Here is a 68224-nt window from a genome sequence, read left to right on the forward strand (position 1 = left end):
GACGGCGCTCGGGCTTCGCTGTGCCTGCATGGGTGTCACCTTAAGAAACACAGAGGGAGCCTTTGCAGTAAAAAGGTGTCTGGACGCAGCCATGGCATGCACCCAAAACATTCACACCGCGGCCGGATAAGATGTAGGGCTCTGAGGCAAGTGACTTTGCGCTGTTTTTGACCGCCGGCAACGCCATCATGGAACTTTGAGAGTGGCCCAGAATGCTTTGCGTAGAGGAGGCCCATTAAACAAAACACACACACACACACACACACACACACACACACACACACACACACACACACACACACACACACACACACACACACACGCTCTGCTTGAAATAATTGTTGTAGGAGCAAATTAAATTGTGTCAAGAGTCTCTTTTGTGAAGCTGCAAAAGAGCGTTTGAATTTTGGATGCTCCCTGCGCTTCTCAGAGGACCCCTCATTTTTACAGTGCTGTAAAAGCGGCTATAAAGCTGCGCATTGTACATAACTGTTAGGGACAGCTTTCACCAACCCACTTGTCAAAAAAGGGGGCTGTTGTTGGGTTTGCGTGTGCAGCTCCAGGGATCCTGAGTGGTGATAGAGGCGCAAAATGTGAGATTCAAGAGGGGGGGATTTAAAGATTACACCCAAGCCCTCTTTTGATGCACCACCACCCCTCATCCACCCTCAGTTTTCTCCTTTACTTGTAGCCTAAAACAAAATATATGGCACGCAGGAGCTGCCCGCTCGGACTGGGAGGAGTCTGTAGCCGCCTGGTGTTTTAATTGGCTGCAGGCTACAGTCAGAAGCGTGAGTATCAGTAATTATTCAGCAATGTTTTTGCACAAGAAATGTCAGCCAGAAAGGGCTATCTTCATCCTCCGTCAAATTACACCACGACGATGACATGCCCAACCAACAACCAGGCTGGAAATTCCTTTTTTGTGGACTCCCTGATCAACGCGAGAAGCGACGGCGGCTCGTACTACCAGAGCAACGGGGTTTATCTGCCACCGGCGTCGGATTATTCCTATGGAGCAGGCGCCTCGTGTTTCCCGGGGATCGGTAAACGCAACGAGCCGAGCACCCAGAGCGTGATCCCGTCCACCGCCCCGTACGGCCAGGGGATGGAGACGTGGCTGGAGACGTCGAGGTCCTGCCGGGTGGATCAGCCGCGAGGTCAGCACATGGCTCAGTGCTCTTTCTCCCCGAGCATCAAGGAAGAGAGCGCCTACTGCCTATACGAGCCTGACAAATGTTCCAAAGGAGCCACCGTGGATGACATTTCCTACTCCAGTGCCGCGCCGTGCCCGGTGACTGGCAGCACCTTCCCGGTGCCGGGCTACTTCCGCCTCTCTCAGGCGTACAACGCGTCCTCCAGGGTTTACAGCGACGCCCAGCCGAGCACGAATCACTTTACCCCGCAGCAAAATGCCCGCATGGACAGCCAGCCCTCGCAGCCAGCGCAGCCTGCGGCCGTGGAGCCGGAGCACCGAGGGGAGAGCACCGAGGACGCGCCGGTCCAGGCGCCCTGCGCCCCGGCAGGGGACGAGGAGGACAGCCGCCTCTCGCTGGAGAGCTCATCCTCACCGGAGCCCAACGAGAAGTGTAGCACCGAGTGTCCGGACAAGAGCATCAAAGGTGAAGAAGAGTCCACGCACAACATATATATATATTTGAATATATCGTACGTGCGCATTTGCAGCGAGGCTAGCGCGCAACAAAACAGGCCGTTTGCCATGTACACGTCATTTTGTCAGGGCTTCCTTTGTTTACGCACTGATTTCTCACCACAGAGGACTTCCGTAATGTAGGTGTGTGTTTTCTGTGAGGATTTTCACAGATTCCACATCCCCGTCACCCACTCAGCGGTGCGCGTGCAGCTGCACGATAATTACAAATTGTCTTCATTTGCATTTTTTAAAACAAAATTGTGCACCGTTTAATTTCAACAGCCATAAATTCGGCAGCGTGAGCTGCTGCGCTTTTGCACCAATAAACCTGCAAATGGTTTCGTAAGGACGGCTTGAAGGGGGAAAATGGAATGTAGTGAAATATTAAATGTTTGTGAGAGGGCATTTTAACACGCTGTCGAGTCTTAATAAATAACATTGAGTTTTGTGTTTACATCATACTGTTCCTTTCAGCCAAAAATAATCACTGAACATGCATTCTATTAGAAACCATTGGGAGTCAGAGTCAGATTGGCTTTATGTCTAGTTTGACTTGTGTTGCTCAGTGAACCCAGTGGCCTCAGTGGCTCCCCGCAGACCAGAGCGTCTCTGACCGCGTCCCGTCATGTCACGTCTCCTTTTCCCATCACAGGAAATGGAAAGATGGGGAGCACGGCCAACTGGCTGACGGCGAAGAGTGGCCGCAAGAAGCGCTGCCCCTACACCAAGCACCAGACCCTGGAGCTGGAGAAGGAGTTCCTCTTCAACATGTACTTGACGAGGGAGCGCCGCCTGGAGATCAGCCGCAGCGTGCACCTCACTGACAGGCAAGTCAAAATCTGGTTCCAGAACCGGAGGATGAAACTGAAAAAGATGAGCCGGGAGAACCGGATCCGAGAGCTCTCCACCAACTACAGTTTCTCGTGAGACTGTCCGCCATCCCAACAGCCGTGGCACGTGTGCAAAGCTCCCCAACCCGACAAAAAAAAAAAAAAACAACTGTGAGAATGTCTGAAAAAAGGACCCTGCTAACTTATTATTGATCGTTGCTCTTTCTTATTTTTCACGTCCGATTTTTGAGTTTGTTTTGTTTTGTTGTCGTGGACATGTATTTATATAGATGGCTACATTTGTAACGTTGATCCTCTGTGTTGACTCTTCAGAATGTGACCACAATGTTTCAGGGCTGCTGCAGGCTTGTACATAATGTAAATCCAACCTAAGTGAACTATTGGAATTTGCATGCTGGACTAACCCGTGGGATTCTTGTGTTACAGCTACATGTTGGCCTTTTATGTGACGACTAAAATCCGAGAGGTCTGATGAATATTTGCACATTTTGCTGGTTAAATAAATAAATAAAACAATCCATCTCTGCAAAGATAAACTTTTTTATTTGATTTTATTCACCTTGCAACGCGCGGTGTGCTGTGTGAAACTGCCCCTGCTCCGCTTTGTGCACAGAACAGAATAATAGCAGAGAGTGGTTTTAAAATTCAGTTGCAACCTGGTATACGTTTAACTTATTAGCCACCTGTCTGGAATTTTAAAATTATTTTTTTAAATTGCTTTAATTTCTGAACAATGTATTTCCAGTGAGCCAGACACCGAATAAAACAACAGAAACCACACAAACGAAAAAAAAAAAAAAAAAAAAAAAAAAAAAAGATTTGAAAGCTTTCAAAAATGTAACAATTACCATACAATCACGTAATAAAAATACAAAAAAAAATTCTCTGGGCTTTTTTCATATTTCAAAATATTACAGGTAGATTTGCTAAAAAAAACAACAACAACAACTTCCAAACGTTATTCCTGAGGAGGAGAGCAAGCTGTTGAGTGGTTTAGGTAGTCTCATGTTGTTGGGCTATTCTATTTGTCCCACAACACGAAACTGCCTTGATTACCTCAGTAAAAGACGTCGCATCGTGACAAGTGAATCGCTATTGATTAACAATGGAAGTTATTAATAATTTGGCTGGCGTAAAAATTCATTGTCCCAAAAAGTGCTATAAAGTCTTTTTTATTGTTGTCCGTAAAATGCACACTTTAAATGATCTGTTGATTTTCTCTCCCTGTTTAAAAAAAAAAAAAAAAAAATACAATAAAATAAAACTAACCAAAAAACAAAAATAAATACGTGGGCTGCTTCTTGGGAGTAATCCCATTTTATCTCACACGAGAAGCGTTTTAACGATGTTTTCGGGGGTTCGTGTCGTGTTTTTTCTTCTTCTGGTCGCGTCTTTGTGCGCGTTGAACAACAGGCAGGACTTCAGGATGCAGACGAGGCCAATGAAAGGATTACGGCTTGAATGTGTCCGGCAGAGGAGCAGAACGCAGACAAGGCCTCGGTTATGATCATTGCAGTCAGTCTGCCAGTTGCCTCGCCGTGCATGGGAGAAGCCGGATGCGTCTGCTTGCGCCAGAGAAAAGGGGGAGACAAAGGCCGAGCTTTATTGGTGATATTTAGCCGGGACAGCCAGGTTGTAACCTTAAGAAAAACAACCCAATTGCCCGTGATAAAAAGGACTGTTATATAGCACCTAAATAACCTCTCCCCACTTTCCGTTTTAGATTGCCTCCACAGTCCCACAGCCCTGCAGACACAGCGTTGCGCGCACTGGAAGCGGTGCTTTTTATGGGGATTGGATTTTTTTTTTTTTTTTTAAAAACGCCCTCTTGTTTTAAAGCTTTTAAACAACCTCAACAGCTCCGCTGACTATCTATCTATGTGGCAAATCTGCTTAGTTTTAAATAGATTTTTATATGTGTACCAGCCCCGAGTATTTTCCTCCTCTCATCCCCACTAGAGGGGAATCATTAAATGATCACAAGGCTTTTATTTTGGAGGATAAATTAACCCATTAGATTTTTATTAATATGAATTTAGCGAGCAGCTCATCGGTGATTTCACAAATGGGGGCTTTAAAAAAAACACCCTCTGCTCCCTCACTGCTACAACTGCCTTCCATTACACCCGCGTAAGATCTCCTGACAAAAAACATAACCTTTATTGCTTATAAACTGTAATATTTCCCAATAAAGGCGAAGGGATTTGCTATTAAAATGTGGTGGTGGTGGTGGTGGTGGTGGGGGAAATGGTGGCCATTTACTTGAGCTGCGGGCTGATTTATTATTTATTGTTCTGTCCCACGGTCACGTGTTTTGGGGCGCCCTATCCGGTCGTGGGCAAGGTTCAACTTGCAGGACGCATTGATCCGCTGGCTGCTGCAGAAAAGCAGCACTATACGTGCAATGGTTGCCTTTTTCTGCAGCGTTGCAGGGCTCTGACGCGCGTTTCTTTTCCTCCTTTTTTATTTTTTCTTTGGCCCTTTTTTTGTTTTTGGCCATGTCGACGCTGGGGACGAGCTACTACATGGAGTCGCCCATTGTGCCCGAGCAGGACGAGATTGCACCGAGGTACTCATCAGCCGCAGGGGTGGAGCAGACGATGCTCAGCAGCGAATATGGCGGACACGAGTCGTGCCCTTTACAGGCGAAATCATCCATTTTCGCCGGATCTTGGAGTCCCATCTCGGGCCACGCAGCGGCGGCGAACGCAGCGGCGCCGACCTACATCCATCACCCGTACGCGGGCGGAGACAGCGATGGCATGTTTACGCGCTCGTGGCCGCTGGATCCGGTGTCCGCGTCCCTGTGTCTGACGGGATTACCGTCGACAGCCATGCACTACGAGATCAAACCCGAGCCTCTGATTGGGAGCGCCGAGTGCACAACTTTGGAGACGCACACGCCTCTCCTGTCCGACAATGGAAACAGCGCGTCTCTGGTGGAGATTCCCTGCGAGAGGGCGACAAAGGCAGCTAAGGAGAGAGACGCGGAGGAGGAGATAAAGGAGGTGGATGCAAGTAAGTGGCGCCGTCATTTCCTCTTAATTGGAAACAATTTAGTGGATGAAGCGAATGGGGGGTTTGGGGAGGTGTAGCACAGTGGAGGGAAGACGAAACGTGCGTAATGCAAAAGAATCGCGTGGCGATAGTAATAGGCCCCAAGCCAATGATATGGTATCATACCTCAAGAAAAAACCCCAAAACAATTTTGAAATACACAATACCATAATACACATAGACTGCATTCAATTGACACTACTTATACTTTGCATCTAGTCTGAAGCAAAAACAGTGAAGAAAAAAAATAATTTTTGCAGCAAATGTGAATTTTTCCTTCAGCAGGCCATATAGCGCCCCCCCTGGCCCCCCCAATTCAAAATGATTTTTTTTGGTCACCATTATAATTTTAAGAGAATTAAGTGGCCTGTCTGCCGGTTCTCTCTCGCCCTCCCCTCCCTCTCTCCAGATAACCCATCGTCCAACTGGCTTCACGCGAAGCCCACCAGAAAAAAGCGTTGCCCCTACACAAAGCACCAAATCCTCGAACTGGAGAAGGAGTTTCTATTTAACATGTACCTGCCGCGGGATCGCAGGTACGAGGTAGCCAGACAGCTGAGTCTGACCGAAAGACAGGTGAAAATCTGGTTTCAGAACCGCAGGATGAAGATGAAGAAAGAAAACAAAGACCGGCGGATTGACAGTTAACCGGTTTTGGGTGGAGGAACTGGTGGGAGGGGGGGGCGTCTGTCCTTAATAACTCTGATACCTGTGACATATGTTGCTGTAAAAAATTGTGTTGTTGAAACTAAGCTGGATGTGTTGTTCCCTTTTCCCTCTATTGTGATCCTCGGTGATGTTTGTGAGAGAAAAAAGTGTCTCCTGAAGATGTTGAAATAGGTTGTTTTTTTTTGTGATGTGCATGAAATATGAAGTGACCCTCGACTACCTGAATGTCTTTCAGCTACCTATTTGCAGAGTTGATTTTAAGTTATTGTTTAAAAAAAAAGAAAAAGAAAAAAAAAGAAACCCGTACCCGTTGGATCTTTGTGGAATTGCTGTAGTGAATAAAATACCTCATCGTTCATGCTCTCAGCCAAAATAAAGAATAGTTTGTATAAGTCATCAGAAAAAAATAAGGCGCCTCATCTGTTTGTGAGCGATAGTTTGATATGACAAAATCTTGGGATTAATAAATTGAGACTAACAAAAGAAAATCTTACTTAATACTGGAAAAACAATTAAATGCTAAATATTTTCTTGCTGCTTTTCTTACCTTCAATTCTCATCTTAAAATGATCTCCACAAAACCGGGTTAAAGATGATATTAGTTTGGGAATTTGTAACAACATAAAGAAGCAATAGGAACGCCCCAAAACTGTTTTTAAAATTATTTTCTTAACGTTAACCCATCGGTGTCAGGGGTTTTTAGTCACTGTAAGCGTTTATTTCATCCGATTATAAAATGAAGGAAAAACAAATCGGATATAAGACAAAAATCTATCTTAATTTTGTACAACTTCATGACTCCGCCACAGGCTTCAGAGAAAAGAGAATCTGCTGCATTGATTGCGTGTCAACGACACGGCGAGGCCTGAAACAGCGTCAGCGAGAGCAAACAAGGCTAAACAAGAGGAAACATGCACTCGGATTATTTCACAGTTAATTAGGTGAATATCCCAGCCGCTCCGCATTTCCTTTTCAGACATTTTCGGCAGCCACAAACTAAACAATGTGCCCTCGTCTAATAAAGTACAAACGGCGTCTCAGCTGTTTATAAGGTGCGATAAGAGCGAAGCACGCAGAGGCTCCGTGACTGCAGCAGCAGCAGCAGCAGCAGCAGAGCAGCAGAGGAGCGGTGCTGCAGCCGCGGGCCAATGCTGCTTCAATATGTGATATTGCTGCAAGATGGGCCTGGCACACACACACACACACACACACGCGCGCGCACACACACACACACACACACACACACACACACACACACACACACACACACACACACACACAGAGCTAGTGTGCAGGCCTGCAGATGGGTCTGTCCTAAAATCGTTTAATTACTTTACGACCGTCTAACAGCCCGAGTGTCTCAGTGCAGAAACATCCGTTTGTTGTTTGGCTGCAGATACCTCAGGACACACACACACACACACACACACACACACACACACACACACACACACACACACACACACACACACACACAGCACGCACACAGCACGAACAACATCTTATTTCTCGCTTTAAAATAAATAGATAAATAAATGAATAATATTCTCGCTTCATTCGACGAACAAACAAAAGCCAAGAACAAAACAGCGAAATCATGAGGCATCGGAATTTATTTCCCAGCAACCACTCCGTGACTGATGGTCGGTCAACAGGCTCAGAAGTGATGTCAGGGTTTGGTGCTGCTGTGCCCCTATCGCCAGCAGGTGGAGGCAGCAGCTCGTCTGAAAACTTGGTGGTGCGTTCACGGACCACACAGCCCTATACTCTCATCTACTTCCCATGGCATTCTGATCGAAGAATATTGGAAACATTATTGTCCCACACTTTAATATCAAGTCCTTTTATTATTGACTGCAACATCTGGGTTTCGTCCTGCCTTTCGCTGGGTGCCTCTAATAATATTGAAGAGAATATGCCATTAACATTTCTTTTTTAAAGGCCTCGTGTAAAAGATTATGTTCCAGTTGAACAGAAAAAGCAGATTTCAAAAATTGCTCATTTCAATCCCAGTTTGTTTCACTTGATCATATAGATCTTAGTGCAGATTTGTGATGACACAAAATAGGCGCCTTCTTTCAAGTGGAGCCGCACTCAATGCAAATAGCCAACGGAGATATAACAGTAACTTATTTTTAATGACTTCATAAAACAAACATGCATTGTAAACTTCAGCCAGCAAATATCTTTAAACATTACATACGTTACATGATTTCTTCTTACAAAAGTTACAACAAAAAAAAAAATGGTACACCCAAGGAAAATGAATGATGAATGGATAGGTATACTGTGACGTTTTAGACATTTTAATTAAAAAAGAGCATTGCAAGTATGCTGCACACACACACAAACACACACACACACACACACACACACACACACACACACACACACACACACACACACACACACACACACACAGTGTGTCAGTGTGAACGGATCAGACCACCCTGGGCTGCTGCTGATGAACTTGGGCTCCAGATAAGTGAGAGAAACCTCAAAGCTGGCAGCATTTCTTGATTCTGACTCCGCCTCCTTCCTTCTCCCTCCTCTCCCCACTCACACACTCCACCCTTTCCTTCCCCCCACCCAAAAGGCCGTCCACATGTAACTCATTAAGCCTCTTTTTCCTGTTAAAAAAACACTGAGAAGAATTAAAAGACAGCCGATGTTCCAAATTTCTCCAAAAATATTTTTTTGGCAGCAAAAACAACAGCAACACGTTTACTGGCGTGCAACACTGCATTCTCGTCTTGGCTCTTGTGCACGTTTTGAAAGGACATGTTTGCACGCCGCCCTGAGGAGCAGCAGCTCTGCACAAAACCCAAGTTGCTGTGGACGCCGTGACCTTTTATAACCCCTATACATCATGGCTCCTGACAGTGGCGGTGACAGAGGAGGCCGGGAGTGAACTCTGGAGCAGAGTTGCAGGCAAGTCAAGTCACAAGCACACATGGGACTCTATCTCAACCAGTCACCCTGCTGCCAATGGCCCGTCGTTGTGGACATGGATGGTGAGTTGACTTTGGCGTTCTTACATGGGTTTACTTATTGTGCCTGCCATTTCTTGGTCTCCATTTAACCACTTTTTAGATGGTTCACTTGGAAAAAAAACTGTGTCTCAATAGCTTCCCTTGTCTTTTCTCGTAGGTTTTAGTTAAAAAAATATTAAGCGGTGGTGTCTGTTTTTGTCTGTGACGTCTGTGTTGTCTTGCTCAAATATGTTGCAAAAAAACAGGCATATTGACGAGTCACTTCTCTTTTCTAAGGTGTGTTGATCGTCTTGTTAGTATTCCATTATCTGCATGATTATTTCCATCCTTCCGGATAACTCTGGCCTGTGTCTTGTGTACTTTTTTCTCCCCCCCCCCCATCCAAGCTTTCCCAATATTTATGCTCTTGAAGACGTAGAAAACATGATTTGCAGCCCTGAAAGGCTCCCACAAGCCAGCAGGGCCCAATAAATAAAACCGTAATGTGAAAATCCTGTCACGAACCCTGCTTTGTTTTCTTCACACACACACACACACACACACACACACACACACACACACACACACACGACGCTCAATGTGTTTTCCAGAAGGACATACTTGGATTTACGGCTGCGTGTGTGTGTGTGTGTGTGTGTTTTTAGTGTAGCATTTTTTTTGAAACTCACTGGCAGAAAATGAGATATGTGATATAATGCAGCCTTAATGACAGAAACAACATGCAGCAAATAAACAGTGCTACCATCGCGCCAAATGAATCACAAACGACATAATTGCAACGCGTGTAGAAAAATGTAATACCTGTGTAATAAAAAAAAAATGTTATTGCACGTAAAGGCAGCGCACACTTATAGAAAGGCAATTATGGTAATTTTCTATGTGTCTTTATTTTTTTTTACACGGTTTAGGAATTTTCACCACGCAGTTTTTTAGGAGAAAAATTAATGTTTTTTTTTTTTTTTTTAACTACTATAGTAAATCTCGCGCTACATAGGTGTCATATTTTATAGATACACACATCAACACATCCCCCCCACACACATACACTAACAGTTGTTGTGCAGCGTGTGGTTGCTGCCATGCAGATTTGGCCTGCTTGCTTCCCAGATGTCTCCTGTTGTCTCCCAACAGACGGAAAACACGCCGCTGCAGCTCCAGACACCGTCTCCATGTCTGCATCCGTTCGGCGCGAGCGGCCAAACGTGGCCTCGTGTCTGTTTCTCCTCTAGAGGCTCAGCAGCAGGAGGGGAGACAGAGACATAAATCAAAATTCATCCCGCAATCGAAAAGTTGGATGTCGTGAAATGTCGGCGCGCAGAGTTGAGGATGAAGCAGCTTCTGTGGAGGATTTATGATCCATGGTTCGCCTCACAGCCTCTTTGTTCTCTGTCAGGATTCTTTTCCCCACACCTGCGTTCGTTTCAGATGGATATGTTATGCTTTCGTTTTTTTCTTCTAAATTTACACTATACATAAAAAATATCTGGATAGAAGTGGTGATATGTCAGACTTTTTCTAAAAACAATAATTGGCGATGACCCTCAATAAACCAGTTTATTGTATTTTTTTTAATACATAAAAAATAGAATTCATTTACATTTCCTACAGGTCTAATATTATTTGCCATTTTCCTTCCTCTGGTCTCTACTAAGACTACAACTGTAAAAACTATCAGATTTTTTTTTTTTTTTTTTTTTTTTTTTTTTTTTTAAGGAACAACTGAATCACTTAAATCATTTAGATTTTTTTCTGCCAAATTCTCAGTTTTAAAGTGAAGGTGCAACAGAAACGAGTGTTCGCTGGTATCTGCTGGGGAGGAAGGTGCGAGGCTGAATGGATCAGTGCTGAATGCCGACACCCACTCACCTCAGCAGACAATTGATCCTACATAAAAGCTGCTCCCTTCGCTTCTCTCTCGCACTAAAACAAATCTATCTCCTCTACAGCTGTTGTCCCAATGTAATCCTTTTTGTGCAAACGAAAAAACGCCCGAGTGTCGTCATTGGATTAAATATTGAATAATTATCGAGCATTTAAAAAAAAAAAAAAAGCCAACGCCAGCTGTGTGCGTAATGACCGTGCGTCTCAGCCAGTTCCACGTAGGAAATCCCCATATTTCTACATTCAAAAAAAACAACAAGCTTCTCGTCTTCTTGTCTACATGCTGTGGCTGTCCTCTTCCTACCACTATGATCTAAGGCAGTGCTGCTGCGGAGCTTCAAATGTGTTCTTGGAGCAGCGAGCTGTCAGAGCTTTTGGCCAGAAAGATTGATCACAGGCAGCCTGGCGGAGCTCTTTGTTTAGAGCCCGAGCAATAAACAGCCATCAGATCTTCACCTTTCCTCGGCTCCACAACACGGCAGCAAATCATCCGCACTCGGCGCTCAGTTATTAGCACCAATGCCGCAGAGTATGGATGATGGCTTGGGTCAACAGTTTCCTTTCGGTGCGATGAAGAATGACGGGGGCAGTGGGGCGACTGTGAACTGTAAAATTGTGACAAATTTCGTTTGAGTGGTCGCTCCCATTTTTTGCGCACACGGCTGGTCTGCTTTTGGGAGATTTTATGATCATATAAGCAAAGTCACTGGAATATTATAACCATAAATCTCAGCCAATCATCGAACTGGATCTCCCAAGTCTTTTAAAAATGCGGTTATTGTGCCATAATCTGTCAAAAGCCAAATCATGTTGGGGTATATTAAAGAGCAATTCCTCTCTGAACCCCACAGCCTCCAGTGGGTTGGGGGAGGGGTGGGCATGTTTGAACATGGACGTGCTGCCTTTTTTTCGAGTGAACATGTGGATTCAGTCCAACCAAATACTTCATATTGGTAGTAACTGGGAGCTTCCACCGGGTATAATAAGATAAGACAATAAATACGGCCGTTTTTTTCCTCGTCGTTTTAGAGATGAGCCCATGCACAGCTCGGGCACGTTGCGGGAACGCGCATGCAGTGCACAGCTCATGGTGGGTTTCCCCCCCCCCCCCCCCCCCCCCCCCTGTAGGTGTTGGGAGGAGTGTCAAGGGGAGGGCTGAGCAAACCGAGCCCGAAAAATGTGTAAATAAAGCAACTCCAGCCCCCGGAATGAGGCGTTACCCCTCCGACTCTCTCGATCAATCACAGGGGACAGTGGCTTCTTTTGATAAAAAACCCAAATTGTCATTGGGCAGATGTAATCATGTGACAAGCAGCACGGTCTAATTCCAAGCATGTCCTCCAGCATGCACGCCAATAGTTTATGGCACGCAAGGTCTCCATAGGACTATATCCACTTTTAAGGGTTATATAGTTAATGAAATTAAAACTGCGCATTAAATCTGACCGCCGTTAAAAGGAGAGAGAGAGAGAGGAAGACAGAGAGAGAGAGTGAGGGGGAAAAAAATCAGCGACTTTATTCCTCCTCCCTTCTGGAGAAAAGCAGGAGGAGATGAATTACGAATTCGGCCGAGAGAGTGGTTTCATCAACAGCCGACCGTCGCTCGCCGAGTGCCTGACGTCCCTGCCTAACCCCGGCGGTGATGCGTTTCAAAGTCCATCAATCAAGAGCTCGACACTGATTCCTCCTGTCGCCTTATTCGGCCTCAGCCCGGGAATCCAGCCGCGACACAGCCGCGCCAAGCAGGCAGTGAGCGGCTGCAGCCCGCTGCAGAGCGCCTCCCTTCCCCCGGAGTACCCGTGGATGAAGGAGAAGAAGAGCATCAAGAGGAGCCACAGCAGCAGCAGCAGCAGCACCACCACCACCAGCAGCGGCAGCAGCAGCAGCAGCAGCCAGGCTGCCTCCACCGCGACTGACGCCTCGCCGATCTACCTCTCCCCCCAAGGCAAGACACGATGATTAATAACCTCCGTGCCAAAAAAGAGAGAGGCTCCTCATTGTCTCGGTGCAGTGAGAAGGGGAGATGCGTCCGCGAGACTCGCGCACTGCACTGGCGTGGGCGTCGCTTTTTCTTTTCTTTCTTTTTTTTTTTTTAAGAAGAAGAAGAAGAAGAAGGAGAAAAAAAAATAAACGGGAGCTGGAGTTTTGATTTAAGCGTGGCTTAATCTCATTAAGTAGCGCACTGGCTTGTGATGCGGTGTAAGAGTGTTAATGCTTGACAGTAATGGAGAGTGATAGATTATTCTTAACACGGGCCAGCAGCTGGCATGTTCATTAATCTTCACCCTGCGTCCCGTCCTGTCCGCGCAGTCCCATCATATTCTGCCTTCACGACGTAAATCTCCACCAGTCTCCCGTCACGGCTCGTCACAAGTTGCCCCTCTTCTAACTCGCCTTTCATCACACAGTCACACAGATAATACATAAATATATAAACGTATATGCTGCTGCTGTTTTGGCATTTCCCCCCCCCCTCTAAGTATTTTTGATTGATTTTTCCCAGGTTCCCCAGAGGGCCCAGATGGCGGTGCCGGCGGCGGAGGAGGCTCATCCAGGAGGTTGAGGACCGCGTACACCAACACACAACTGCTGGAGCTGGAGAAGGAGTTCCACTTCAACAAATACCTCTGCAGACCGAGGCGGGTGGAAATTGCCGCGCTGCTGGATTTAACGGAGAAGCAGGTGAAGGTGTGGTTCCAGAACAGGCGCATGAAGCACAAGAGGCAGACGCACTGCAAGGAGAACCGGGACCTGGAGGGGAAATACGCGTGTGTAGAGGACGGGCCGGAGGACGAGCTGGAGCCGGAGGCTGGTGGCAGCCTGGCCGGCAGCCTCCTGGGGAGGGACGGCTACTTCCAGAGAAATCATCTGGCTCTGCAGCAGTACGAGAAGGGACACAATGGGGAGAATCCAGGCGCTGCCGCTCAGCATTTGGGCAGCAATGAGAAAAATGTGAAACATTTCTCAAACGTGGCGCCCACTGTTCCGGGCAGCCTGTCGACAATAGGCCCGGACAATGATTCTTCCCCGGGCCTGGACGTCTCCATGCAGGACTTTCACCTTCTCTCGTCCTCCTCCTCGTTCTCACCGAGTTTTTCAGATTCTACGCATAGCCCGCTGCCTTTATCGGCCGAGACGTTTGACCTTTTCTCAGAGACACTCACAACCATCGACCTGCAGAACCTGAGCTACTGAAACCATCCCGCATGTTTTCCTCTTCGTTCAGGCTCTCGTGTTCTGCGTGGTCTCAATTGTAGCATTAATGGGGGAATTAATGTCTCAGAAAAGAGGTAAGTTGGAGAAATAAACATATTTAGAATAGTTCATTCATCTGGGCCAAGAGGACGTGAATTTATTTTTATATGGATTTCCACTATAAACTGAGCAGAATATTTTTTTCTTGAAATAAAACTTTACAGTGATTGGAATAATCGGCGCCTTATTGTTTCATTTCACTTGTTATTAATGAACTTCGTGAATGTATATTTTTAAACAGTTGCTATTTTTTTAAAAAAAATAATAATAAGTTGCTGTATGTAGTTCCAATACATATTATAATTATTACCACTTGAAAAACTTAAACAGCCTCAAATTATTTCAATATAATACGTCGCTAAAACAGTTCAAATTTCATTTACGTTACGTTTCATTCAGACATACATATATTTTTGAGATTTATATCTTACAGCGAACAGATTCATTTGAAGGTGAGCGCTGCTCCCCAAAAGCTCAGAGATTTATCTGAGCGGAGAAAGATTCATGGTCCGTGTCCTCTGACCAGGAAAAGGGAAAGTTCCAGTGCGGACTGTTGCTGCTCGGAGTCGCAGGCCAAACGCTGTGACTTTCTCTGGCTCTCTAATTAAATTTTATTGCCTATAAAACTCACAGCACTGGGGGCGCGTGTTTATAGCCCGAACTGCGACGTAATCTTAACATTTCTGAAATCGGGAATCGCGGCTGCAGCTACTGGATTTTTTCCCATATATTTAAAAAAAAAAAAAAGAAGAAAAAAAGATAAAGATAAAGAAAAAAAACATATATAGGTCAGTTCAAAGAGGCTGGTTAACGCTTTATTTCAACAAAGCGTATTGTTGATGTGATTGCAGTATAATAATGTCCTGATAATTAATCTACTAAATTTATTTCCTGATTTTTTTTCCCTGTTAAATATATATATATATATATATATATATATATATATATATATATATATATATATATATATATATATATATATATTATAAAACAAACAAACAAAAAACAACAACAGGCATTTATTTATGAAATACGCAGCTAAAGGAATGTTCACACCAGTTGAATGACAGGGACACATGGGGGATTTGCGCAGGCTGCGGCTGCTTTTATTGGCACGAAGCTGCACATGCAGGCAAATACAAGTTAGTTAAAAAAAATAAAAAAAAAAAACAACCAAAAAAACCCAAAACAAAACAAAAACAAAAAAACTTTATTTAGATGCTTATTTCAACACCGCACCTAGAAAAATACGAGTGCCAACGAGACTTTACTTTCGACTCTGCTCCTCGTCTCTGAAGAAGATTGCGCGCTTTACCCCGAGAAATAATAAAGCCACTGCGCTTAAAATACAAACTATGATTCCGCCGCATGCTTGCATCAAATCAACTTATCGTGATCGTTTGGTGGTTTAAGCGTTTAACGAATAAACAGACGTGAACTAAAGCGGAGGACTGAGTGAAGCAGTCGACTCCGGTTTGACAAAGAAGCTCCTGAAGAGACGCTGCGGCCGCAGCCAGTCTGCCAGCCGGCAGGAGACACAAAACCTTCCTCATAGCTGCTTTATCTCTCAACGGTGTACGTAACGTGTATTTCTCGGCATTACAAAGGAATGAATCAGACAAACGGATTTAGTTGTTCTTATTATGCTAGTTATCACAATGCAAAAAATGTCTAAGACTAAGTATAGGCCCGTGGACTCATAAGCTCTCTAAACACACATGCTAACACACAAATGGGTCAAAGGTCAAGCTGGCTGCCCACTCCTCTCCAAGTGGGGAGGAACTACTGCCGGGTCAGGAGGGGGTCAGGGTTTGAATGTGCACAGAGGATCTTGGGCCCATAAAGAAGTGACAGCGGCTCGGATAACACACAGGAAGTGACATCAGACAACATAAACACTAAACAGGAACAAGGATGGAAAAGTAGGATATGATCCAGGAGTTTAAATCTGCATTATGGGGTAAGATCAAATAATTCTATAAATCATACCAATCTATCAGCAGGTTTAATACATGATAGTTTACACATTTAGTTTTTTTTTTTTTGTTAAAGTGACCAAACAACAAGCTTTTCTATCTTATTGCTGCTGAACACTGTTTTACTGTTTCCATTAGCTGTGGCAACTATGCAATGATGTTAATGAAGCTGCACTGATGGGCCAACATTTTGATTGGAGCACCAATATATCAAAGTTAAAGTGATTATCATGTACTTGAAATTACAATGATTACTTAAAAATGAGCACATCAACAACCTCCTATATAGAAAGAGACCATAAATGTGCAAGCATATGAACATGTGATGGAAAAGACTTCTGTAACAGGAGGTTTTTTGAAGTTGGTTAAAGACATTTATTTCAGACTCCAAAAAATGACAGTTTCAAAATCATTTCTGCAACTGGTTAGCATTAGCCTGAAGAAGTCTGGCGAAGAATGTGTGGCTGTCACTCGAAGGAACAAAAACGGTTCTTATTTTCAGTGAAAATGATGAGGCCAGTGCAGAGTACAGCACTGTCGCCTCACAGTTTCATGGCTGCAGGCTGGAATTTGTGGGTTCAGAGCTTTTCTGTGTGGATCTTCCATGTTGTCTCTGTGTCTGTGTGAGTGCGTGTTCCGCTTCACCCCACAGCCCAAAGACACTAGGCTGAGTTGAGAGCTGCAGCCTGTCCATAGGCATGAACGTGACTGCAAACGACAGTTTTTCGAAAAATAAAAGCGATATTTCAAAAATTTCAACAAATCTCGTCCCGCAAGATTTTACAAGAATTACGTTTGCTTTTTTTAAATTTTATTTTTTTATTTTTACGTTTGTTGCTGTCAAGAATGGTTGTTATATTTTTTTTATCTTTCATTACATGTAAAAAAAAAAATATTCTGTCTCCTCCTTCGCCCAATCATTATGCACCATTTTCACTGGTCAGTGACCTGGTCCCGTGACCCCGTACGTCACGTTCCCTGTGTCAATGCCAATAAAATGTTTCCATGACACTTTTGCGATATACCTCTATATGGATATGTGTGAAAAACCAACTCATGAGAGCGTCAAAAACTTTTAACCATATTTGAGAGATTTTTCCAAGTTTAGCTGTTTCCATCACCAGTTTTTATTGCCATATTTAGGTTCTAGGGGAAACGCAGCTTGGCCCAAACTGGTGACTACTCTGCAGTGTGACCTCGCCCCTCAACCAGCCAGGCTGTAACCCCCCCCATGACCTTAAGTGCAGGAGAGGCGCTGATAGCCAGATCCTTTCAAGACATTTCATTTGCAGATTAGTTGTAATTGCCTCATCCTGATATGGTATTTATGTATTGATGTCAGTTAAAGCAACAGTTTGAAGTTCTGGGTTAAGATGCAAGTTTTTAATTGTTGTTTCTTTATCATTAATTGGGAGAATGCCAGACATGGCACACCTAGCTGCCCTGATAGAACGACTGCCGCTCTTTCTTCTCTCTCCAGCCTCCTCCGTCAGCGTTCTCCCTTGTTTGCACCTCTGTCATTTGCAAACAGACTACGACTAATGATTCAGCCACAGTGCTTACGATGGTGGGTGCAGCGTTGCTGTGAAGCAAGATGTGGTTTTACTGGGACCGTGCCTGGCAGGCAACCACAGTTACATCATCCCATTAGCCTGCCGTGCTCTGTGTTGAATGGGGGCGCTATTCTGCCCATCACCTGTCAATGAATTGCAAACCTGACGTTCAAAGTGCAATTTTAAAGCAGAAAAAACAAGCCGGTGTTGCAGACAGTGCCGGTGGATCCCCTGCCTGAAGCTGGACCCTGGTGAATTAAAGGCAGCACCCAGCTCCCCCTTCCTCCCTGCTCTGCACTGACACCTCCGTCTCATCCCCCCCAACAACAACAAGATATACAGTTCAAAGGCTGCCTCTGTCAGGGCCGATACTGCCTGTCAGACCATGACTAAATGTCTGAGTGACACCTTTATAAACAACATGTCACCGAACACACCGGCAGGCACAGGTTTCACTTCATCTGAGAATCTGGTGCCTGTCAGTGCGCCAACATTTCTCCCTGATACGACTCGGCGATATTTCTTAGGTGTTGACCAGCAAGGGAGGATTTAAATAACGCCGCAAATAGGACGCAGATGATGCCACCAGCATTTTGATTTAGGTGCAAAAGCACAGTGGCCAGGAGACTCAAAAGAAGAATAAATCCGACGAGGGGGACAGTTTAATTGCCCTCTTAACTATTAATGATGCCTGTTTAGATTTACAGTGTTGACATATTCATAAAATTCAAAGTGCTGGCATCATTGTACTAATATATAAAAGCAGGGACAGTGTCGGCGTGTGACAGACAGTGAAGTGAAGGTGTGTGTGTATGTGTGCCAGAGAAATACGAGGCTTGAATCCGTCATAAATATAATGGCCAGTAGTTTTTCGCGTTTGGTTTTACGGCTCTTAAGCGGCTTCATTAAAGGCGTTTAAGCGGCGCGTCGAGGCGTCAGAGCGCGGAGGGAGCCGAGCGAGAGTCCTGCTGTGGTCAAGTCGGTGTGTCATCCGGCTCGGGTTTTTTTTTTTTTTTTTTTTTTTTTTTCTTTTTCTCACGTCGACTTCCGCTTGCGAACCCCCTCGAGCTTGCTTCCGCATCGCGCGAGGGAGTGTGAAGCGGCTGGACGGACAGACGGACGGGCGGGCGGACGGACAGACAGACGGCTGTTGTTGCGTCGCTGCGGGGAGCAGAGAGCGTCGCCACGATGCGCCAGGTGCCGGAGGAGGTGGCCGCGCTCATCGCAGGTAAACCGCCACCACACGGCGTTGCTGTTGTTGTTGGGACAAGTTGGCTGCTTCACGAGGGAGTGTTTGGTTCAAAAAGGGGGAAGCAAAGTCTTAACACGGTTGAGTCACACGCCAGTGAAGTCCAAGTTCCTCCTGCCAGAAAAAGCGAGAAAGAGCACGCCCGTCTCTTATCAAGCGGTCCCACACGCTTGTGCTTGTGCTTGTGCGTGTGCGTGTACGTGTGTGTGTTTGTGTGTGTGACTTTGCTTGAGGAATGCGTCCTGCAGCCGCTGCCAAACAAAACTTCCACAATCAGCAATAAGAGTCCAGTGGGGTCCATGCGGGGCCTCGGTCTGTGAATCACCTCTGATTTCTTTCAGATCTGGAACTTTTCGTGTGCGATGGGCTGAAATGGGAGAATCTGGGCAAGAAGGCCAAAGAGAGGAGGGAGGCCCTGATCAGGCGGATTAAGGAGGTCAAACTGGGGTACGTGCGCCTGGTTCGCTGCCACACGGGTCCCGGTCACTCGATGCTCTGGTTCTCGTGCAGAATGTGAACGTTAACATCCATGCGCTCGCTCTCCCAACAGGTTCCCACAAGACTTCAAGGACAAAAGTGAGTGTTGGTTTTTCCGCTCTAATACTGCTGGTTTGTGTTACATGCGAAGGGATGTCACGGCGTAAATTGGAGCGGTAACATGATGAGTGGAAATGGCTCTGTCACGGTGGTTCCTGTCAGGATTTCAAAATGTAAACAATTAAGAAATGATTTAAGAAGCATCTTTTAAAGGCAGCACATGGTGAAAAATGTACGTGACCAGTGTCCATCACTTTTCAGAAGGTGCATTCTGAAAGACAGCATTCTAGGATTCAGCTCTTTGTGATGTCACAAAGGGAAGATACACCGACTGATTCCACTCCCAGCTCCTTATAAACAAGTGGAAGGTACAGGACGGCGTCAGTTTCAGCTGGAAACTAAAAGCAGACAATTGGGAGCGAAATTTGCTATTTTCTCAAGAATGACAATGTTGATTCTCGATGAATGACTCATCGGATTCATTTTGCCAGGCCGCTCAAGCATAGCCCTGGCAGAAAAAAAATATGTTTGATAAAAGTTAAGAACTTTAGAAGCAGAGGAAAAAGTGTTTCTGGAATCTGGAAGTGACAAAGGAGGGATTTTTTTTGTTTCAGAAGATTCTTAACCGTCAAGCTGATGTCTTCAGCAAAAGAAAATAAAGCGCGCACACACAAGGCAAACACGGCGCTCCGCTGGATTTGGCAGACACATGTTAAAGTCCAGTGATAGTGTTAAACAGCTGGCAGTCTCAACAGGAAGCGTCACCTGAGTCGCGTCTCTCCTGCAGATGGAGAATTCTCCGACGAGGACGAGGAGGTGGACAGCAACAACGACGGCGGCTCGCTGCAGTCGGAGCGCACGGACAAGGACGAGGAGGCCTATGACAGTAAGTCGCCAACCGGCGTCGCTAACAAACTCTGAAGTTAAAACGTCGGAGAAAAAAAAAGCCCACAAATCTCCGGCGCTGCTCCTCGGCCACTGTGACGTTGAGTGGCACAATGAGGGGGGGACATTCCAGCTGTAACTCGGCAACATACTCGGGGAGCAATTTAGAGGCTTGCATGCTACACCCACCACCTCTCTTTTTCTTTTTTTTTTTTACTCCGCCCCTTTGACAGCTCCGCCATGCTTTATTGCTCCCAGCCGGAGTCTGGGGCCTGAGAATGACTGCTCTGGCCCAATTGGGCCGAGGAGAAGAGGGAAAATAAAAGCATTCCGCGACATACAGTAGCTCCAGCCTGCGGACGGCCCGTCGTTGCAATATGCAAGAGTTTGTGTTTACATTTGTCATGACGCCGTACGAGTGGCAAGCCTTGTGTAACGGAGATTAGGTGCTCTGGGCTTTATAGGCTGCCAGCAGCTGCCGGCTTTATGGCGGCTCTGTCACACAAAGCAACTTCGACGAGTCTCCGGCCGACGACGGCTCCTTGCTGTAAAAGCAGAATTCCTCATACAGTTTTTTTTTTGTTAAGCAAAAGCCAAAACAAGGCAGAGGACACTGAGCCAGTTGTTTTATTTTGGGATTTTATTTTTGTCCAGATGCTCAGCAGTCTCCAGCAGTGGCAGCCCAGGAGCTGACGTCTGTGTTTAAAGCTGGATACCTTGAGAAGCGCAGAAAGGGTGAGTGCACCTTGTTTTTGGACTCTTTCAATTGAATACGAATACAACAGAAAGTGGGAACAGCGTATGCGCAGTACAAATATGACAGAGAATTGACATATACAGAAAGTGTCAAGAGGTTTTTTTGTTGATGTCCAAGCAGCACCGCAGCCTCCATGTGCTTTAACTTGAACTATTGCTTGAGTTTTTTTCTCTTTAAAGCAAACCAACCGCCGCCTGTCTCCGCAGATCACAGCTTCTTCGGCACGGACTGGCAGAAGCGTTGGTGCGCTCTGAGTCACCACGTCTTCTACTATTACGGCAGTGAGAAAGGTCAGCCTGCAAAATAATGTCCCGTCTCGTCTCGCAGGGGTTCCCGGCGGCGGCGGAGGCGATGATCTTTTTTTTTTCTTCTTGAATCTCCTGTGAGCAGACAAGCAGCAGAAAGGGGAGTTTGCCATCGACGGCTACAGCGTCAAGATGAACAACACGTTGCGGAAGGACTCCAAGAAGGATTGCTGCTTCGAAATCTCAGCGCCGGACAAGCGGGTCTATCAGGTGGGCTCGCCGCCGCCGCCCTGCTGGCTTATTAAGGAACAAGCTCAAAACGTGCCACGTTCCAGACTTGGGAGGTGTGGACATGCAATTCATTTAATCTCCATCACAGCTGGCCTGGCCTCGGCCCGACCTGCGCGGCCTGCCTACCTACCGCACTCATTCAAAAGCCTCCAACAGGCTCGTCTGTGTGGAACAGTTCACAGTTCTGCATAAACACAGTTTGCTTATGTTAATTAACACACGTGTGTGTGTGTGTGTGTGTGTGTGTGTGTGTGTGTGTGTGTGTGTGTGTGTGTGTGTGTGTGTGTGTGTGTGTGTGTGTGTGTGTGTGTGTACCTGCATGTTGCGCTGACTGCACGTTTTCTTTTCCTCCCTTCTCCCCCTCTTTCGTGGCAGTTTTGTGCGTCATCGGTGAAGGAGGCGGAGGAGTGGGTCAAACAGATCGACTTTGTCTTAAGAGGTCAGCGCTCTCTACTGGGCCTGAGCAAGATCGCCGGCAATCAATCCACCGTGAAAGAATAGAGCAGCTTCTTTAAATATGTGCAACGCTTTTTTTTGTTGTTCCCGTGTTTGCAGACATGACGGGCATCATCCCGCTGGACGAGGAGGAGGAGGAGCAGGAGCAGGAGGTCTATGATGACGTGGGCGGTGAAGACATCTACGAGGTGCTACCAGGTCTGGCTGCCTGCCTGTACATTCATCACACGCCGGCGCAATGGATGCGTGGATCTGCCCCACTGCATTTCAAAGTGTTGTGCGCCGGAATGACGAGGAAGCCAGAAGTAACTGCTTCCTCACCCACTCGTCCTTGTCTGTGCAGAGGAGGACCTGCCCACCGTGGCCAAGGCTTCTCCAAAAGCAGAGCGGACCAACAAACCAGCGCCTTCGCCTGCAGGTACGCAGCTTCACAAACAACACAACAGGCGCCCGGCGGCTCTTCCTCAGCCCGGCTCTCGCTGTTGAAACGTGCTGCGTTGCGTGAGTGTAGAAGCCATTTCTGTGAACACACAGCCGCAACGCCGACTGAGGAAGTTGAGCACAACTGAGAGTTAACACAATGCTGGAAATAACTGTGACCCACTTCCTCTTGCAATAAGTGACATATTAACATTTTGAAAATGCCTCCCACGTGATCTCTGCCGAGTAGGAAATAGTGTCAGAAACAAACGCTGAATATGTTATTGTTGTCGTTATTGTTCTTTTGTCTTCATATTTCTGTCTGAACAAGAGCAAAGTGTCTCAGGCTGTTGACGTTGCCAACGTTTACACAAGATGGATGAGCTGAGAAGGGATTTGACCGGCCCGTCAAAAAAGGCGGAAGAGGAATCTGTTCTGTTTTTTCTGTCTCTTTCTGTCAGTGAAACCGCAGACTGGAAACACGTTTTGCCCAATGAGGCTCCACGAGGCTCTTTCACTTCCATCCTCAACCTTGGTTAGGTTTTAGGCTGTCAGCTGCGGCGTTGCATTGTGGGTACACACCTGCGCAGAGCAAGTCGGCGCAGTGTTGCCTGGCTCGCTGCCACAGCTGCCCACACAGCGATGGTTGGCTCGCCACTGCCCCCTGTTGGTTTTATCGTGTCCACGCACACAGCCGCTGCTGTGTCAGACACAACTTTTTTTTTTTAATTAGATCATGTCTCAATAGAAGATTAACCACACTGGGTTTGTGTCTTATTACCCCCCCCCTCCTCCTCCTCCCAGTGGATAAGAGCACCGACTACCCAAACTACTACCAGGGTTTATGGGACTGCACAAGCGACTTCCCGGATGAGTTGTCCTTCAGACGCGGCGATACCATTTACATCCTGAGCAAGGTAAATTCAGAGTCGCTCTTCCTCCTCCTCCTCCTCGGATTAATTAAATATTTACGTCCCTGAAAGGACCTCCTCCAACCACCACCACCACCACCACAACCCCTCTCCTCTCCTCCTCTGGCCGAGCGGTTAAATCGTGGATTTGTTTAAACACACCAATGTAAAGCTGGAGTGGTGAGACGAGGCTTGTAGCGCGGCGCGGCCCTCGCTGGCCTCAGACCACCTAAAGTGAGTTATTCCAAGGCCCTCAGAGGGGACTGTCTGTTATACTTTACTGGCAGCATCTGGCCCACGCTCTTGGCCGCCTCCTCGCTCCGCCGCTGTGATGGGGATTAGTTGTGTCACAGCGGAAACGTTTTTTTAGTGCCGCTGGCCGACGGGCGGGCTTTAGCTGGCACGCGGTACCATTCCATCACTTCCATCTGGGCCGCCTGAACACACAGTGCCGCCGTCGAGCGGAACCCCCGGCCCACACACACCTCTCGCACGTCTCTCACACCTCCTCGGCCAAACAGGAGAGCGTGTTCTCACGAAACATCTGCAGCGGCCCGACACTCCGTCCCCCCCGAGCAGGTGAGGACGTGAAGTGGGCGTCCGGTGGGCCCAGCTGAGGCTGGCTGGTGGGCGGGTGGGTGGACGCTGTGAGAACTGAGGGGCTGTTCTTCACCTTCTGCACGGAAACCAAACAGCGGCCCGCTTGTGCGTCTGTCTGTGAGCGCGGGGTGGGATTTCTCCGGCGTTCCGTTTTGTAAGTAGAGCAGTTTCCCGAAGCCGTCAAATGTCCCGTGTTGCATATTCATGTCTGCCTGTGGCTTTATTAACAGTGTGAAATGTGCTGCAGGTACACAGCGCTCGGCTGTGTGTTCCCACAGGGGGAGCAGAGCGGTCAGCTGGGCCCCGCTGGCCCGCTCAGTTTACAAATTCAAGCCTGCCATCTAGTGGCCGGAAGTGACTTTTTTTTTTTTTTAGGCTGAAAAGCAAAACATTTATTTTCTCAATCAAGTAGGGCGAACTACATGTTGAAATTATGATTTAGGTCTGTCAGGTGGACAAGATTATAGATTCAGACATTTTCAGCGATTATTCTGATTATTTTGTCTTGTAATATTTATTTTCTTATTTTATTTCTTTTATTTAATACAGATTGTTTTTAAGTGAAGCTCGGTTTGACATGTTTTGATGATTCGGTCCAAGCAGCACTATGAAATTTAAACGTGTCTTGCATCCTCGTGTATTTTCAGAGTAGAAATAAGCAAATCATTAAACAATGAAAATGAAGGAACAAGCCCAAGAGTTCAGCTGAAGCTATAGATTCATTGATCTGTCAGTCACTGAAACCACACAAAGCAGATGGATCCATCAGTGCTCACTGGCCAAATGCCTGTTTATGACTTCCCCTCAGCGTGTAGGAAAAAAGAAGGGGGGTTGGGGGGGGCCGGGGGGGGGGCACCAAGAATCAAGTTGCCTTCTCCCCAGACTGGGAGTGCCATTAGCTGGAACCTTGGTGTTGGGGGTTGTGGCCTGCTGCGAGGGCAATGACCATAAAACCTGTCTGGACTGCAGCAGCCAGCTGCAGATTAAAAGGGACAGTCGACCTGCCCCCCCCCACCTCAGTCACTCCCCTCGCCCTCATTCTCCTTTCTCCCCCCTGCCCCCGCCCCCCGCACCCCCCTCCTTCTCGGGCCTCCCCCATTCCACAGGCCAGAAATAGCCGTGGTGTTACAGCTGCGAGACCCCCCAGTCAGGACCCGGCTGTTGATTATAGGCCTTTGACTGGGGAGTGAAGGAGAGAGTGTGTTGTCCGGATATGTGTGCGCCCGCCCCCCTCCAGTCACAGCACATAAAACTAATTGAAAGACGTATCATCTGAGTGCCTTATGAGTTGATAAAACGTCCGAGCGTCGCTTCATTTACAATCTGCACTTGTTAAATTCCCAGCGTTGCATCGCTGCTTCACTGCAGTCGGGTTTTCAGAGTGTGCGTGTGTGCGTGTGTGTGTGTTGTCACAGTGTGTGGTGCCATTAGTCTTCCACAGCTCAGTGTATGTGTTCTTGGGTTGTGTCTCGCGCTCACTCAAGCACAACTTATTTGTCAGCCAGAACTCCACAATGAGGTGTCGCTGCCTTCCAGGGCAGGCAGCAGGAAGTTGCAACACACACACACACACACACACACACACACTGCCTGGCTCTGCACAAATCATGTCAATATGCTTTTCCCTCTGGGAATTGAGCAATGTCATTTTAGTCATGTGACCTCTCCCCCCCACATGAAGTTCCATTTCCTGATTGGTTATTTGGATTTTTGTCTTCACATGATTCAGAAAAAAAAGTTTCAATGTTATTTTGTATTATTAACTCTGTGTGTGTGTGTGTGTGTGTGTGTGTGTGTGTGTTAGTTCATCTCCACCACTGCACTGTTACTGTGAACTTCCTGTGACCGACGCCACTGTTTGCTCTCTTCCATCCATTAATGGAAGCGGACGCCGACTCGCTCCCGCCCGCCATCGATTGTAAACGTGCTGCAGGTTTTTGCGGCGTGCGTCCGCCTTGTCGGAACATGATCTTCGCCGCGAGTTCACGTCCCGCCGAGACTTTGATGTGTGCTCGGGCTCTCAGCCAGAGAGGCAGAGTGGCGGAGGGGGAGTGAGTGAGTGAGTGAGGGAGGGAGTGGGGGCGAGGGAGGGCTGCTCTCCTCGCACTGTGTCCTCCCTCCTCACATCTCGGCGGGCTGACAGCCATTTGGAGCTATTACTTGTCAGGGCCGTGACAGATTTACGCGTGATGCGCTCCGTGCACGCCGAGCCGAGGGGACTTCTCTTTGTCTGGGAGTAGAGAGTGGGAGGTGGCTGCGCACTGTGCAGCCTCAAAGCTGATAGCGAGTGCAAAGGCCGGACGTGGGGGTGAAAAAAAGTGTCTGGTCGTTGACTGGGCCGCTGGTGTTTTTGGTTTTTGAAGCAAATACTGAAGAAGCACTGAAAAATATAATCGGACGAGGGAATGAACAGAAGAGGCAGATGGAGAGGAACAGAGATCCAGGACTTGGCGTCAATCATCATGTGTCTCCTGCTACTTCATTTGCATGCAATAAATATGGCAGTCGTAACAATATTTAATTTTACAGTTGGTTAATCTCAAGATGTCACAAAGAAACGTTTTCTTGCTTTGATTCTAAAACTCCTACGTTCCTCCGTCAGCAAAATGTTCATGTGTGACGATGCTGTGCCAGGACGGCGTGGATGAATGAGTGTTTTTTTTTTTTTTGTTTGTTCATGCATCAGAATAAACCAACAAACAAACAAATGCTAAAGTCTTGCCTCGCCTGCAGGAGTATCAGACCTACGGCTGGTGGGTCGGAGAGAAGAACGGGAACATCGGCATCGTTCCCAAAGACTACCTGATGGAGCTGTACGCTCTGTAGCATCGCAGGGTGAGTTCCTCTGCTCTCATCCAGCAGATGAGAAGATTTTCACTTTCTTGCTCGTGTTAACATCACAAAAGAATGGAATTTCTCAACTGCAACTTGCCTCGTCTTGTGTCTTGTGTCATTGTCAGACTTCCTGCCCTCCAGTGAGCCATGGATGACAAGCGTGAAAAGATAAACATGACAGAAACACAGGTTCAACAGGTCCTTTTCTACAGTATCTGTATCTCTTTGTAAAGATTTTTTTTCCTCTGAACATTTCATGCCATTCTTTTTTGTTTGTTGCAACTTTGCTATTTTGTTATACAGAAATTAAAAAAGAGTTACTAATGTGTTGCATGCTGGCTTTCTTGTGAACCAAAACATCAATGCAAGCCACCAGGGGGCAACAGAGTCTCTAGTAAGGTCACAGAAGACCTCCAGCAGGAGGTCAAATCAGCCAGACTACTTGCAACTCTTCCCGAACGGCTTCAAAATTAGATTGCGTGGCCAAAATGAAAAATGGCAGTTCACAAGAGGGCCGGAGAAGTTCATTAGCGCAGATATTAATTAACAAAGAAATTTGTGTGACGTAGGTCTGCTGATGAAGCTCGATTTCCCTCTAGGATCAGGCAACTGTCAATAATTAGGCCGAGGTGAGCTCGGCAAAAAATACCTGCGCACAACCTCCTGGAAAAAAAAAACAACCTTAATTGATTCATTAAGCAAAGCAAAAAATTCTTTCTTCGTGCGGTCAGCACTTTAGTTCCACCGCTGGAGGGGTAGTTCTTCTTCTTCTCCGTCTTCTTTTTTTCTCCGTCTCATTTTTTACGGCACCTGAGAGACTTTGCTGGGCAGAGGATGGGAGCGCGGCAGATGGTTTGCTGCGCCTGCTGAGTGAAAGAGCTGCGGTGCACTAATCAGACGGCCACCTCCACGGCGGAGCGCCGGCTCTTATCGCCCTCCGAGGGGCAGTTTGACAGCAGGCGCGGTGGCCGAGCGCATCGCCGCCGCCACCGAAACACGCCTGCTGCACGCTTGGCTTTACTGCCGAAACACACACAAGTTGTGCTTTGCTGTTTTTCTCAAAACGGAGAAAAAAAATGTATTCCTTTATTTTGAACTCGGCTCTGTACGACATGCTTCTATGTTACTGGTGGACAAAAGGCGGCGCGGCCAAGGTTTCCTCAAGGTTGACTTTGAAAAAAAAAAAAAAAGAAAAATGAGAAAGAAAGCGTTTTCATTGACCAATAACTCAACACACACACACTACACTACACTGCACTACACTGCACTACACGCACGTGCACCCCCCTGCACCCCCCCCCTCCCCATCCCCCGCTTCTGTCTGTTTTGTTCCCGTTGAGTGATGAGCGGTGCTCCGTCCTCTGGGTGACATTCAAAGGCAGCATAAATCCTCATCTTTACGGTGCGGCGGGGGCGATAAAGTCTCCCTGCTAATTGCAGACGTAATGAATTACCATAATTAGTTATTGAATATACTACGCGCGGATTATGAAGAGGAAGGCGCTTTGTTGTTTTGTGGTTTTTCCCTCCCGCGGCGGCTGCGGTGGAGGGAAGCAGGGATGCGGTGGAGGAATTGCGAGCTCCCGCCCCTGCTCTCTTACCGCCGCTCGGAACCTGGAAAACTCCTGGACGCAAATATTTCCCCTCCTGCTGACGCAGCTCAGTATTTCCCCTGTTAATCCCCCATCTCCCCTCTTTAATATCCAGGCCGCAGCTTTAGGTGGCCGAAGGCAAGTAGGGGCTAAATATTGCCTCACTCGCTCGCACTCTTTTTTTTTTTTTTTTTTTTTAATGTGCCAGTGAAGGATCTCCTTAATGGATGTCAACTACCCCCCCAAACCCCATCCCCTCCGCCTTGGACAGCCATATCCTCAGAATATACAGGCGCCCCCCCCGCCCCCCCACCACTTTTTTATTGCGATTCAACATCAAGATATAATGTTTCATAGATAAATGCCACGGCGCCATTAATCCTGGGAGCCCTAAATTACACTAATGATACTGGAATATCACTAATTAATACTTGCAACCATAAAGGTGCACTTTTAAACCGGGGCAAATATATAGAGATTGAGCTGCTGAGTAATAATGAGTGAAATAGGATCTGCAGCGGGGGGCAAAAAGAGACCGAGAGTGAGAGAAAAAAGAACCGGTGACGGGATGGTAAAACAAATTCCCCTCTCAGGACTCAGGAAGTACATTCACGGCGCTTTAATAGAGTCACTTTTTTTTTTTGTGGTCAGCTGTTTTAATTTCCTGCGGGCCTCTCGGCGGCGGCGGATGGATTTCCACTTGTTTATCTCTCGGATATTATTAACAGCCACAAGTCCACGGTGACGGCTGCTGATCTTTGTCGCGCGTCATGGACAATCACCGTTTTACACCTTAGTGCCCCCCCCAATACCACCACCACCACCCAGCCATCATCGGGGGTTTTGGCGACGGGGGCCGCAGTCTTGATCTACGCCACTTTAGAAGCGGCAATCTTGATCAAGCTGTCAGCTGCTCCTCGCTGCTCTTTAACCTGGGTCAAGCGGCCGTACATCACGGCTTCGCCAGACACTTTTTTTCCTTGTCGGGAGTAACGGCGCCTTTTATTTATGTGGCATCCGCCTGCCATTTTTTTTTTTTTTTTGGGGTGGGGAAGGGTGAGTGGGGGGGGGGGGGGGGCGATGTATTAGCCGAGCATCTGGACCTCTGTCAGCATTCCATTAAAGCCGTTTCCTGCGGTCTAAATCGTCAAATCTGAAATAGACAATTTTTTAAATGCAAGTCACTCTTAATTGAGGTCAGCTTCCTGCCGGCGTAACTCACCGCCGTTCGGCAAATTAAGATTTCCTGGCCTGACGTTTTCGGAAGGCAGGATTTATTTATCGTGCGAAGCTAATGAAGATGGTGACAGGCTGCAGCTGCGAAGAAAAATGTTACTCCTCGACTTACTTTTCAGTTCGTTTCAGGGGATTTTTCTTTCTCCCCTGACCCATAATAGTACATCTAATGTTGTAGCATTATGATCAGAGGAGCAGGTCTTACTGGCAGAGATATGCATCCAGATGGCTCTTTTATTGCAGCTGCATCTCTCAGATTAACGGCGCCTGTTCTCTCCTTGTTAATGGCGTCCTGTGAGCTGCAGACAGCGGCGACCCCCGAGGACCCCCAGCCTGTCGGACCGCCAGAGACCAGGCTAACGTGTGGGTTTTTCAGGCCCTTAAGAACCTCACCGCCGTCGGCGAGCTAGCGGAAAGTTGGGTTTCCTACCGCTGGAGCCCAGCTGAGGGTCTTGTCCTCGGCCTCCCGTAACACATGCAGCACTGTTACAGTAGCTGCGTTTACATCACCCCTAGAATTGCGCAAAAACCTGAATATGGCAATAAAACCTGGTGATGGAAACAGCTCCACTTGGAAAATCCTCTCCAATATGGCTAAAAGGTTTTGACGCTCTCATGAGGTGGTTTTCTGCACGTATACATATTTTTTCACATTGACACGTCAGCGGACGTGATGCACGTGGTCACGTGACCAGTTCACGTCAAGTGAAAATGGCGCGTCGTGATTGGACGGAGGAGGAGACAGAATTTTTTTTTTTTTTACAAGTAATCAAAGAGAAAAATTGAACAACCATTCTTCACAACAAATGTAAACAAACAAAACTAAAAAGTCAAATCTCGTCCCGTGGGATTTGACCAGAATTCCGGCTTATGCGCTTCACACCATTCAATGGAAACCCCTGCGAAATCGCAATTGTTAATACTTTGTCGAAATTGTAGAAATATCGCTTTTATTTTGCGAAAAGACTGTCATGGAAACGCAGCTCGTGAGGTCTGGTGTTTCAGATCATGAGGTCGGCTCGGCCGTCCATCCAGGCTGTCGGTCTCAGCTGATCTATGCGCTGGCGCTTCACTCAGGATAAATCAGCCTTATCAAAGTGGCAGGTGTTTGTTCACCTGCTATAAACATCCCCAGCGGGAGGGGGCTGGGGTGTGGGGGGTGTGTGGATTATTTACCGAGACGGCGCCTCCCGCGCTGTTTACTCTCTCCAGCTGCGGCTCTCGTGTCAGGTCAGCCATCGGCCGCCTCACTTGTTAGCGGGGTGACTAACGGCGCCCCCGCATGGTGTTGCGAGGAGAGCCCTGTAATGGAGAGAGAGATGCCGGAGATGCTGAGACTCACCGCCTGCCAATCCAGAGCCGCCGCTCGGACCCTCCACAGAGCCAACGTGGCTGCGGTGGCGTGACCCCTCGGCTCAGCATCTCAATATAGAGTCTGAGGTATGATGGCTTGAGTTATAAAGAGCCCCTGTTCGCTCACTGCTGCGGATTGCTGCCGTTACTTAATGGCAGCTTTGGTACAAGTCCAAGCAGATGTCCCCGCTGCCCGGCCGCCCAGCCCCAGGCTGCTCGCCCGCCCGCCCATCACATGGGCTGCTTGCCAGAGGTGAGTGAGGAAGCTGTGGGACGGCCATGATAACATCGTAAGATTAAATGGGGGTTAAACGGTTCGGCGTGAGATTCAGAGTCCTGTTTGTTCTCTGCCATTCTAAAGAAAAGGAAAAGCCCATGTCAAAGGAAAGAGGAAAAAATACACAATAAGTAAACAAATTAGCGCACACATTAGCACAAACTGTTTTCACACGTGAGGTAAATCCCGACTGCAGGTACTCATCAAGTAAATCCACCTCAAACATAATATTAGTATTCAAAATTCCATTTATATTTTCTGTGGTGTGATTTGATCACTTCCACAATTGACTGTTGAATAATGTCCTGGTGGTTTCATATAACTAAAATAATGTTACACAGACTGCTAGACTTGTTTTTGTTTTACAGTTAACACTCAGTAAAAACAGACTGAAATGATTGATTGGAACGTTGCATTTTGGTAAGTGATGTCAAGGTATTTACACTAAATACATTTATTTAAACAGGATGACTTTAGTTAAGATGTAATTTGATGAAAATACTGTATTTTGCGTCAATCTAGATGCTGCTACCGTCTTCTGGATCAACAAAACTGCCGGCAAGAAATATCTTGTATCATTTTTGAAAGACATTTAAAAATATAGAGAGCTCGTAAAATTGCACAATCAGCCTTTTCAGCCAGTAAAAATCCACTCTTTGGCAATGTAATGGCATCGGAAGTGGATGATAAGGACCAATCAAATACTTCCAGAGGTTGCTGCCCCAGTGCACCAAGAGTCGCAGCCTGGATCAGTTCCGTCCTTTAATGCCATTTAAAGAAGAAGGTTCTTCTGATCTCAAACCACTAAAAACTTTTTGAGAATTCGAAAAACCAGACGCGTGGAACCGGCGCCGCCCAAAGACGTTCTTGGCGGGGACGCATCACTCACACCCAAATGAACGGCCCTGACATCGAGCCTATTAACATACCAATTTAGGACACTCATTACATATGTATTACATGAATGGGAGGGAGGTTAATTTGAGTAATTTGTAGCTTTGCGCAGCGCCGGATGATGGAGTGCGTCTCCGGAAGACAATCCGGAGCCGGACGCTGGATTCACCCAAGACCCGCCGAGAATTTAGGCTCGTCATAAAAGATTTCTCCTCGCCTCCTATTTCACCCCGGACACTTTTATGTTTTTTTTATTTTCTACCTCATTGCAGCCGTGAGCTGCCTGCTGATTTACACACGCTGGCAGGGAAGCGGCGGGGCCCTCGAGAGACGGTGCCCTCTAGCCCGCCATTTTTTACCCCCCTTGTTTCACCGTCCGCCCCCCAACAAGCCCCCCCCCCCCCCGTCCCCATGCTGCCACCGTCGGGCGTCTCTCGGTTCTTTGGGGTCCGAGAGGCTCCGCCGCCATCTCTTCCTCATGTCTGAGGTAGACGATAATCTGCTGGGGAGGTTACTCACTTGCACACACACACACACACACACACGCACACCCAGACTTGGAGGCCGAGCGCAGACATGCTCCCTTTTCTTCCATCTGCTCCTGTGTCCGATTTCCTCACCTACCGTCATATTTCAGGGAATTACACAGCGGTGTTCTCGGCTCCTGACGTTTCGCCGCTCCGGCCCCCCCCCTCGCTACTCCACTCTGGGGGGCCACTGTATGTTCAAGTGGCTTAGTTTCACGCTGATCAGCCACCAGTGGAGGAGCTGTTCCTCGCCTCGCTACGGCGATCACGAACCTCGCTCTTGGTAATTGCTACATCGGCGCGACAGAGTGCGGAGCGGGAAACGGCCGGCAAGGTGTGAGGAGAACCGAGGAGAGGTGGATGATGGATAGTCTGCTGATATCCACTGGGTGACTGTGTGACAAGGAGCAAGTGAACGGTCCAGTTTGTAGAAAAAGCTTCTTCTTCTTCTCACAACTGACTGAAGTGGCTGTAAAAACAGGTTGTTGTTTTTTTTTTTGTTTCAGCACATCTGCACAAAAACACTGAAGGACGGCAGCAGAATGACTCAAGATTGGTATTTGCTGTGGTGTCAACCAAGTCTTCAAATCTTCCTTGGATCCCTTAACCAATCATAAACCGGGTACCAGGCACTTCTTCTCTTTGACTGCTGGGCAAAAGAAGAAATACAGGAAGTGACAGTAGGTCTCGCTACCACTAATGAGACTAGCGCAGATGCTACACTTGAGGCTGTTTTGCCAGAACTGGATGATTCTTTTTCACATTGTGTGGGGAAAAGAATTTGGCTCTGAAGGCTTTTTCTCAGACCAAAACTGTAAGTTAAAGGCTGAGGATCACAGCAGTTGGCACTCTCGCTCCAGTATTAAACTATTAGCACAGTTGGCAAAGGTATTCACATTTTGTACTTAAGTAAATGTATGGATGCTTCAGTAAAAAAAATTATTCAAAAAAAATTGTAGAATATCTGTATTTTTCTCTCTTCTGAAAACATACTGAGCTGTGACCCCAAAGCCGAGATATTCCAAGAAAACCTCCCTCTAAAATATTATCCACTTTTATATTGAACTTCACAACACCTCCACTTCAAGCAACAACTGCTCTAATAATATGTGAATTACTCCTAACAGAATTTCTGTCTTTTTAAAGATTTTTTAACACATAAATAAGGAGCATGTTTTTCCAATGTAAGGCATAGAAAGTAAAAATCTCGGGAGTCAAAGTGAAAAGCCGTCCGAAAAAGAAAGTACAGATACCTGAAAAATCTACTTAAGTGCAATAACAACGTTTTTGTACTTCGTTACTACCACCTCTGTCAAGCAGTAACTCGTACAATCAGTCTGCTTCATCGTGAAAGACGACGTGTGTCTCCTCCATTTGCAGGTGTTGCCTCCCCTGTCCAATCACTTTCCACTGGTTCTAAATGATTTGGGGCTAATGGGAAATGCGACAGCAGAAAATGATTATTTTGACGATGGTCAGCAGAGGTTCTGGCCGTCGGCGTGAAACGTAAGAGACCTCGTACGATTTTTAACAAGTCAATTTACAATTCAATTAATCCTTGATGCCCACATACGTCCACTTGCGATAAGCAGCGGTGCCGTTCGGCAGGCGACACACATCTGTATCACAACCGCAGCTTTTTGATGGTGTCGTCTGCTCTCTCAGCTATCTATCTAGCAGCACTGCAGCTGTGCCTTCCTGATATTGACTCATTCCGGGTCCCCGCTGCCTTGCAGGCACCGAGATTTAATATCTCGAGTGGTGCCGAACTCCTATTGCTACTAATGGATTCTGTATAATGCGGCCCTTAAAATGCATGAGCAGCCTCTGATTTATCTGTAATTAGCCTTCGCTGGAGCATATCTCCCCACACTGCTCACACTCCTTTTCTTTTTTTGGGCTCTGTTCAGTAAACAAACCCTGATTGGGATTTTTAAAATGATGCGTTTGCGACTATTTGGTTCCATCCAAAACATAAAATTGTGGATTTTTTTCCCCCTCCTGCGCTTGCGTTTTTTTTGTTTTGTTTTGTTTTTTGCGGATCTGTGTTAACGACACAACAGAGGGAATAGTAAGTCAAGCATGAAATCACACACACGAGGCTCGATCTGTTTCAGCTGACTTGGTCAGAAACAGGACGTCTCCCAAATGAGTCATCTCCTCTTTCTAATATATCACCGTTTTATGTGTCAAACGGTTTGTGTCAGGTTTTTTTTTTTCTAAAGACTAAAACTGGCTTTTATTATTTAGAGAAATCATTCAAGGAAAGAACTTGATTTCCTGCAGTACTTTTCTGTCTGATTGTGGTTGAATCCAGCTAAAGCCACTCTGCTGGGAAAATAAAACATGTTATTTCTCTGCTCTGCGACTCCATTTGACCTCTTTGGGGTCACGCTACGTGAAACAGGGAGCTGTTAGCCAATCGATCTGATGGGTTTAAATGTGTCAGTGTTGTCATGGCATTAGAGCTGCGCTGACAGGGCCTATAGGCTACAATGGCTCAAGGTTAACAGCCAGCGGAGCAGAGTCACACACCATTAAAAGAAGACGGGAGACTCGCTGACAGTGTCGCGCCTGTGATTTACTTAAAAAAGAGCGACATACATTATCTTTATGGCTGCTCAAAACCCAACAAAATCAAGCGGCTAACAGATATGTGACATAATGTTCAGTTTCAGCGTGTTGGACAAGCTTTTACATTAGCTGCCCCAGGGTTATAAATGTTGCCCGGCCGGGGTCCAAGAAATACGGAGGTCACAACACCACCTTTGTCTTTGTGCTGACCAGAAACCAAAACAACACAAGGTTGAGGTTAGAATGTGTGTTTTGATTTACTGACTTTCATTTATTAGAACAAAACAAAAAAAAAAATTGTAAAAGACCGCTTAGGCTATAGTTTAATATTTGCCCTAAAAAGTCAGCTTTTTAAATTATTTTTCCTAAACCTGAAAGTTTTTATTTTAATTTGTTGAAATGTCATTGCAGCTCCACTCTTGTAGTGCTTTTGTTGGGTTGGGGTTGGTGCGTGTCTGGTGTGGCTATAAAATGGCTGGAAATTTACCGTGGATGGAAAAAGAAAGTTCGTGGCAGGACATATTAAAGAAAAGGTCAGCTCAGGTAATGCTTTTGTTTCAATACATTAACCCTGATACTGGTTACAGTCACTTTGTGAACATTGACCTGCTGTATGAGAAGAAATGTTTGGCTTCCCTCCGTCTGAAATTTCAATCCAGCCCCAGAAACCTACAGCAGTGACCCACATTGCTCATAACTAGAATAGAAGATGCCTTTTTCTGCTGTATTTCCCACAGCATTTACTGGGTTGGTGTGTGTCCGATGAACAAACACATCCTACGGAGAGATTGCACCTCCCCCAATTTGCATACGTGGGCTTTCCAAACTGTCCAGACCGCTCAACTGCTCAGAGCAGAGCAGGTCTGAGGTGACGTCACCACCCTTCTCTCAGTTCTCCTCGACGCGAGTCTTTTTTTGCCCGTCTGCATTTATAACGAGCACCACCGCCTCTGCAGAGAGAGACACGGCGCTGATCTAATTAGCTGTGCAGACGCGCCGGTCTGCCGTCAAGTCTGCTGAGTGGTCATTACCTCTGCATAAGCGCGCTGCCGCTCACTGTGGGAGCATGCATGACGCGCACGCACGCACGCACACACACAGTGTGACTTGCAAGCGACACGCCAAAGCGGGAGAGGCAGGTAGGAAAGGTGACTTGTCAGTGCAGCTGGCGGCTCCGCTCTGCGGGGAGCCGCTCGGCCCGTCTACCCGCTGGCCTCCTCAGACAGGAGCGGCTCCTCTGGGACCCCGCAGGAGCAGCGCCTGACAGGGGGCGCTGCCGCACAACTCTACAGAGACCCTATTACACACCGCACAAGCGCGGCACCGCAGTGGCCCCTGGATGACAGGAGGCTCCACACCTTCTTTTTTCTTTTCTCTTTTTATTAGGACGTGCATGGGGCCACAAAGAGAAACGCTTCAAGGTGTCGTCGCTTTGTTGTATGTGGCAAAAACACACCTTGACGGTGACCGTCAGTCATTATTCATTTCTTTATAAGCTTGTTTTATAGAGGGAGAGCGCCACGGCACCGGGTCTGTCCGTCGGCGAGCGGCAAGAACCCAGAGAAGGACGAGACAACACTGCCATCTACAGGTGAGTTTTGGCAACAACTTTATATCGCTTAAAGGAGAACCAACCGGCAAACAGTGCATCGTTTACAAACGCTTTGTCAAAGTGTGTTTTGAACTGCAAATGTGTGACAAAAGCAGGTGCAGCGTGGCAACGTAACAGGCAGTATCCCACTTCAGTTCCATTCATACATATACATATTTATATATTTTACAGAGACGGTGTAGAAGATGATGGTGACGTCTTCATGCAGAAGAAGGTTTCCAGCTGAGGCTCTCTGGATCTTTACACTCCAGGCTGGAAGAACCAGCGCGAAAGCAAGAAAGCAAAACAACAATATTGCAGAGTTGTAATAATTTTGTGTGAAAGATATTTCCTACGAGCATATTTTTTGGCCCACCGTGCTCTCAGTTGTCAGTGTTTGCACCTTTCCTGCCCTAAGTTGTAATTTTTTTTGGGTGCAGTGGTATTAAAAGACTCGGAAGTCTGACCCACCTGTCTGAGTCGGAGTCACAAGAGGTGTTGACGTCCTTCTGAAGGTCCTCCTCCGAGTGGAACCTTCTGAGGCCGCAGCTGTTCACGGCCTGCTCCACCGAGTAGTGGGTCTTTCCGGCAGCGCAGGCCTGCATCTTGGCCACGCTGAGCTGCGACTGCAGAAACAGGTGCAGGCAGCTGTCAGACAGCAGCAGTGGGTTCTGCACAATCCTGAAGGAGAGACAAAACCCCAAAAGACATCATGAGCGAGTGTCGCAGGAGGATGTCACGTGGCGACTGATGTGACAACAGTCGGCGTCATGGGGCACGGCCTTAAAAAGGAACTGATGATTCACCAGTTTCGTATTGAGTGTGTAGGGAATTTCACGTGTTCGGGAGTTGCCGGGGTTGTTTTTCCTTACCGTAGCAAAAACAACTGGAGGCCTTTCATGCGCTCGCCGATCTGCTGAGCGTTGTTCAGGCTGAAGAAGGGGTTCTTCGGGGGCAGCTTGGGCAGTTGCACCCTGCGAAAGACAAGAAAAAACAATATAAAAAACCCCCACAGTCAACTCAACTATAAACTCAGGGGGGATTCAGTTTACATGCCAAGCAAATGTCTTCTTACATGAGCTGTGAATTGGCCTGCAGCATCTGCCGTAGCCACACAAACTCACTGTACCTCCTCCTGACGCTGGAGATCTTCTTGGTGAAGTGCACGCTGTCGGTCTACAGACAGGAGTGAAAAGTCGTATTACAGGGGTGAGAACAGCAATCTTGCGCATTTTTAACCTTGTTTACTTACGTGCAGGCAGATCTCATAGTCCATGTAGGCGTGCCAGAAGTCGGCCTTCTGTATGCGAGGGTCCCGCACCCAGACGCTGACCGCCTGCTGCATGGATGGAGGTTTTGGGAGACGCACTTAGAGTGAGTGCAGTGCAGTCGCAGGGGAGGAAGCTTTATTGACAGATAGAGGAAGTGCTGAGACACATAAAGAAAGAGGATGAGAAAAAAAATCCCCAAATAAAATATCCTGTAGTGACTTCTGTTTTTTCTTTTCATCAGAGCAAAAAGATATATATATATATATGTATGAAATATTCACACCTACCGGCTTCATAGAATGGTGGGTTTTCCTCCCTGCCTGCGTCGCCTCGCACTCAGCACTGCTCGAGGCTCATGTGATGCCAGCATTTTATTCTCATCTTTACAATCCTGGAGCAAAGGTTACCAAACAGTGTCAGGAGCAAGATAAGCTCCTCCCCGCAGCGCTCACTTCCTGCGAGCAAAACCTACTGACCGCTATAAGCTGCAATCCTTGGCCCAATAAGTCAATATTTACTTTACTGCCAGACGTTACTTAAATGCTCTGACTTGCAGTTTATAATCAAAAAACAGTCGCAGAGTCCAGTGAGCCTTTTCAAAGGTCACATAGTACAGACAGTATCACACCTTTACCTCTTCTTTCAAATTCCACATTCAGTGTAGAGGTGATAAATTATCTAAAACACTCCCGAAAAATCTCTGGGAACAGCAAAGTTAGCCCTCTGTTTGAAGCGTCCCATGAAAAATGCTGCATCTTAGCTTTCAGTTTTGGACCGTCCTCAGGTTTACGAGGGACCAGAACTAACACGGTCTCAGAATGGCCTGCCTGGCAGTGATGTCACCAACCTGGGAGAGTTATGTGACATCATAAAGGGCTGATTTCAAGAAATATAACAATTTCGGAATTCAGTAGGAAACAGTGGCGATGCAAAGCTGGCCTCAAACGAACATGACTTTAGATTGTGATTGAGCAAGTGAAAAAATAAAAAAGTGTATTTTTTTTTTTTAAACAAAAGTCTTTTTTTTAATTCACAGACTTCACAGATCATTGGTCAACAGTTACAGTAACTCAACAGTAACAGTGTTTTAGGAGGTTGAAGGTCCATCATAATGTCCCATTACAGTCATGTGAGATATGTTGCGTCATGATTTTGAGTGTTTGACCTACAGGGACCCGTGAAACAAAAAGCCTCGTATCTAAAGTGCTACATTGATCTGATTAGCCGTCACAGGAACACAACAGTCGTTTTCAACATTTGGTGACTTCAGTAGAAATGCTTTGACATTTTTAGTAATCCAACCAGGATTTTTTTTCTTTTTTTTTTTTTAAAGATAAAAACAAAACAAGATATACAAATATTAGTATCATTTGGTGATTAGCAGCTGGAAAAACATGAGGGGGCACTTTAACTTTTTTTTCCCTAAATATCTAAAATAAACCATATCGGTCAAACAGATATATGGTCAAAGTTGTGGCTACAAACATCAGACAGAATATGACCTCTACCACAACACCTGAAAAACAACCAAACTAAACATTGACCACCTCCAGACAAGACTGCAGGCGGTTCACTTAGTTTACAGTGTTGGAAACACACAAAACAACCAGGGTGCTTATAGCTACACGAACCTGGAGGTTAATATTTGACAGTCAAATACTGAGAGAGAGAACACAGAAAAACACGTTTCCACAGTGATAGGTGTCGTCCCACTTGAGACCTAAGCTGCTACGGGGGGGGTAGTGGGCTTTCAGCGTGGGCCGCCGGCGAACTCCAAGGTTAGTGTTGAGTCTCCATCGCGTCGTCAGGCAAAGACGCGGAGACCTCGGTGAGCACCAGGGGACGCTGCATCCCCGCCGGGGACCTCGCGCCTGCCAGGATGGCAGCACAATTTCACACAGCACTCCTCTAATGTCAGCTGAAGGAGGAGCGGCGGATGGAGGTTAGGCTAAGATTCAGGTGAGCGCCGACAGCTGTTTATCGGTGCGCCGCTGCACACACACACACACACACACACACACACACACACACACACACACACACACACACACACACACACACACACACACACACACACACACACACACACACTTCACTGCTCCTCGTCCCCGCAGTGCCACATCAGCTTCCGCTCGTAGAAGTCGATGACCATCTGGGGACACCTGGCGCTGGCTTCGCGGGCCGGCAGCAGCGACACGTCGTCAGAGTTCTTCCTGCGAGGAGACACGACAGGGAGTCAAAGGCGCGGAAGTGACCTTTAGGGGTAGGTTTTTGAAGCCCCACAGTATTTATCTCTTCATTGAAATGACTCTGAAAACACATAAAATAGCTGGATTTCCTCCATTTTTTCAAACTGACTTACTATTAATGTCATTTCTACAAGTTCGGCGGACCGGATTATGGCCCCCAGGTCGTAGTTTGCCCATGCCTGGGTAGGACCTTTGCTACAGTCTTTTGATGGAGTTATAACATAACAACGGTGCAAATTTTAGCAGTTCACGACCTCAGTGTTGAATTTAACGCTTAAGATTTTATTGATGTCTTTCTTTTCTAGTAATGGCTGAAACATGACCTGGAAAAAAATGTGACTGCGCCACTTCCTTCTTTCATTTTAGATGACACACTTCCAGTTAATAATTAAAGGCAAAGTGAAAAAGATAGACACGTGCGTGTGAGATGCCTTCTACAGCCTTCATTAGGGGCGATGGGCTGTTTTCACGTTGGTCCTGATTTGTGAATGTATATATTCACAGACGCTACAAGCAGCATATGCTAAATAGCATCCGACACAGGAAGTGATAAACACTGCACTTCCTTTGGTCGGTGCGGACAACGGACACTTCGAGAGGTCACGTTCACAATGGAAAGTCGTAAACGTTTTCTTTTTATGGTCACACAGGTGAATTATGGGAAGTTACCTTAGAGCTCTTTACATTTTTTCCTTTCAGGCTTATTTGAATATAACAGGACAATCAAAGTTGTTCTCTAAATTATTATTATTAAAAGCCCTTACCAGGTAGTATTTCCCTTTTTAACTACATAATTGGGAACCTGATATTTTTCCTGATATAAACAAAACTTCCAGTCCAAGCCAGGGCTCATTTCCTCAAATCTAATCGACAGTTTCCAGCTTGACAGGCTGAATGGAAGAGTTGTGTGATCAGTTCCCCACCTGAGCATTTTGTCAGCTCTTCGCTAATCTGTACAGCCTGAAGTCAATGATTAGTGTTGTGTAACTGTAAACACGCTGCAGTGCCTGTCATGACACTACATGTTTGAAAAAAACAAACAAAACAGATAGCAGTGCGCACTCTCGAAGGCCCAACTAATCAATTTCATTTTCTGACTATACGTTTGCAGCAACGCACCTGTGAACCTTCCTGACCTTATACGACTCATGGTGATTAGCATGTTACAACTCCAAATGTAAATAAACAAGTGGGATTTTTCGACGCCAAGCCACGCCCCCCAGTCAGGCACAAAGCCCCAGGAGGAAGTTACCATTTGACGAGGAACATGAGCTCCCCGTGTTTGTCTGTGGAGCCGATGATGCAGTCGAGTTCCAGATAAGCGCAGAGGTCAGCGGGGGCGTTGCCCTGCTCATCATGTGACAGCAGGTCGACTCTGTCGCTCTGCTGCTGCGACTGTAAAACAGAGAGACGGGGGAACGCCGTCACAAAAGGAACAACCGTCGGTTTCAACACATTGCTTCTGTTTTCCTCTTTTTTTCTTTTTTTTTTAAAGATAGCCGGCTGTTGTGAAACAGAAGATTCTCAGCAGTTCACTTTTCACTTTCGAGGGCACCCTTGAACCTCCTTCAAAAACTCCGCAATTCTGCAAACATGCTCACATGATTTCAAGAGTTCTGATGCCAATTACAAGAAATACATTACTGTCCATATTTTGCTTGGGACTCATCATAAATGATTCAGCAATATGGATTATTGTGAATGTCCACCAAAAAACATTACATGCACAAAGGGGGACGCAAACGTAGGTATTTAGGATTATTTGATTAGCGGCGATTAGCATGTAAAAAATATTAAAAACCTATCAATGTTTTTCAGCAGTATTGTATTAGACTACCTGTGCTGAACAAAGATGAATATACTGTGGCTGGTGATTTATTTATTTTTTAAAACAAGTTTCTTGCCTGACATGTGTGTATATATATAAACAGAAGTTTTCCTACTACCTTTTTTTTTTTTAGTAGGAAAACTTCTGAAGGAATGATAAATATGTAGGGCTGAGGAGGTGCTGCTGCTTATAGCACAAAACACTTGGAAGGATGTAGACGTTCCACCGCTCATTCCTTCCTGCACTCACAATTTCCGTCTCCTGCTCTGCCATCTCCTCTTTGGGAACCAGTTCCTGTTCCTCCTCTGTGTCCTGGGAGAAGTGCGTGTTCCTCAGGAACTCCTCGATGAGCTCGGGACAGTCCAGGTTGTCCTCGGGCTCCCATGTATTGTCTGCACTATAGTAACAATAGGTATTTGTTATGAGAGTTATAAGAGTATAAAAAAAAAGGGGTGGGGGGGGGGGGGGGGGGTCTTTGGCCCTGGCGATAGAGCTGCTCTGCTCCAGAGTTGGTCCTATCGCTGGGGCTCAGTCCCTAAATAGAGGTGAGCACAGGAACAGACAGACAATCCCCGAGACTTGCAGCACTCACTCGGTGAAGCCCTTCCACTTGAGGAAGTACTCCACCCGGCCGTTGAAGACCCTGCGGCGGATGATCTTCTCCACCACGAACTCCTGGACGACCGCGGGCTCCTCGGTCTTCCGCTGCTTGGCCGTCTGCTTCTTCCTCATCCTGCAGCTGCAGCCACCAGCGCGCACGCACGCACGCGCGCGCGCACACACACACACACACACACACACACACACACACACACACGATAAGCGATCACACGGCGATCTCGTAGTCGCCAGCAGCGGGCAGGAAAAACTAGCGTCTCGTGCCCCCTGTTGCTGGGGGAAAATAAACGGCCAAGTGGCGGGTAGCGCGTGCGTGCCCTTCACCACGCACGCACGCACGCACGCAGCCAAAGGATCCGTGCACCGCTCATGACGGCGCTGCTCCACCTGCCGTCGACAGTCGATACGCGGCACGTTTGTTTTTGTGAGGTGGCGGAGGAAGGTTCTCGATAAAGGGACGCGCGAACGCGACAAGAAGACATGAAAGGACTACGTGATGCACACAGAACAATCAGTACGCACGTACGTTACGTACACGTACCCTGGCCCGGTGTTTGTTTACACTCGGCGGACAAGTCTGCTGTTGCTGCTCCGCTCGGTAGCTGGGGAGGAATCCGCACGGAGGGACCGAGACACCGCTACTGCTCCTGCTCCTGCTGTTGTCGTCGTCGCGGGGCCCTCGCGGACGCCTCCCTAGACCCTTGTTTTACACGCGCCGGGCAACTTTTCTTGAATGAGTTGCAGTCAAAGATGGCCGTGTGTGTGGATGCTCGGAGGAAGTGGTTGCCAAGGGAAAAGGTCATGCCAGGAAAGAGCAGGAGGAGACGACGGGGACGCGCACGTCGCCCGCCAATCAGGGAGCAGTCCGCTCGTCCCTGTCTCCGCCCCTCTCCAGCCCCGCCCCCACCCGCCTCTACCCGCCTACCCGCTCCGCCTGCCCTGCCACCCTACGGCCGTTTGAGGAACATGGGAGCGAGTGTGTGCACGGTACTATAGAAACACGGGAGCCGTGTTTACGTTTGTGTGTTTTCTTCTGTTGGGGTTGATAAAAACATCTAAAACACCTTTCTAAATCCAAAAACTTCTTATTGTTACATTTTGTAATTGCAGCGTTTTTAGTGTTTACACTCAGAGTACAGGAAGAAATTTAGACAAAAAGCATTGCAAATTGTCAAAGAAGCTAAATTTAATTTACCATATTTACAAAAAAAAATGCATCTAGGCTAATAATTTACACATATGAAAATAAAAGCTTAAAGAGCAGCTTATTGCAGAAAATAATACTTTGCAACTCACCATTGTGAGTTGCAGACCATCAGAGATTTTTTTTTTTTTTGATGTGGTCACATTTCCTAATGCACTAAAAAGGCCAATTAGGCAAATTTTTTGTAACTCAGAAATTATGATATTATAAAATCTGTGACTCCATCCATATTATGATAAATATTAAATTGATGAACTCTCACTTTTAAATTAATTAAATTAAAGTAATATGAATGTCTTAGGATCATAATATTTTTGCATTTTATTTTCACCTGAATTTGAGGAGAGAATGATCTGTGTAATAATAATAATAATAATAATAATAATAATAATAATAATAATAATAATAATAAGTAAATTTGTTTTTAAATTTCCAATTTATTTTTTACAATGGATCTTGTGCTTTTTTCTTGCAGCCTTTTTGAAGAGGGTACATCCTCACTCCAGGACCTCCTCAGCAGCACTGAACAGCCCTGAGAAAAGCAGCCTTCGGTGGGGTTGATTGGCAGCTCCCTTCCAGCCAATAGGGAACTTCTAAATTCAGTGATTGGCTGAGTGAGGATCCCAAACCAAGCCTTCCCACAATACTTTGCCAAGTTTTTCATCCGTCCATTGCCAGTTCCTTCTCATTGATTATGAACACAGCCAATAGAGGGCGCCTTCGGCTCGTACGGTAATGGGTTTGGTTTCAGTGCACCTCTGCAAATGAGAATGGATTTATGCAGGCAAGTCGCTGGCGCTGCAAACTATAAGAACAAAAGGTGGATCCACAGCAGAGCTTCTCTCTGACGCTCTGCTGTTCCTGGAACACTTTCATCCCCAACACAGTCTTATGCAACCCATGGTACATTTGCTCTTGTGTTATGCATGTTACTGCTGCACTACCACAGAAATGCAACACGGCACTGGGGCTTCCTGCGCTGAAAGCAGCACATGTCGCAGCTGAGAATCAATGCAATAGTTTAATTTCCAACAGTAAAACAGGAGAAGGTAGCCTCCAGGGACATGATTAAAAGTGTTCCTGGGAAAACGCTCTGCTAGCTGCTGCATGGAAGATGAATGTGGGATGCATCGTTCCAGGAAAAGCCTATTGATCACAGTCTCAGAGGGGCTAGGACACAGTTTTAATGCAGGCTGCAGGTCAATGCACACATGAGGTCCACTCAAGCAGAGAAAGCTAACATGGAGACTTCTGGTCGCCAGGAACTGATTCAAGTCTCTACTGACAGAGCCAAGGTGGGAACTTTGCTCCTGTAATCAATCACTGCCGCTGTTCTGAGGAAGTTTTCAACAACTCCACGCTGGTTCCTTCCTGTTCCCTCTGCAGCACTCCCTAAAGAAGATCTCTGTCCACACCAAGTCATTAGAGAAACTTTCTGCCCGTGTCCCCTGCACTTCATTTATCCCCAATCACTTTGTTTTCGTTCAACCGGATGAGAAGAGTTAAATCGTAAAATTAACATTTCTACAAATTACCAGCTTGTCCTGGCTAATTTAGGGGTCTGAATGTTATTATTATTATTATTATTTTTAACAGTTATAACTAATTGATGTTAGCAATGTTTGGGTTGCCAGATTTTAAAATCCTTGTGTGTTTATTGTTTATTGGGACACCAGGCCAACAGATTGAAATGTTGGTAGATTTAACATAGTTAGGGTTACAGTTAAAATACAAGGTGGAATATTCTAGTGAAGGTGTACCACTCCCATCAGTAAACAAACAAAATAGGTGTGAGGCCTGAGTAGGTTACACAATCACTCAAAAACCCTAGAATAATGACATTTAATGACAATCGCTAGAATTGAGATTCTAAAACGAAAAAAAAAAGAATATGAGTGTGAGGTGATGGCATCATTAGTAACTGGCAACCTGTAAAAACCCGTTTCGGCAAGTGCTGCCATTGTTTTCACACTTTTCACACCAGAACTATAAACCACTGGCACGTCCTGGTTGCCATGAGCAGAATGTATGTGCTCCTCATGAGTTAAAGCAGAGACCAAGGTAAGACATGTGTTGGTTATCTGCTGTACGTCCTGCTGTTGCCCCCTGACCCCTTCCTGTCAGCTCTTTTTGGGTTTACTGCTAGTAGCCATAGTAACTGTGCAGCTAATAGGGCTGAGCTGTCACTGCACGCACGGGAATGTCAGTAATGCATGCAGTGAGGTCCTCCCTGGATTTACTGCTCCGCTACAGTACGAATCACTTTGGGGTTATCCTAACTGACCCCCTGACTTGGAAGTATCTCAGCTTTTGCCGCGACGGAAAGCACAATTCAGCTCTGAACCAGGGAACCACAAAAGCCTGCATGTTCACAAAGGTGATTTGTGAATTTTTATCTTTTTGTGGCTCAAACCTACCAAGATGAGAATCGACAAACTTGAGAAAGTGGAAATGAATCCATTGCTGTGCTGTGTGCTCTCCCGCTATGCCACTCTTTTGCTATATTCTCAAGCCTCCCAGCATGAAAACTGACAGAATCATCTGCTTTCAACTACTGCGCCGCTGTAAAAACAATTAAATGACAGCCCGGACTTGTAGGAGTTAGACTTTAAGGAGATTTTACATTTGACATGCGTGGTTATAAATCACACTTTATGTTTCGCATGTGAATGTAAGCCGCATGACTAGACATCATCCACCGACGACTGATTTGTGGCTTGTGTTTGTGCCTCAAACCCAACCTGAGTTTGCCCAGGGAGCTCAAAATGAAATACAGATGTTGATGAAATGACACGCTCCGGCGCAGTGCGGGAAAAGAAATATCGCCGTCATTGTGCCGTCGTTCCCTAAATCTGCTGGGCTCCCCCACCCCGCCACCTCCTCCGAACTCCACCTTTCGGACCGGCGCATTCCAGGGGCCCACTGTGAATGCAGCCCTCTGGTAGGCAGGACTCGTGAACCATCCTGTCGGGGCAGAAGCGAGTCCAGATGGCTGGACCCTGCTGTGAGTAGCTGTGGACGGAGTGAGTAGTGGTCTGTGAGGCTGACTTGGCCCCTTTTCACTGGCGCGGGGGCCCCTGTGGTGTTTCCCCTCAGCGTCGCTCTGAGGCAATCTCCAGTTACGGCTGAACGAGGACGCTCACGCTGGTCAACTTCTTCTCACTGAGTCTCGCTGTGCCTCGGACACCATCGATACTGTGTTGGTGAAAGCGCAGTATTGATGGCTGCTGAGGACAAACGACTGATCTACACAGACTCTCATTGGCTGATTGATCGAGTGCTTTTCTGTAATGATTATTTAGGAGGACACACACACAGAAGTGTCAGATGTTTACTGTCACTAAGTGGACTGATAAGGACGCGATCCGATGGTGATCCGATGGTGATCCCAGGTTTTTGCGTGATTGCAGCAACGTCAGACAATGAGGTGTCTTTTCATTAGTAATATTGGAAAATAGGGCAGGAATGGGGACCACCTGGATTTGCTGGCAGGAGTCTGTCTCCTGTTTCGGAACACTTAAAGTGGCCCCAGATACATGGCCGTGTGTTATTCAATCCCTCGTACAGGACGGGAAGGCTCAAGGGGGGTAGTTACCGCTGTGATTTGTGTCAAAAGAGTTAGTGGGGAGTGAATACAAGCAGGAATGTATCCCGGTTGTATTCGTGTCACCGGAGGGTTTGTTGAGAAAATTGGGGAGATTGACTTTCAAACCACAACTGTTCACATTCACATTGCCCAGGTTCTTCAGTGAAGGCTGAGTGGTTCAGCCTCTTTTTAGTAAAGCAGTTCACTTTTTTTTTTTTTTTTTTAATCCTGCAGGCCAACTCTCAAGAGGTGGAAGTGCTGTGGGTTAAATATTACAGCAACTCCCTGTTCAGCGTAGTGAAACCTCCCTGAAATCAGAGAAATGTTGGTTTGGGATTTGTCGTCATGAAGTGGTCTGACCACAATGATAAAGCTCAGCAAGTAAAAAACTGACAATGGGAAAGTAATAGGACAGTGTATTTTCCATGAAGGAGCTATGCAGGCAATATTCATCTTATTAGACTTTTGGGGAAATACACATTTGACCACATACCGAAGTAGAGTTGGCTTTAAACTGCGAGTAAAACGTGTTCTCCCTTGTCGTCTGTTGTTTAAATGTGGTTCTCCTGCTGGTTCTCTCTGTTATCTCAGTGGAGGGATAAGTGATTGAACAGGGTCAGTGCTCAGTACACTGGTGCACATGCAGCCCCTTTAAACAATTAACAACACTATACATGTAATGTGAACATGATGATGATGAAGATAATAAGGAGTCTTATAATTGTTGGGAATATTTCTAAAAAAAATGATTTACATTGGAATAGTATTGCATCATAACAAATGTGCAAGCCGCAGTTTTCCTGTTGTGTTTGTGTTGAATTGTCTGATCTTAGTCTGGTTTTAACTGCTAGATTGGTTTGATCGTTTCAGTTCTTTTTATTAGAAACGAGAGTACAGTTCTCGAGTAAACTGACGGAAACTGGGGGGGGGAATCAAAATCTTGTAATTTTGTATCTTTTTATGCTGTTTGTAGTAGCAGCAAAAGTTTCCAAGACCAGTAAAAACATACACATTGTGTAATTTGTGCTGCAGCAGAACTAGAATGAATGACTGAATGTCCATTGTCATTAAGATATTGTTTTTTACCTCAACAGCAGATTTTGGTCGGTACAGTTTTGAATTGCTGGCTCTCTCGATGGCTTGAACATAGAGGTGGACTGGAGAATTTCCTCTACTAGTTAGCCAACCAAGTGGCTCGTTCGTGGGGATAAACAGGTGGGGACTTTTTGTCCCTGTGCCTCTTGGCTGGGGGTTTCCGCTCCACAACACGGAGCCCATCGGATCTTGTAACAGCGTGATTGACGGCTGAATGGCACCAATGACAATTGACTCCCATTCCCCCAAAGGCCAATGTGGCATTGAGAGAATGGCCAAGAGTTGATGGGAGACAGCTCGCCTTTGAACCCAGAGGGACTACCCCCACCTTCCTGTTCTTCTCTTTCTCTCCCACTCCCCCTGTTTGCCATTCTCCAGACTTTTCTTTGAGTGTTTTGGAGCCCGGACGTTAGAGCGAGGGAAAAATGTGGGCAGGGCAAACAGAGTCTTTTCACAGTGACATGGAGGAAATGTGTCAGTCAGCGTTAAAATCTGATTTTACTTTCAGTAAATGTAATTCCACAATATTGACCACAACAAAGATTATGGTTTACCGAGAAGTGCTACTGGACAGAGCACTTACATTTTCCAAAATCCTAGTAAAATTTCTGAAAAGAAGTTAATCACAACAAAGTTATTCTGTTTAGAACTTGGAATAGAAAGAACAGGCCAGGCTGTGTCCAACAGAACCAATAGTTCAAGTGTCCCAATGTGGTTTCTTTGACACTATATCTAGTTTCAAGTTTCAGGTTTTATTTGTCACATGCATGAAAGCACAAGTACAGCAGCAGTGAATCTATCTACTGACAGGGTGGTCCTCCATGGTTTCCAAAGAGGTGGGACTTTTCCCCTCTATTGGACTGGATCTGTAAGAGAAGGTTCTAAAAGGCAAAGCTTAACGGCTGCTCTAGATGACTGTGTGTAGCGTATTGACGATACAGTTTTCACAATCTCATTTAACTTGTATAGAGTTGTATATATTTATGGCTAATAGCATATTTTGTCATATGCTTATTTTTAAATCTATAAAATGTGCTTGTGATCTTTTGAGAAGTATCATATTAACGAAACACATCTGAATCTGGACTGTCACTATGCGCAGGCTTCTTTATGTCATCCTTGTGTGAATCGGTGGGTTTTGAACAACGGACTCACAGCGACAGCCAGTTGGCAGACAGCTAAAGAGTCTCAGAGCGTCACCACGACCTCAGAAAACCCGCCTGCCACTGCCCAGCTGCCGAGTGTCTCCACTCATCAATGGCAGCTCCGCAAACCACCGAATCCAGTCTGTTGACCTCTCGCTCCTTCTGCTCTCACCGCTGTACACTTTGAACTTTGCATTTGCTTCACGTCCAATCAGGTTTAAACTGCTCAAAACCCACAGTTCCACTCTCAGTGCATGCAGGTTGCAGCGTCCGCTCAGCTCGGGTGTGGGGAGCCAGGCCTCTCCCTCTAACACGCAATGTTTCTCTTTCGGGTCGTGGCGGTCTGAAGCTTTTCGTACTCGGCCAAAGGTACTATGACCGTGACTCGCTGCGGCCTGGCGTAGCAGCTCAGTGGAGGCTAAGTATTCCGTGTGAAGGCTTCAGTGTGAGGCCAACACATGGTGGGAAGAAGGAGCTCTTGACTAGCGCCATGCCGCCATCTGGAAAATAACAGCTTTAAGCAGGCCCTGCCAGCAATTACCCCTGCAGACTCCCAACAAAGACACGGAATGTACTGCGGTTGAAATGTGTGATAATTAATGAAGACAGGCCAGAGAAACTATTCCAGAGAGCCAGCAGTTTAGAATTGCTGGTTTTGTTTTTGGGGAGAGAGACGAGAGAAAAGATGACAGCGGTTGCTCTCTGTGTTTGTTCATGCGTTCACTCATTTAGGTGATATCTTAATATAGAGTTTGTGCTAAAGTCACGACATCTCAGTCAATTGGGGAAATAACCAGCTTTGTATAAAATTCAACAAAAACCTCAGTGTGGTATTGAAGAAACAGCTTTTCAGGAACCCTCTGCTGGAATACTTGAAAAAATTGTCAAAGTTTTGAGGAAAGTGCTAAACCTAAGAAATGGTGACACACTTTTACTGGGGAAAAAGTCCGAAATGTGATATTTTTTGCACTTTGACGGCCAGTTTCTCCAAACATCTTAACTCTTTACCCCTGGGGAGAGGAGGGGAACTTGAGGAAAGCTTTAAGGTTTACATAAACTAATGGAAAGACAGCCTTTTCATGATAAGATCAAGATGCTGCCGCTGATGATTTGGCAACCCTACGTGACGGGAATAAATCTTTTGCTTGTGAACTTTTGTCCACTTGAGGTTTTGTTTTGCAACATTTTGTAAACTTTGCTCAAAGGCGGCCCACAAATTTTCAGTGACAAGCGCGGCAGAAATGCCTCTGAAATGAAATCTCCTCCCGTTTTCTCTCTGCACAAATTGTTTTCTTAGCGACATTTCTCGTGGTGTTAGATGGAGCCCTCAAGATTATAGAGATTTTGCCATTCGTCGGCTAAATGCTTGTCTGAGTGTTTGAGGGACAGGGTGGGGTTGTGAACAGGATTTGTCTTTTGTGGTTGGACAGCAAAAACCGGTGTGTTTTGTTTTTTTTCTCCTAAATTTTCAAACTGGCCCTTTAATAGTTGTGGAACTGTGAAAGGAAAAAAAAAAACAGAGACATGACGCGTTAATCTCACATCTGAGGAGCACATCTCCGATCAAAACCACCGCTGCTCCAAGAGCAAGAACAGCCACTCTTAACTGGGCGGTTTCACACATGAAATAGTCGCGCGTTGTGAAAATGACTCTGCGTATCTGCTCCGTGAGACTCTGAAATCGTCAGAAAGCCACGAGCAGTCCCTCGTTCCGTTTGAACCTGAACCCGAGACGTGACTCGAGCCGGCGCTGATTTACAACGTCCATCCACCATCTGTCCTTTTAAATTAGGATCCTATCATTGGCTAATCTGGAAACTGTTAGTCAGTGAGTCCTGGAAATAAATTGTTTTCAGCTGAAAGTAAAAGAAAAAAAGAAAAGGAGTTTGGAACAAGTGCCAAAGCCCCCCGGGTGAAATGCCATGTTTGGGCTGATACGCAGGAAACAGGCTCTTACCAGCCAGGAAATGAAGTGGCTAGCGCAGGCCGGGCTTATGTTTCCCCTCCTGCGTTCAAACGGACCTTTTTAGTGCGGAGACACCGGGGCTCCAGCTTTTGTTCACACGCAGCCAATGGTAAACAGTGCAGCGAGGCTTTTAAAGGCCTTTAAGTGCTTGTGATGGCTGAGCGCTGCGTTGCCACGAGGTCTTGAGTTTCTCAGACCTCCACAAATCAACCCCGTGCCCCCGCCGCTACCCCACCCCCACCATCTGACCGAAGGGGCGGGGGGAGCAGAGTGGGGGTGCAGTCGGCGGTCACGGTGGAAAAGACCCCGGACTAATTTATGAGGGAGCGAGGGAAGCCACTTTGAACAGACATTGAAATCCCAAATTCCTGCAACGTTTTAGATTCCTAGCAATAACTTTGGCAGAGCCAACACTTAAGACATAATAATAATAATAATAATAGATTTTATTTGTAATGCACTTTACATTTGTGGTCAAATCTCAAAAATGCTCAAGAATCTAAGAATCTAGACGTTGGCATTTCTGATTTTTTCAACCTGCTCAAGGAGTTCTTAGATTCTTGAACATTTTATTTAATCTGTCTTTAAGAATTCAAGCCTGTTTAGGACATCTGCAGATCTTTTATAACTCTGTTTACGAAGTCTGCAAAAACCTTAAATATTTGAATATTTTATATCTTTATGCCTTGAAGCCAACGATCAAACTTATGCCAAACTTATAACAAATCACTTATGAGAAGTCAAAGAATAACAACAACCATGAGCTGAGAGATCTGTTTGTATAAGGGGAATAGGAAGCAGCCAGTGGCCGAGGGCTCTAATTGGACATGAGCCTGGACTGTGTGTTTTTGATGGGGGGTCGACTGAATGAGACCTCCAGCCTCCACCGTGTGACTGACGGTCTGCAGCACGACTTCTGGATGACAAGTGAAGCACAACAGCTTCCACCTGAATGAGCTTCTTGCAAAATGCAAGTCTGTTCATCTGCAGGCCTTTTTTCAGCCTCTGCTGCTCCAACTTTGCACATGTGCTAAACATCAGCTTTGAAGCGCTGGGGGAGCTGCGAAAACTGAATTCATCACATTTTTTGTCTGTTTGGCTGTGATTGAATATGGACCCATTTTACCATTAGAAATTCACACTTGGAGCCCAGTTCTGCTCATTTTGGGACAAAATTAAATGGCCACTTAAATTGTGAAGAAATTTATGAGAGTTTTGAAACACTTTGCTGCAAGAGGAAAACTCTGTGTTTAAAACCAGTGATACTTATTCTCTTGGGGACTGCGGATATTTTCAAAGTAACAACATGCAGGAATCCATCCACTCGGAGGTTGCTGTAGCTACTTCCCTCTCTGACCACAACAGCCTTCACTGTATAATGGTGCTACAGTGGAGTGCTGACAAAATACAGATTGTTACTGTAGTCCTGCTGAAGAGAAGATGACAGGTGACGGCGGCTCGTGCAGACAGAGATTTCCTGTTTGCCTTTGCACATTTGAAGCTCATAGCTGGCCGGATGCCCGCGCAAAAACCCACCGCTGCTGCTGCTGCTGCTGCTGCTGCTGCTGCTGCTGCTGCTGCTGCTGCCGCTGCTGCTGCTGCTCTCTCCGATGTGGAGGGCCCACCTCAGCGCCAAGGCCGCACTGGGGAAGTTATTCATGCCACGAGCTCTCGGCTCGGTGCGAGTTTGAAGTCAGTATAAACAGTTGCAGCGGAGGCGAGTGCGTACGTGAGTCGGGGAGGGACGAGGACAGGGAGACTCGCAGCCTGGTGTGTTTGTGTGCAAGGTTTATGGCTTCACTCAAAGAGGACCGACCGCCATTCCAGAACGGGGGAAGGAGCCAAGGTGCCGTGATTGTGGCGCTTTGAGGGACCAGATCAAATCAGTCCAGATACAAACGTTGCAGCTGTGGTTTGAATGTACACTACCGGTCAAAAGTTTGGACACACCTTCTCAAGCAATTCTTTTTTTTTTTTTTATCTTTACAGCTCAATTATGTATATGCAAGATATATGAAGTACATTATATGTATATTTATATAATGTACTTTGTATGAAAGATGGAAGAATGAAGAATTTAAATAGAAAACGTTTGAATTGTTTTGCACTTTTATTGCATTTTTGTATTTTTTTTAATTATTTAAAATTTTGAATTCCATGTGTGTTCATACGTAGTTTTGATGCCCTCAGTGAGAAACTGCAATGTCAATAATCATGAGGATGAAAGAAAAGACATTCAATTCATAGGTTGTGGCCAAACTTCTGACTGTAACTTGTAGCTTATAAAGGTGGCATATGGTTTATGGTTAAATAATGTGTTTTTGACAATAAGCATTCAGAAAAGTAAAAATCTTTGCACTTGTTCCACAATTTATCGATTTCTTGTGCAAACTCTGAAAGAAAAGAAAGCTGTGCCCCCAAAATATTAAAAGCCGTACACTTATTGTGCAACATGCTAATTTCAACATCGAAACTTATGTCTCCAACTGTGATTTTTTTTTTTTTTTTTTTTGATTTGATTTGTTTGTTGGCTTTAAACACCACTCCACTCCTTCCCCCACCAAGATGACGTTTTATTGGGTGGTCAAATGTTGAGTCCCGTTCTACGGTCACGCTGTTCTATCAATTTGAAAGTGTTTTGAACAGTTTTTCAAACTTCTCCACGTCAACTCACTAAACACGCTGCTGCAGCTGCAAAACACATGTGTCAGCAAGTGCAAGTCAGAGGTGAATTGGAAATGGAGGTCTGTTGTACCTTGCTGCTGTGGTGTGCAAAGGATGTTGCCGAAAAAAAATGAGCCCCATCTCACCAGAATTCAGAATGAATATGCGCTTCTTTTCTCTCGGCCGGCCGTCACTGTCGCACTCTTTCATCCAAGATTTTTTTCTTTCTTTTTTTGGGGGGGGTTGTTTCCATCTGCTTTGCGGGGAGGTTTGCGGTTGACGGGCAGAGGTCCTGCTCCCAGAGAGTTAGCTGCTGGCTGGAGGGGCTTGTTTCTATCAGGGGGGTGAAATACCGGCCCGTCCGTCACCCTGACGGAGCTGACAGCCATTCAGGCCGAGCAGAGGAGTTCCTGCCAGCAGTCAAAGGGCTTTTTCATTGAAGGCAGGCCTGTCATCAGGGATGGGCGGAGCTCGCTGTCAGCGCCACTGGGAGACACTCCAGGTACCACCTCCCCCTGCCTTTCAAAAGCCCTGCTAAATCCGGCTCATTGGTCAAGAGCGCAACGCCACCGTGGTCGCCCCTCCCCCTCCCATTCTCTCAATCCCCTCCAATAAAAGTCTGAAAGCTCATCTGACTCCATCACCTCACTCGGTGATTGCGCTGATGCAGCGAGTGGGGATGTTTCGTATTCTGAGGGACTTCTTCATCTGCTGTCGTTGTCAGGCGTTTAACGGTGTTTCCGTGTGGGCCCCATCACTGTCAGTTCTCTTATTGACCACTTGAGGGAGGCAGAACTAAAAGAACACCGAGGGACAAGTCTGACGTCTGATTCACAGCGCTGAATGATGACTGTTTCACTGCTCATCTTCTCGTCTTCTGGCTAGTGCTGCCATGATTGGTCCTTCAAGAATTATAAATTATATATATATATATATAAAGAAAATTCTGAATCGGTCTAACTGCTTGAGTCATGTTTTTTCTTGCCCTCTTTCTCAATCAAATGAGGTTCAAAAATGTGGGATACTTTAAAAAAAAAAAAAAAAAAAAAGAATAAATAAAAAAACAAAGAAACAAACTTCACCCAAAGCTGCCAAAGATTTTGTGTTTTTGCTTTCAGGATAAGTTTGTTTCTGGCATCTCACTAGCATCTCACTAACTCAAAAATCAACAATCCACCAAAACTGTATTTCTTTCTATTTTGTGGCACACTGTCAGAACAGTATTGGCTGTGCAGTGCCTCGGTCAGCTCTACTATTACATAAGCAGCGAGCTGCCTGCATGGATCAGTTATTCAGCTTCGTGTCATAACACCGAGGCCGCTTTGATTTTGACGGACAGCCTAACAAGGCAGAGCAGCAGACGGCAGCAGAAAAGACACAAACCAGTCTGAAAACTATAGACTTTACTGCTGAGTATCGGCATGGGGTTTTTATCCCAGTGCAGCCGTCAGTTGGTTTCCCAAGTGAACCAATGTGCTTTTTTAATCATCACATCCTTCTCCAGTGTTATCTATACTCTCATCAGCATTTCCACCCACCTTAACCCCTCAACCATCACCTCTGTGTGTTGATAAATGTCAACAAATAATAATACGCTCTGGATATTACTGATCAGAACCAGAGATAGTAATAGATAGTAATTATCAAGTGCACACTGAATTATTTAGAGGCAAATTTATCTTTTGTTTCAAATTTTGGCAGATTGTAAAAATGGGAATTTGTACACAATATTTTGTAATGAAGTATTTATGGACATTGACCATGAAAATAAAAAGACAAACATGCAGTTTGTTTCAGTGGCTTACTAATAGGCCGACATGACTGCAACTCAGTGTCTAAATGTTCCCGTTTTACCCATCTCTGAATAAATAAATCATTTAACGTTGAAAAAACAAAATCGTGACTTGACTGTTCTTGTTTTCCAGCTCTGTCATCACGTGAGTGCCGATGGAGATGGAGATGGAGATGGAGCGCTGGGTTCAGTGAGAGGAGCCTCCGCCTGCTTCTGCCCCGTGGCTGCTGATGAGTCAACCCCACTCAGCGTCTCTTCACACTGCCCTCACAAAGAGCCGTGGTCATTCCGGAGCAGGGCGGAGACGGCAGGAAGTGCTTATTCTCCAACAACAAAAGGTGTTTCAGACGCGTTTCATCACCTGAAAGCCTGGTCGAGGCAGGAGGTGCTGATTGACTGCACCGGTGGGTCTAGAGGTCACACAGCAGCGTTTGTCTTCATTTATCCGTCAGGGTTAAAATGGACCACGGCATCTGCTCTGGACAACTTATCTCGGAGCGCCGAGTCAGAGAACCGGAATAATGTCTGATCCTTAAAAGTTCAAAGGCTTCTTTCTGAGCCGGTCGTAAGTTTCCCTGCGCTCCCGGGGAGGGAGAGCCGCTCACTTTACTGTCCTCGACAAATCACCAGGGTAGAGCGTGATTTAAAAAGCGGCACGTCACACACTCTCTTTTCCTCCCTTATCTTATATTTTCCGTAACACCACCCTGACTGACACCTCTGGCCCTCTGGCTCTGGATTGTTTCAGTCTGTGCGGGGCTATTACTGCTGTACACGAGTCTGCTGGAGCCAGTGTTGGGGATTTACCCCCTGCTGACAGACAGGAAATCAAAACTTATCAAAACTCTTTAGAAGAGTCGTAAAGCATTTGTTCGCATGTTTGCATTGGAACGCCGCCCATCCCCCTCCTCCACGTGTATGTACATATGCCCCAAGTGTATCCACACCCAATTGTTAATTGGGTCTAAACTTTAGACCCATTAGAATTTCTGAAAGCCAGAGTCACCATCACTCGTGAAATGTTTCCAGTCCTCTTTCTTCCTCTGTGGGCCTTCTCGTTGACGCTCTGATCATTTCCGTCAGCTTCATACTGATCTTTAATTCCAGTGATGGTAACTTGTGTCAGTGGTTCTTTTTGAAACATCCTCCTATCTTGGATTTGCAGTTCAACTGCATTTTTATACTTTCAGGAGCATTTTAGAATTAATTTACTTTCTTCAAAGTTTAGTCTGTTTGCCACCATGAAATGCGTTTAATCTGAAAAGAAAAGAAACAATTGCTGCTTAAGTGTGCATTCGTATTTTTTGGGGATACCATTTGTATATTTAAAATTTTAAATCATTTTTTATTTAAAAGCAATTATCTTGAAAACTACTAAATTAAAATTATTATTATTATTTTGCCAAAATTATTGGCCTGTGAAATGATGTCAAATTTTTTGGGACACCCAGTAAACGTGTGTGTGTGTGTGTGTGTGTGTGTGTGTGTGTGTGTGTGTGTGTGTGTGTGTGTGTGTGTGTGTGTGTGTGTTTGCGCGCGCGATTATGATAATGATATATCCTCATATATCATTCATGTATAATTTAGAATTTTTGTAATTTATATCATAATTAATATGCATTGCACTGTGTTGGTGAAAGTGTGAATTTAATGAAGTCACCATATGCAGATGTGTGTGATATAAAAAATACAACGTGTTGGAACACAAGCAAATACATACTTAGAATAAATAATGCATCATGCGGTGACCAATCTGGACACGGCGCCATTATCAGCCAGAGCTGCATGAATATTCATGGTCTGCTTTACACTGACGCGTCTGCGTGGCTTCGCTTTCAACACTCCAGCTTCTAAAAATAGGAGCAAAACTTTTTCAACGCAATTGGAAAAAGCCTAAATAAGCACCGCCTGTTCTCACTGTTCTGACTGTGATTCACGCACACAAACACACCCATCCGAAGCTCACTGTTGCTTTCACTCACAGGCTGCGGCATGTATTTTTTTCATTTTATTCAAGGCGAAAGACTCTGGATACAAACAGAATATTTTACAGATTATTGAATAATCTCTCATGCACATCTCTGAGGTACATATATATATATTTTTTTTTTCTTCTGTAGCCAGTTGTGTCTTTCTCTTCTACATATGGAGCAGTATGTCAGCCTGAATAGGCGAGAGAGGCGATGTGTTTGCAGGAGGGATAGAACAGAAAAAAAATATATCAGAGAAGAGAAAGGCCGAGATCAAAGACCGGAGAGGAGCAACACCACATATCAAAAATTGAGCTTGGAAGGCTTTCCCTCCTCTCACCCTCCTCTCCCTCTCCTGCCCCCCCACCCCCCACACCCCCTCCAGATCGTCGACCCAAAGGAGAATAAACTCAATCCAGTGTTAAATTATAGATTAAGGCCCGGCTCTGGCGATGGCTCGGCAGCTGGCGGCTGCAGAGTTCTACACACTTCTGCCGCCGCCGCCGCCGCCGCCGCTGCTGCTTCCTCTGTTGCCTCACCTCGCTGCCTTATTAAAACCAACATCAAACATTTCTCCACAGCGCGAATGACGGGATTTAAAAGAGACTGCATGAATATGTAGCGCTCCGCTCGACAATGCGCTGTCTGTGCGAGGCTGCGGGTGGACGGCCGGCTCTGTGGAGATGCGTTCGTGCTCACCGTGACTTTTCAGGTCACTGCTGCCCTCCTCCCCCTCTTCCACCACAAACACAAACATACACACACTCACACACACACACACACACACACACACACACTCACACACACGCACACACACACACGCACACCCCTCACCATCGCGTTGGTGATCTTTTATTCACTGCTTCTCTCTTCCGCCCAATGACAGGCTCGGAGAGCGCTCGTTAACTTTTCTTTTTATGGAAGTGCAACGTGAGCAGTCACCCTCTGACTGAATTGAAACCCCATAAGAAAGTGTGGTAGAGGGGGAGAATAAGGGTCTTTAAGTCAATAGTGGCCAGACAGTTACTTTGGAGTCAACTGTGCCAAAGTTGTAACTTGGTCCTTCTTCATCAACCCTTTATTAACGGCTCTTGAAATAGATCTACTGTGCCCTTGTTCCAGCCAGCGCTACTGTTCTATATTGCGCGTCATACTCACTCTGACAGAATGTTCACAAGAGAGCAGGACAAGAATAGAGGCGACTTGCTAGCTGTGATATTTCTAATTTTACCCCCCTGAGCCTCGTGAGATTCCCATAAATACAAAGCTACCTCCACCACTCCAACACCAATCAACAATCACAGAGAGCCAATATCTATTAGACAAATCAAAAAAAAAACATTTGGTTTGCACTCCTATTTTATTTCATCTACAGTGGAGCTATTCCAGGAAGATGGTGCAACCACATGACAGCGGAAGATCAGAGCTCTCCCTCTCTCACTCTCTCTCTCTCTCTCCCTCTCCCCCTCCCCCCCCCTTTTTTTTTCTTTAACTTTCTTTTTTAAAAAGGAGACTGAAACTCCTAGGTTCTCAAGGAATCGCCCCCAGTTGCAGATATACTGGATTTCATTCACCCCCACCCATGGTCGGGAGCTTTGGGTGATGACCATAAAAACAAGGTTGCGGATACAAGATGCCGAAATGAGTTTCCTCTGTAGGGTGGCTGGGCTAGAGCACCCTTAGGGACAGGGTGAGGAGCTCAGGGTGAGGAGCTCAGGGTGAGGAGCTCAGGGTGAGGAGCTCAGGGTGAGGAGCTCAGGGTGGGGAGCTGGGTCACCCGGGAGGAGCTTGGAGTAGAGCCGCTTCAGTTTGGGATGCCTCCTGGAGGCCTCCCTGGGGAGGTGTTCCAGGCATTTTCCCACTGGGAGGAGACCTCGAGGAAGACCCAGGACACGCTGGAGGGACCGGGTCTCCCGGCTGGCCTGGGAACACCTTGGGGTCCCACTGGATGAGCTGGAGGAGGTGACTGGGGCCAGGGAAGTGTGGGTGTCTCTGTTGAGACTGCTGCCCCCGCGACCCGACTCCGGATAAAGCGGCATAGAAGACGGATGGACATCAGTCAGTGTCTCTGCCCCTGTTAATCCTCTTCCATCATGACTCGCAGTGCTTGTGTCAGTCATCCTCCAAATGTTTACATCACCATCATGCCTCCGGTCACACCTCACAGCTGTACTCGTGTCTTTTAATTATCCGTCAATCGGTGCAGTTATGTTGTGCTGTCAGGATTTTCTGCTCCCTGATCACTTTTTTGACATTTCAAGCAGCCTTTGGAACAGCTGAGCACAGAACACAACCACTGCACGAGTCAGTTTTTGCATCAAAGCATTTTATTGGCGAAAGCAGCCTCAATTGATCCCTCTCATCTGAAACGCAGCTCTCTGTCTTTTTCGTCTCCGGGAGGGTATTTTAAGTGAGCAGAGTATAAATAGAAGAAAATGCCAATTGTACGTAAAACACGTCAAGTGAAGTCCACCGTATGAAAAATAACGAGTGTATAATTTTGGTACAGTCTGTGATCGAAAATAGAAATCTTTATCTGTTGAGGACAGTGCAGCGACAATATACTCAGGTAGGGACACGTCTACTTTTCTGAACAGCGGCTCCATGCAAAGCAAATCTCATCGGGCAAAAGGCATCAAGATAATGTTCAGGGTAAACATCAAACATAAAACATGCACTTGCAACACAATCATCATGCTGCCCAGTCAGAAAATATTGTCATGAGATAAATACAGACACCGTCTAGCCTCCGTTCAGGCCACTTGAAATAGTTTTATACACAACACTGAAGAATTCAAAGCCTCTCAAACTCAGTTTGCAATCAATCGAATGTCTTTACTGCTACTTTTTGCATTTTTTTCCCCCCTCTTTTATTTTCAGTCAGCTGATTTAGACCAACATGGCATGGACTTGTAGTCTTACAGATCTCTGTTAAAAATGCCCCCCCTAACCCCCATAAATACATAAATAAATAAATAAATAAATAAATAAATAAATAAATGATCTTCAAGTCCAGATGGACAAGACAGAATCTTGACATCTGGACTTCATTGAGTACAATTTCCTTGAGTTAAAACAAACCCTGTGCATCGGAAAAATAAGTTTCCTAACGGGCAACAATGAAAATTTCTCTACCAAGGATTAAAAAAAATTGGCTGACTTTTTATCCTCATCCACAAGTGGCTCTTTGTACATATTACTGACACTGCACATGCATGCATTTCACAGAGCAAGGTGATTTTTAAAAGGCTTGAGTAAGCAACAGCCAACGACGCCATGAACACTTTCCATGCAGCGTAATGATTTGCAACAGAGGTAAGACAGCTCATCGGTAAACATTCAGGAACAAGGTCATGCCCCGGTCTACATTCAAACTGGCAATCATCGAGAACTCACAGTGATTCTTTTTGTTTGTCTGTTTGCTTGTCTTGTAAAGGCATTCCAGTGGGTGTGCGGCTCTGAGTCAGTAAACATCAAGTCTTTACACATTCGCCCACCTCTCAGTGGCGCTAATGTGTAAGGTTCGCCGTGGGAGCGTGAGACAGTTTGCAAATAGGTAGGTAGATACAGTAGGTGGGGCTGCAGGCTGAATATAGGAAATGACCCTTTAAATTGGGTTGCACCAGCAGGAATCACCTGGGATCCTGAGTTTAGCATCGTGACTCCTTGAAGAGGTAATGTGCACAGCGGATTTCACATTTACAGAATGTGTTAAGGTAGCACAGGGCAAGTGGACAAACCCATGTGTCAACTCTTTCATAAATGAGCCTGTTAATGACAATCACCCAGCTGTGCTTATATATATCTTAGTGGTCTGTCACTAACTAGCGCTGGTTTAACATCAAACCTCAGTCACTCTACTTCCGCTGCGGACTTGGTGTCTTGAGCCTGCTGCTGACTGGCTTTTGCATTTTCCTGGGATTCAGGGCTGTGAAGGGGAGTGTCAGCACCCTGACTTGGGAGAGACGCCCTGCGGGTCTGCTTATAGGACAAGTGGAGGTCCTGCCACTTTTTTCGATTGGCGTCTATTCCATCGACCATCGGCTGCAACTTCCTGTTGAGCTTCAGCAGTGCCTTGGAGGGAAGGTGGGAGAGCACGAGTGATATATCGACACCCCAATGATGTGTGTGTGTGTGTGTGTGTGTGTGTGTGTGTGCTTCTGTGCTTACCTGATATAGAGGTGAACATATCCCATCAATCCATTCCAGTTGCAGGGCCGGCAACTCGTCTTTACGATTGCGGTCAAATATAGGCTGCAGGGAGATTGTAACTTAAAACCTTTGTTATGTTGATGGAATGAATGATGATTGAAGGATGAGAAATAATTCCACAAACAGCAGAACGTGTTGTCAACTTACAGCTGGGGTCAGCTTCAACTCGGACCTCTCTCTGTCCCCCTGCTCAAAGAACTCACTTGTCACCAGCTCTGCAACCTTTGGACACAAACACCCAGTCATCCTCATTTTCTTTATCTTTATATAGTTTTTTTTTTTTTTTTTTTTTAAATCAAGTTTGCTAAAGTTTGATTGAATCTTTATCTGTTGTGTCTTACATTTCAAAATAAAAGCACAATCCTAGAGGTAGGAAGTTTTATTTGGTATATTCTGTGACTGAGAACAGTTTGCTGAGGTTAATTTTGCTGAAAATAAGAAACTTTGTGTTAAAGAAAAAATCTGTTACCTACAAAAAAAGCAAAGACAGTACAGAAAGCCTTCAAACCTGTTTAGATATTTTCCAAGGACGAGTGACAGCACCCAGATCGCACGCAGTCATCAGCATGGACCTGATGACATTGCATTAGTGTCATTTGCGTCAACTCATACAGAGGTTTTATTTCATTGGTTTTATTCAGCGACGGGACAGAAACCTGAGTGCTTCTCTGTGGCCGTCATCCGTCCATTTGAATTCCCCAGACAGAACACACTCAAAGAACTTAGTTCTTCTCCTTAGAATGCAATGAGACAGTCAATTGTAAGGAGAAAGTAGACACACAAGAACAAATTCAAAGACTATTTCAAAGACTTTGTTTGGTGCGAAATTGATAAATGCTCAATTTCTACCGAAGAAGTTGTTCAGCAGGGTTTAAAAGGTATTTCTGTTTATTTGCCAATAAAAAAATACTTTGGCACCGTATCCACTAAAAAAGAGGACTTACTCAAAGTGCAAAGTAAGGTCTGTGGAGAGAATAGCCTGCTTCAATAGTTGCATCATGTTGCTATACTCCTTAGAGCAGAGGTTTGCAAAGATATTGTGACCCTGTGAGAAACAATGGAAAAACAGTCCACGTACACCAACAGAAAAAAAACAAGCTTGGGTGAGTAACAGTGCCATAATGCCTCCTTCCAGTCAATGCATTGAACAATTCATCCCTCACTGTCGGATGAAGCTCTCATTATTGGTTCTAATTGTGTATGTTTATAGACTTTGTTAGCAGAAATCGATAATGAACATGCTTCCAGGATGATCTTTCCACCTCTACTTGCCACCAACTCTTGGCTAGCCTGGTAACTAAGACTAAGTTAATGAGGTTCGCTCACTTTAAAAAAACATTAGCAAATGCTTTGATTATGGGAAACCTCAGAATACAGAGCACTGTAGTTAAAGAGCGATGATAATCTGACCTCACTTTGTAGAATCATGACTGCATGGTTGAAGTGATGGTGCTCCAAAGTGGCTGAGGTCCCGTACAGCAGAGCCAGAGCAGAACCTGTCCTATAGAACAGAAAACCCAGAGTGTGTAATTAACGCGGCATCTGCTCCATATCTAACCCCAAGCTGAGCTCACTTACTTGGCTTGAAATGCATTGTTAGTGCCTCTGTGATCCAAATCGTGACATAGACAGCCGACCATCAGAGCCAGAATCTCCGCATCAGATAGGACATCCTGAAAGGTGGCTGTCTATCAGAGACAAAACACACAGATCTTACCCATCATATATGGACAATGAGAAGATGACCTCCTTTTTTATATGATCCAATCAAATGGGATGTAAAAGTAACGGATATCTAATCATCGCATCCACCCAATGGAATAGGATGGGAAAGCAGAAGCATAGCATTGGTCCGACCTCTAACCTAACCGTAACCCTAATGACAGGTCGGACAAATGCGCAATTTGTCGGACTAATGGGAAGTTCCCAGAAAAGCATAGTGTAACATTAGGCTCAGCGCTATAAACGCACAGCTTTTAGTGCTCAGTTCCACTTACTGTGATGATCACAAACATGCACTGTGACACATTGAAAGCGTGTCTCCAGTTGTGGTATGCCACGGTTCGGTAGTTCTTCCTCACAGTGAGAAGCCAGCGGCACAGAACCTACAAGGACATTCAGGAGTTACACGGCACACACATTTTGTTTTGCGCTCCGTACTACTCGTGCCTCACCTCATAGTCAATTTTAAACTTCTGAACAGCACCAAGATCCAGAAACATCCGCAGCGAGGCGGTGATCATGGCGTCGTTGTCCAGGGAGAAGTCGTTGAAGTGGAACTCATCGATGCCCAACTCAATGCCCAGGGGGATCTTAGCTGCCTTCAGGGGGGAGACGACACATCTGTCCATCACACCAGCAGTCGCGGCAGAATTCAGCCCTCGTAGGAGTTAGTGTTGCCTTGTTGTTTTCTGCATGTCACCCCTGTGGGAGTTACCTTGAGCCTGTCAACTTCTACTTTGGAGCAGGTTGCATGGTAGGACAACATCTGGAAACAAAGAGGACAGGTGACGCTGATGGTGACATCTGTTGGTCCTGATTGTCATTGAGCGCAATCGTTTCAAATCCGTTCAGAGTGTTCTGGGCCTTCTAGTCAATATGGAAACGCATCAGGTGTTTAGAGACAGAGAAGCAGATCACGTATTGTAAACTCAGGAGTGTGTGTTCTGGCAGAAACAGGTGAGCGGACTGGCGCATGTATCCATCGTGAATAATTGAGTGCAGCTGAAATATTTATCACAGAGAAGCATAAAAAATGTTTGCTGAGGACAATATGGCAGTGGGCGGAGGAGCAGAATGCAGGTGGACTGACTTGTGATTAGCTTGCTTAGGATTAGCATCACTCACTCTGACTGCTTTATTTAAAGTTTATCTTTGAAGATATGTAAATATTGTGTCCATTTTTTACATACTAAATAAATTCAAACAAAATAGTTAAAATCATCAATCCAACTCCAGAAAAGATCACTTTTAGCTCTCTTTTTACAACCTGTTCTCACAAGTAAGCAGTGCTGTTTAATCACTGGAGACCCATGTTGAAAAACTCTGGTAAAGTGAGTTTTTTTGGACCTTTAAATACAACCGAGCCAATATCTGTATAATTTATTGCATTTTAAGATAACAAGTCACATTTTGTGAATTTCAATGCCGTCGATCGTTACCAAATATGCGTAAAAATATACTGTATATGTATTTTAGGTACCTTATTTGTATGTCAGTTTGATTGTTGAAAAAGGGAAAGCAAGTTGTAAATAATCAATAGTCGGCTGGTCTTACATCGAGTGCTACAGACTGTTTGGCCCACGTCTTCTTAACTTGGTTGTACATCATTGTGTTATTGATTCCAAGTCCGCAGAATATCACAAAAGACTGCAAACAAGGGGCGGGAGGCGGCAGAGGGTAAGAAACAAATGCAGAATATGCCTTTCAGCAACAGCAAACTTTAAATGAGAACAGCAGAGCTGTACTGCAGGCAGTCGGAGAGCACTGACCTCAAACAGCCTCTGATCTGCATCGTTGAAGGTCTTCCTGTCCAAACGATTCAGAATTTGCGCCACGCCTGTGGAAAGGGCACGTTCAACAACCGCTTGTCACGCGAAAACAGTTTTCTCCATGACAACTCATAGATTTTTTTTTCTCTGGTTTGCTTACCAATTATCTGATGAGTTCGATTCCAGATAGGGACACACAGCACCGATCGGATGTGGAACCCCGAGGCCTGATCTGCCTGTTAAAGAGAGGAATCAATGAGAGGGAGCGAGGCCCAGCGCCGCAGTCACACACAGGATGTGCTCGTGCATTCGTTGGGACCTCCTGATGGGGTCAAGCAGGGTGAGCAGACCTCGGCGTCGAAGCGCGGGTCCTGACACACGTCGCTGATGTTGACGGGCAGCCCTGTGGAAGCCACCAGCTCGGCGATGCTGTTATTGATCAGCCAATCGGAGCACGATAGCTTCTCCATGCTGGTGGGGAGAAACAGCAGTAGACACTCTGGTTGTCTGCTCATTCTCTGCTGTGGCACCTCTTAAAGGTCCAGTGTGTAAAAAAATTTAAGTAAGCCCGGTGTTTAAAGGTCCAGTGTGTAATACTTGGCTTGATTTACAATTTTCATAGCGATAAAAGCTTAACACACTGCCCATAAATACCTTAATAAAAGTGTATAATCGCAGTACAATAAAATAAATTTGATTTTCCTACCCATAGAGTGGTTCTTATTTATATATTAGAATATACAGAGAGCAAGGGTCTTGCTGCCATCATGCGTTGCCATGTTTCTAAGGAAGCCTGGTGTGGACAATCCAGCTGCCTGACAGCGCGTTTCCTAAGTAAGGTGACTGCTCGCATCTTCAAATAAACCAACAAAGAAGAAGGTGGACGGGGTATCCATGGGTTTGGGTGCACAGTAGTTCACTGGCAAGCTCGGCAGAGCAATCTAAGATGGAACCACTTGATGTCGCTGTTTCTTCTTTATAATCTCCAAATATTCCACACTTAACCTTTAAAGGAAGACCACCCGACAGCACGTTTTGTATTCAGGCCACTATGAGGTGAGTTTCCTTAAAAAATATCGGTGCAAGATGGCAGCTAACTAGCGAAACCCTTATTGCTCTATGTATATTCTAATATACACTACCTGTCAAAATTTGGAAACACCCTATGAATTGAATGTCTTTTCTTTCATTTTCGTGACTATTGACATGAGACTGAAGGCATCAAAACTACATATGAACACACATGGAATTATGTAGGAAACAATAAAAGTGTCAAATAATTCAAACACGTTTTATATTTCAATTCTTCAAAATAGCCACCTTTCATAAAAAGCCTATTTAGATTTATTTAATGTGTTTTTCTTTCCTGCATAATTACATTTATCTTGCTCATATATTGGTTGTCTTCGGTATCTATCTGCAGTGTAGAAAGATAAAAAAAAAGAAATTGCATGAGAAGGTGTGTCCAAACCTTTGACTAGTAGTGTATTTGAGAACCGTTCTAAGGGTAGGAAAACCAAGTTAGCTTTATTGTACTGCGAGTATACACTTTTAATAATGTATTTATGTGCAGTATGTTCAGCTTTTGCCAATGTAAGAATAATAAATCAAGCTAAATTTTACACACCGGACCTTTAACGTCTCCTGTTTGTCTTTTGCAGTGTTTCATTCACCTGATGTCGTGGTCCATGTTGCACAGCGGAGACATGAGCTCAAAGGTCTTTGAGAACTTCACAACCTATGAAAAAAAAAGAAAGACATCCGTCACCTCAAGTGTCTGCAGCCACAAGGCAGGTGATTTCAAAATAATAAAAACCCGCCAAAGTGCCATGGGGCCCTGACCGGCGAGTCGATGTCCTCCAGGAGCAGCACGGAGCAGCGTTCACACTGCAGCAGGGTCAGCGCTCGCTGCATGATCTTCCTCACGATCTTCTCCAGGTCAGTCTGCTCCTCAAACAGGTCGTTGACCACCTCAAGCAGAGCCTGTGGCCTCACAAGGGACACTAATGACTTT

The 68224-nt window shown here is 45.9% G+C and overlaps 7 protein-coding genes across 18 annotated transcripts in view; 4 read left to right on the top strand and 3 right to left on the bottom strand.

The window, feature by feature from the left end:
• hoxa10b (homeobox A10b) overlaps positions 1–2653 on the top strand; it is a 4754-nt gene extending 2101 nt beyond the window's left edge. Inside the window, exons 2-3 of one of the 2 annotated variants that reach the window (XM_076027477.1) lie at positions 718–1622; positions 2307–2653. In XM_076027477.1, the coding sequence (XP_075883592.1) occupies positions 833–1622; positions 2307–2581 (1065 nt within the window). In that variant the 5' untranslated portion in view covers positions 718–832 and the 3' untranslated portion in view covers positions 2582–2653. Of the gene's footprint in view, positions 1623–2306 lie in introns of both variants that reach the window. The other variant, XM_076027470.1, reaches the window with a different exon arrangement.
• Positions 2654–4371: 1718 nt separating this feature from the next.
• Positions 4372–6964, top strand: hoxa9b (homeobox A9b). The gene is made up of 2 exons (XM_076027488.1): positions 4372–5523; positions 5972–6964. Exons 1-2 carry the CDS (start codon positions 5004–5006, stop codon positions 6208–6210), a joined length of 759 nt encoding a protein of 252 aa, XP_075883603.1. The 5' UTR covers positions 4372–5003; the 3' UTR covers positions 6211–6964.
• Positions 6965–8865: 1901 nt separating this feature from the next.
• On the top strand, positions 8866–14552 carry hoxa2b (homeobox A2b). Its single transcript, XM_076027464.1, has 3 exons — positions 8866–9245; positions 12234–13050; positions 13609–14552. Exons 2-3 carry the CDS (start codon positions 12657–12659, stop codon positions 14298–14300), a joined length of 1086 nt encoding a protein of 361 aa, XP_075883579.1. The 5' UTR covers positions 8866–9245; positions 12234–12656; the 3' UTR covers positions 14301–14552.
• A 4483-nt stretch (positions 14553–19035) lies between these two features.
• skap2 (src kinase associated phosphoprotein 2) lies at positions 19036–27400 on the top strand. The gene is made up of 13 exons (XM_076027502.1): positions 19036–19117; positions 19480–19585; positions 19689–19714; positions 20463–20561; positions 21215–21295; positions 21524–21607; positions 21708–21832; positions 22229–22292; positions 22409–22507; positions 22653–22727; positions 23534–23646; positions 26974–27075; positions 27201–27400. The coding sequence occupies exons 1-12, from the start codon at positions 19078–19080 to the stop codon at positions 27064–27066; spliced, it is 1005 nt and encodes a 334-aa protein (XP_075883617.1). The 5' UTR covers positions 19036–19077; the 3' UTR covers positions 27067–27075; positions 27201–27400.
• Positions 27401–37120: 9720 nt separating this feature from the next.
• On the bottom strand, positions 37121–38834 carry snx10b (sorting nexin 10b). Of its 2 annotated transcripts, none has more exons than XM_076027515.1 (6): positions 38678–38834; positions 38372–38547; positions 38195–38295; positions 37992–38093; positions 37591–37800; positions 37121–37392 (listed from the first exon to the last, which is right to left on the bottom strand). In XM_076027515.1, the coding sequence occupies exons 2-6, from the start codon at positions 38462–38464 to the stop codon at positions 37341–37343; spliced, it is 558 nt and encodes a 185-aa protein (XP_075883630.1). In that variant the 5' UTR covers positions 38465–38547; positions 38678–38834; the 3' UTR covers positions 37121–37340. The 2 variants fall into 2 exon arrangements, with proteins under 2 accessions (XP_075883630.1, XP_075883640.1); XM_076027525.1 differs by having other exon boundaries at positions 38372–38523; positions 38678–38793.
• Positions 38835–39547: 713 nt separating this feature from the next.
• cbx3b (chromobox homolog 3b) lies at positions 39548–43883 on the bottom strand. Of its 10 annotated transcripts, XR_012926770.1 has the most exons (6): positions 43627–43883; positions 43060–43206; positions 42717–42864; positions 41892–42034; positions 40430–40603; positions 39548–40381 (listed from the first exon to the last, which is right to left on the bottom strand). XR_012926770.1 is itself a non-coding variant. In XM_076027585.1 (5 exons), exons 1-4 carry the CDS (start codon positions 43197–43199, stop codon positions 40483–40485), a joined length of 552 nt encoding a protein of 183 aa, XP_075883700.1. In that variant the 5' UTR covers positions 43200–43398; the 3' UTR covers positions 39548–40381; positions 40456–40482. The 10 variants fall into 10 exon arrangements, 5 of the variants coding, with proteins under 5 accessions (XP_075883700.1, XP_075883691.1, XP_075883677.1 ...); XR_012926769.1 differs by lacking the exon at positions 43627–43883 and having other exon boundaries at positions 43060–43398; XR_012926772.1 differs by lacking the exon at positions 43627–43883 and having other exon boundaries at positions 40426–40603; positions 43060–43398.
• A 16471-nt stretch (positions 43884–60354) lies between these two features.
• The window catches only part of pde11al (phosphodiesterase 11a, like), an 11891-nt gene continuing 4021 nt past the window's right edge, over positions 60355–68224 (bottom strand). The window contains exons 4-20 of the mRNA XM_076027596.1: positions 68053–68193; positions 67884–67948; positions 66561–66681; positions 66371–66446; positions 66211–66278; positions 65996–66088; positions 65157–65207; positions 64894–65040; positions 64717–64824; positions 64298–64407; positions 64130–64220; positions 63664–63764; positions 63376–63453; positions 63228–63291; positions 62867–62941; positions 62678–62761; positions 60355–62581 (exon numbers count right to left, since the gene is read on the bottom strand). Coding sequence (XP_075883711.1) covers positions 62360–62581; positions 62678–62761; positions 62867–62941; positions 63228–63291; positions 63376–63453; positions 63664–63764; positions 64130–64220; positions 64298–64407; positions 64717–64824; positions 64894–65040; positions 65157–65207; positions 65996–66088; positions 66211–66278; positions 66371–66446; positions 66561–66681; positions 67884–67948; positions 68053–68193 — 1695 coding nt within the window. The 3' untranslated portion in view covers positions 60355–62359. The remainder of the gene's footprint in view (positions 62582–62677; positions 62762–62866; positions 62942–63227; positions 63292–63375; positions 63454–63663; positions 63765–64129; positions 64221–64297; positions 64408–64716; positions 64825–64893; positions 65041–65156; positions 65208–65995; positions 66089–66210; positions 66279–66370; positions 66447–66560; positions 66682–67883; positions 67949–68052; positions 68194–68224) is intronic.

This window comes from Nelusetta ayraudi, unplaced genomic scaffold (genome assembly GCF_046127955.1).
Source record: "Nelusetta ayraudi isolate G7.1 ecotype Tasmania unplaced genomic scaffold, CSIRO-AGI_Nayr_v1 ptg000003l, whole genome shotgun sequence".
Taxonomy (NCBI): domain Eukaryota; kingdom Metazoa; phylum Chordata; class Actinopteri; order Tetraodontiformes; family Monacanthidae; genus Nelusetta; species Nelusetta ayraudi.

What these genes read in the sequence shown, in the direction of transcription:
- hoxa9b (XM_076027488.1), top strand. Translation starts at nt 5,004, where the DNA reads ATGTCGACGCTGGGGACGAGCTACTACATGGAGTCGCCCATTGTGCCC. An exon ending in GATAAAGGAGGTGGATGCAA is followed by an intron (nt 5,524 to 5,971) that starts GTAAGTGGCGCC and finishes CCCTCTCTCCAG; the next exon opens with ATAACCCATCGTCCAACTGG.
- hoxa2b (XM_076027464.1), top strand. Translation starts at nt 12,657, where the DNA reads ATGAATTACGAATTCGGCCGAGAGAGTGGTTTCATCAACAGCCGACCG. An exon ending in GATCTACCTCTCCCCCCAAG is followed by an intron (nt 13,051 to 13,608) that starts GCAAGACACGAT and finishes GATTTTTCCCAG; the next exon opens with GTTCCCCAGAGGGCCCAGAT.
- skap2 (XM_076027502.1), top strand. Translation starts at nt 19,078, where the DNA reads ATGCGCCAGGTGCCGGAGGAGGTGGCCGCGCTCATCGCAG. An exon ending in CTATTACGGCAGTGAGAAAG is followed by an intron (nt 21,608 to 21,707) that starts GTCAGCCTGCAA and finishes TCCTGTGAGCAG; the next exon opens with ACAAGCAGCAGAAAGGGGAG. An exon ending in CATCTACGAGGTGCTACCAG is followed by an intron (nt 22,508 to 22,652) that starts GTCTGGCTGCCT and finishes TTGTCTGTGCAG; the next exon opens with AGGAGGACCTGCCCACCGTG.
- snx10b (XM_076027515.1), bottom strand. Translation starts at nt 38,464, where the DNA reads ATGCAGCAGGCGGTCAGCGTCTGGGTGCGGGACCCTCGCATACAGAAG. An exon ending in CTCCAGTTGTTTTTGCTACG is followed by an intron (nt 37,801 to 37,991) that starts GTAAGGAAAAAC and finishes TCTCTCCTTCAG; the next exon opens with GATTGTGCAGAACCCACTGC. An exon ending in TGTGACTCCGACTCAGACAG is followed by an intron (nt 37,393 to 37,590) that starts GTGGGTCAGACT and finishes TGGTTCTTCCAG; the next exon opens with CCTGGAGTGTAAAGATCCAG.
- cbx3b (XM_076027585.1), bottom strand. Translation starts at nt 43,199, where the DNA reads ATGAGGAAGAAGCAGACGGCCAAGCAGCGGAAGACCGAGGAGCCCGCG. An exon ending in CAGAGCAGGAGACGGAAATT is followed by an intron (nt 42,035 to 42,716) that starts GTGAGTGCAGGA and finishes TCTGTTTTACAG; the next exon opens with TCGCAGCAGCAGAGCGACAG. An exon ending in CTCATGTTCCTCGTCAAATG is followed by an intron (nt 40,604 to 41,891) that starts GTAACTTCCTCC and finishes GTCTCCTCGCAG; the next exon opens with GAAGAACTCTGACGACGTGT.